The following is a 71,245-nucleotide window of genomic DNA, read 5'->3' on the forward strand; positions in this document are numbered from 1 at the left end:
AGATCTGCCACCCAATCTAGCTTAAGGCAAAGTGAAAGGAAGAAGGTATCAAGGCAGTTTCTTGGAGAAAGGAAACCCTGAACGGAGTGTTATGGCTTTTCTTGCATTGGCCACATGTGCTTTTCTCCCTTTTCTTTCAAAATCCCATCAAAGGTGTGAATAGACACTTTTCCAAAGAAGACATCCAGATGGCTAACAGACACATGAAAAGATGCTCAACATCACTCATCTCACCACCAAGGAAATACAGATAAAAACCATGATGAGATACCAGCTCACACTTGTCAGAATGACTAAAATTAATATAGGGAACAACAGGTGTTGGCAAGAATGCAGAGAAAGAGGAACCTTCTCTCACTGCTGGTGGGAATGCAAACTGGTGCAGCCACTCTGGAAAATGGTATGGAGGTTCCTCAAAAAGTTAAAAATAGAAATACCCTCTGATCCAGCAATTGCACTACTAGGTATTTACCCAAAGGATACAAATATACAGATTTGAAGGGGTAAATGAACCCTAACGTTTATAGCAGTATTATCAACAATAGTCGAACTATGGACCGATGAATGTCTATTAACTAATGAATGGATAGAGATGTGGTAATATATATGTATAATATATATATTATATATATATATATACGTGGGTGGAACTAGAATGTATTATGTTAAGCAAAACAAGTCAGTCAGAAAGACAAATACCGTATGATTTCACTCATATGTGGAATTTAAGAAACAAAATAGAAGAACATATGGGAAGGGGAAAAGAAAAAGGAGGGGCGCCTGGGTGGCTCAGTCAGTTGAGCGCTGACTGCAGCTCAGGTCATGATCTCGCGGTTCGTGGGTTCGAGCCCCACATCGGGCTCTGTACTGACAGCTAGCTCAGAGCCTGGAGCCTGCTTCAGATTCTGTGTCTCCCTCTCTCTCTGACCCTCCCCTGCTCGCACTGTCTCTCAAAGAAAAATAAATAAATAAATAAATAAATAAATAAATAAGAGAGAAGGAAATAAACCATAAGAGATTCGGTTTTTTATTTATTTTTGAGAGACAGAGCTGGCAGGGGAGGGTCAGAGAGAGAGAGGAAAACACAGGATGTGAAGACAGGCCCCAGGCTCTGAGCTAGCTGTCAGCACAGAGCCTGACGCAGGGCTCGAACCCACGAACCGTGAGATCATGACCTGAGCCGAAACCTGATGCTTAACTGACTGAGCCATCCATGCGCCCCAAGATTCTTAATGATAGAGAACAGAGGGTTGATGCAGGGGGGTGGGTGGGGGAAGCCAGACGGCTGATCGGTATTAAGGAGCACACTTGTGATGAGCACTGGGTATTGCCTGTAAGTGATGAACCACTGAATTCTACTCCTGAAAACAATATTGCACTGTATGTTAACTGACTAGAAGTTAAATAAAAATTTAAAATTAAAAAAAATCCTCCATCTAAATAGCAATTAGGAAACTTAAAAATGGAGTAAGGACCAGTAGAACAGTAGAGAACACAGAAAAGCATTAGCGAGTTCCACAAATTTTTGGAAGATAGCGAGTTGGTGGAAGAGTAGTCATTGTCCAAGCCAATGGAGGAAGTTACACCCTACACTGCAGAGGGGAAACCATTCAAAATGGGGCTAACTCCCTGAAGACTCCTGAGCAAGTCAGGCTAGGAGGCCACGAACATATCATTTTATATTTATTTTTTAATGTTTATTTATTTGTTTGGAGGGAGAGAGAGAGAAAGCAGGGGAGGGAGCAGAGACAGAGGGAGAGAGAATCCCAAGCAGGATCCATGCTCAGCACAGAACCTGACGCAGGGCTCAGTGTCATGACCATGAGCCAAAATCAAGAGTCAGACTCTTGACCAACTGAGCCACCCAGGTGCCCCCAGATATATCCTTTTAAGTTTGTAGTCACTTTACGGGCACCTGGCTGGCCCAGTTGGTGGAGCATGCAACTCTTGATCTTGCAGGCATGAGTTCAAGCCACACATTGGGTGTTGAGACTACCTAAAATTTTTTATTTTTATTTTTTTAGTCACTTTAAAAAATTGCAGCCTCTCTCTTGACATTCCTCTCCTTAGCCTACCTCTGCATTCTTTTCTCCTCAGCATTAATCGCTGCCTTACCGTATATTTTACTTACTTGTCATTTTTATTACATGTCTTTTCCAATTTGAATATAAACCTTAGAGGACAGGGTCTGTTTTGTTTAGCGCTGCTTTGTTCATAGCTGGCACAAACTAGGCACTCATTAGTATCTATTGGATGGTTGGATGGATGGATGGATAGCATAGCACTTGATAGTGAGGTATGAGAATTAAAAAAAAAAAAAGGACATCCGTTAAAATGAGATATTCCAGCCGTTGCCCTAGTCTACGTATTTACGTGGTCCTCTGCACTGCTTCCACACACTACATGAGATATCACCACCCCTGCCTTCTAAGACATGGAGGCCAAATGAGTGCTCCCAGAGGAAAGCCCACCACCTATGAACATTGGGAAGTTCTCCAATGAAAATCCCAGCTCATCTGATCATCTCTGCAGTAGGGATAATATCCCACAAAGGAGTTCACTCAAGCTGAAAAACGCCAAATTAGCTTCCACAAATTTTTAAATAGAATTTATTGTCAAATTGGCTAACATACAGTGCGTACAGTATGCTCTTGCTTTTGGGGGTAGATTCCCATGGTTCATCGCTTCCATACAACACCCCATGCTTTTCCCAACAAGCACCTCCCTCCATGCCCATCACCCATTTTACCCTCGCCCCCTCTTCCTCTAACAATTTTTAAAAACACCTTTATTGAATATAATTGATTTGCAATTAACTATGAAGCGTACAGCTTGATGGACTTTTCCACAAGTAGATATTTCTGTCACTCCCCAGAATTTCTATATAATCTATCCCTCCTTTAACCCCTGAGCTCAGGTAGGGACTGATCTGGTTTCTGTTATTAGAGACTAATTTGCATCTTCTCAAATTTTAAATAAGTGGACTCATACAGTATGTATTTTTTTTCATCTGCCTTCTCTTACCCAGCATAAAGATTTTGAGATTTATCCATGCTTCAAGTATTAATAGTTCATTTCTTTTATTGCTGAGTAGTATTCTATGATATGGATGTATCACAGTACGTTTATTCATGTACCTTTGGATGGGCTGTTCCCAGTTTTTTACTATTACAAATAAAGCTGCTATGAACACTTGTCTACAGGTGTACAGTTCTTTATAATATAACTATATTGGGAAGGGGGAAGGAAAGAAGGTGTAGAAGGTAGTGTTATATGAGAATTAAATTCTTAACCAGCATACAAGGATATTAATGAATCCTGTTTAGAATTGTTAAATCAAGAAATATCTGTATAAGCATATTGTTGTATTTAAAAATAAGGAGATATTTAGGGGCTCGTGGGTTGCTCAGTTGGTTGAGCGACTGACTTCAGTTCAGGTCATGATCTTGTGGTTGGTGAGTTCGAGCCTTGCATCTGATTCTCAGCAGTCAGCCTGTCAGCACAAAGCCTGCTTTGGATCCTCTGTTCCCCCCTCTCTCTGTCTCTCTCTCTTTCCCTCCCCTGCTTATGTTCTCTCTTTCAAAAACGAAATAAAACATTTAAAAATAAAAAATATATGAATAAGGAGGTATTTATAGTGCTAGAAGACTTTGAAAATGGCTGCCTCTGGGAAATTATACCAGGGTATGAAATGGAAATCAGTGCTTTCTTAGGGCACCTGACCAGCCCAGTCAGTAGATCATGTGACTCTTAATCTCATTGTGGTGAGTTCAAGCCCCACATTGATCATAGAGCCTACTTAAAAAGAAAAGTCAGTTGGTTAAGACTCTGACTTCAGCTCAGGTCATGATCTCAGGTTCATGGCTTCGAGCCCCACATCAGGCTCTGTGCTGCCAGCTCAGAGCCTGGAACCTGCTTTGGATTCCATGTCTTACCCTCCCTATGCCCCTCCCCCAATCATGCTCTGAAGAATAAATAAACCTTAAAAAAAAAAAAGTAAAAAAAAAAAAAAGAGGGGTGGCTGAGTCAGTTAAGTGTACAACTCTTGGTTTTGGCTCAGGTCATGGTCTCATGCTTTATGAGACTGAACCCCGCATGGAGCTCTGTGCTGACTGCACAGAGCTTGCTTGGGATTCTCTCTCTGTTCCCTCCCCTGTGTGCTCTCAAAATAAATAAATAAGGGGCGCCTGGGTGGCTCAGTCGGTTGAGCATCCGGCTTCGGCTCAGGTCATGATCTCACAGTTTGTGGGTTCAAGTCCCGCATCGGGCTCTGTGCTGACAGCTAGCTCAGAGCCTGGAGCCTGTCTTCAGATTATGTGTCTCCCTCTCTCTCTAACCCTCCCCTGCTTACACTGTCTCTCAAAAATAAATAAAAAACATTAAAAAAAAAACAAAATAAATAAATAAACTTTAAAAAAAGAAAGAAAGAAATTAACTCTTTTTTGATAGTAAGCTATATAATGCTCTCTGACATTTATTAATCAAGCACAGGTATTACTTTGATAAATATAAGAGTTAATAGTACTTTTTACAAGTACGGGTTAACTAGATAGGGAAGATAATAAAAAACCACATGAGCACATTGTAAATACTTAATTGCTATACAAATGTTAGAGCTAATTCAATTTAAAACCTATAAATGCCATGAGCTCCTTAAGAAGAGCTATATATCTCGAAATAAACTCAGTGAAAATGCTTAACAAACCAATGCAGTTTATTTATTTTTTTATTGTTTTTTTGTAATATTTCATTTATTTTTGAGAGATGGAGAGACAGAGCATGAGCTGGGGAGGGGCAGAGAAAGAGAGGGAGACACAGAATCTGAAACAGGCTCCAGGATCTGAGTTGTCAGCGCAGAGCCTGACGTGGGGCTCCCACTCGTGAACCACAAGATCATGACCCGAGCTAGAGTCCGACGCTTACTTAACTGACTGAGCCACCCAGGCGCCCCATACCAATGCATTTTAAATACTTAGAAATTAAGAAGAATAAAAAGTCCTGGAGATATACCATATAACCCAGCAAGTTCACTTCTAGGTGTGTCTTCTAGAGAAACATTACACAAGTTCAAGGAGACATAGACAAGAGTGTTCACTGACTTACTGAAACAGAAAACTGGAGACAAGTGTTCATCACTAAGGGAATGGATAAATAAAATGGATAAATAAAATGTGTATAATTAGATGGAATGCTCAGGAATGAAAGGGAGTGAATCAGATAGATCTACATGTATCATGCACAGCTCTTGCAAACAATGATGAATGAAAAAAGCCAGATTGCTGGAGTGCCTGGGTGGCTCAGTTGGTTAAGTGCCTGACTTAGGCTCAGGTCATGATCTCACAGTTTGTGGGTTCGAGCCCTGTGTCCCCTGTGTCCCCTGTGTTGGGCTCTGTGCTGACAGCTCGGAGCCTGAAGCCTGCTTCAGATTCTCTGTCTTCCTCTCTCTCTGGCCCTCCCCTGCTCACACTTTGTCTCTCTCTCTGGAAAATGAATCAACATTAAAAAAAATTATTTAAAAAAAGAAAAAAAAACAGATTGCTGAACAGTATTACCTTTTATGTAAATAAAAACAAAGGTAAAGAATTTTCTATGGATATATATATATATATATATACGAATATAAAAAGTTTGCGCTGCTACTCACCAAATAAGTAATAATGGTTACTACTAGGCCAAGAGGTAGAGATTGAATTTGGGGGTAGAAGAAAGTCAAGGAGACTTTCAGTTTTCTCTGTAATTTTCTCATCTCTTTCTTCTCCCTCTCTTCTTCTCCTTGGGGAGTGTTCTTACTCTACAATGAGTAAAAAACAAAAACAAAAAAAACAACGAAAAAAAACAGTATATATTTTAGAAAAACTTTATTGTGTGCTAACAGTTTTAAAAAGAAAAAATAATTACCTCCAATTTCATTGGAGAAATTTGTACCCTTTATGTTGTCCAAACAGTAGCAATACCATCTTTACGGTATTAAGACAGACACAGTTTCATCAGTAGTTAAAATCAGTTTGCATAATCGGGAGCAACAAGGTGGCTTCCTGTTATTATTTGATATATCCTTTTACCTGACTCACCCAGCTCTTACATACCATGCAGTTAAAAGTATGCACTCAAACAAAATAAACATACTCTATGTTTATATCACTGCAACTAATAAACTCATGGAAAAAAAGTCAAAGCTAAACGAATCCGTGAAAAGAATGCAAATAAAGTATGAGATTATCTTCTCTACAAACCAGCAAACTACTGGGAGGACAACTGGCATGCACTCCAACCAGCTGAAGCCTTGATGTTGGCCTTCTAGCTGCCCCTGAGAAGGAAATCCATGGGAAACAATGCCCTCTTTAGCTCAATTTAGGGTAAAAAGTCGAAGCCTCGGATCCTGAATATGTTGTATTTCGAGGTAGGTCGCTTGCCAAAATAACATTTCATTCCATGTGGGTGGAATGTAATCAATTATTTCCTTTTCGTATTTTTTGAATTTCCACTTTTATTTACTTTTTTGAATTTCCACTTTTTTTTAATTTGAGAAAAAGCAGGAGAGGGGAAGAGACAGAATTTTATTTAAGGTTTTTTTTAAGGTTTGTTTATTTATTTATTTATTTATTTATTTATTTATTTATTTATTTATTTTTAAGAAAGCACAAACGGGAGGGTCAGAGAGAGAGAGGGAGACACAGAATCAGAAGACAGGCTCCAGGCTCTAAGCTAGCGGAGAGCACAGAGCCACACGTGGGGCTCAAACCCAGGAACAGTGAGATCATGACCTGAGCTGAAGTCGGACGCTTAATCGACTGAGAGCTACCCAGGCGCCCCGAATTTCCACTTTTAAAATGGGGCTAGCGTAGGGCATCAAAAGTTTAGAGTTTTAATTCTGTCACTAACGCACTTCAGTCAAATCACGTCCTCAACCGTGAAACGGAGCGTGAGAAGCCCTGCTAGTTTGAAATCCCTTGGGGAGAACAATCCCGCCTCCTGCCGTTTCGCCCTAGAGGTATTTTGGCCCTCTCTGTTTACCGTCCGCGCAGCCTCTAGCAGCAATCCTAAGCTCCGCCCTATGCGCTCCGGACGGCGCGAAAACCCAATTGACAAGAATTCCCTCCGAAGCCCGCGGGTCCGATCGGCGTTCGGCCTGCTTTCCTAGCCGGGGTCGCGATCCCAGGTGCTTAGCCTGGGGCGCCTGTGTCGAAGGCACCCTGCGGTCGCCGGCCGCGTCCCGGGGTCCTCGCTGCCCGCGCTTTCTTACCGCCTCTTCCCGCGTTCGACTCGGCTGAGCTGGGCCCAGCCTCGGCGACCGCTTCAGGCGGGTGGGCGCGGGGGGGTTGGAGACGGTCCCCACGGCCCGGCTGCCGCCTCTTTGGGGGCCGGCCGCCTCCATGGCCTCCAGGCTGGCGGGGCCCGGCCTCTCAACGTCGTAGGAGCCGGCATTCCAGGAAGCAGGGAGCATGGTGGGGGTCTTGGCCATGTCGGCGGCAGCTGCTCCCCCTCCGGTGAAGGACTACGAGATTGAGGTGAGCTAGAGAATCTCCGTCTTGGAGGAAGTGGGTGCAAGAGATTTCAACTTTGGATCCGGGAGGGGAAAGAAGGGACCTGGTGAGGCCCCCCCGCAGTGACATTGTGTACTACAATCGCTGGAGTGTATCGCTTCCTAAAGTCGTGATAGGTACTGACAAACGTCGAGATTGTGAGATGATTGCGGGGCCAGGAAAGTCGGGACTTAAAAGATACCTCGACCAGTCCCCAGGTCCTGAGATGTTGGTGGAACTTGATGTTTTGGACTTGTGAAATGTCGCAGAGGATGCCAGGATCAAGTCTGGGTTCATGGTAAGGAATCAGAACTTAAGCGTTGGAAAGATCTTTAAGTTCAAGTGGTGTATCTGTTTACCTGTTGTAGGATGACTGCTTAGATTGTCACCAGAGGAGTCAGACAGAGCAATTAAAAAAAAAATCAGTTTCTCAGGGCTCTAGAGCTTAAAATACTGCAGTTAGGAGTCCCAGGATGGAATGCTGTTATTCACCAATATTCACCAAGTTTCAGTGAAATGCAGTAAGTAGTCGTTATATAGGTTATGTAGGTACCCTAATGCCATCAAGTAATGGAGTAGCATCTCAAGCTCGCATTCTCATTGAAATACGCATACTGATGACCTTGAAGTGAGCCAAGAACTACGTTTACTTGTTTAACTAGGACTCACTCTCATTTTTTGGAATTGAGTAACTTTTGTCTACTTGCTGCTAGTTGTTATGCTGATACTTGTTTGCTAAATCAAGGCAGTTGCTCAGCTTTCTAGGGTGTGAAGAAGGACTTTTGGTACTTGAATGAGACAGTTCTTGATTTTTTTTGTGGTCAGTTCATCAAGCTTTTCATTACAGTTTCTGCTTTTGGTGCCCTGCCTCGCCTATTTCACAGTAATGATACTTAGCATTTAGTATTGTAAGGGTGAGGGCCTTGCACGCATTATTTTGCTTAATATCCACCGTGTGCTGAGGTATCATTACCTGTATAATTGGAAAGTTAATATGTATAAAGTCCCATGCTAGTAGATATCAGAGCCAGCACTTGAACTTAAATCTGTCTGACTCCACGGCCTGTGGCATATAGTGCTTTTGATATCATCTCCGGGTAATATTACAATACTGAAAACTTATTAGCATTTTCTCCTGATGTGTTTATCATTTCATTTTAATATACAGAATTTTAACCTGTAACTTATTTTGACTTATATTTATCCAAATGGTTAGAAATTTGTCACAAAACCATTTATTAAGTACTTCTTTGCTCACTAGCCTGAATACTACTGTTCTCATATACCAAATCTTAAATACTTACTGCTTTTTCTGATTTTCTCTTTCTTTTTTATCTTTTTTAAGATTATTTTTTAATTTTCATAAGGTTTATTTATTTTTGAGAGAGAGAGAGACAGAGTTCTAATGAGGGAGGGGCAGAGAGAGAGGGAATCGGAAACAGGCTCCAGGCTCTGAGCTGTCAGCACACAGCCTGATACGGGGCCCAAACTCACAAACTGAGAGATCATGACCCAAGCTGAAGTTGGACGCTTAACCAACTGAGCCACCAAGGCGCCTCTAAAAAAATTTTTTTTAATGTTTGTTTATTTTGAGAGAGAGAGAGAGACAGAGTGCGAGCAGGGGAAGGGCAGAGAGAGGGAGACAGAATCTGAAGCAGGCCCCAGGCTCTGAGCTGGTCAGAGGTCTTAGAGGTCTGTGCTCAGAGTCAGCACAGAGCCTGTTGCGGGGCTTGAACTCACAAACCATGACATCATGACCTGAGCCAGAGTCCAACAGTCAACTGACTGAGCCAACCAGGGCCCTTTCCTCTTCCTATTTTTTTTTTAATGTTTATTTATTTATTTTGAGAGAGAGAGAGAGCTCGTGCTCAAGGAAAGGAGAGCCAGAGAGGGAGGGAGAGAGAATCCCAAGCAGGCTCCACACTGTCAGTGCAGAGCCTGATGGGGGACTCAGTCACACAGAGATGACACTCCATCACACAAGAGATTCTGACTTGAGCCAAAAATCAGGAGTCAGGTGCTTAAAGGACCAAGCCACTCAGGCTCCCCCTATGCCTTTTTTTTTTTTTTTTTTTTTTTTAGTAATCTCTACATAAAATGTGGGACTCAAGCTCACAATCCCAAGAGCAAAAGTTGCATGCTTCACTGACTATTCCCTGACTAAACCAGCCAGGTGCCCCTAGCACTATGCTTTTAATGATGATAGCTTTGTGATACCTTTTCCCCCCCTTAATGTTTATTTGAGAAAGAGAGAGAGAGAGAGAAAGAGCACACAAACAGGGGAAGAGCAGAGAAGAAGGAGACACAGAATCCCAAGCAGGATCCAGGCTCTGAGCTGGCAACACAGAGCCTGATGTAGGGGCTCGAATCCATGAAGTGTGAGATCATGACCCGAGCCGAAGTTGGACACTCAACTGACTGAGCCACCCAGTCTTCCCTGCTTTGTGATACATTTTAATTTTCTAGAAGTATAATTCCCCCATTAATTACTTATTTTTTAAAGGTTTTATTTGATTAATTATTTTTAATGTTTATTTTTGCAAGGAGGGGAGGGAGGGGCAGAGAAAGACACAGAAACCGTAGCAGGCTCTAGGCTCTGAGCTGTCAGCACAGAGCCGGATCTAGGGTTCAAACTCATGGACCACAAGATCATGACCTGAACCCAAGTCAGATGTTTAACTGTGAGCTACCCAGGTGCCCCAAGATTTTTTTTTAAGTTTTACTTATTTTTTGAGAGTGTGTGTGCATGCGTGGACTCTCACTCTCTCTCTCTCTCTCTCAAAAAAAAAAAACCAGAAACACATTAAAACACTGGGAAATTTTATTTGTGGTAGGTGTCCTTCATAATTTTTACTTGATTAGTAAATTTTAGGATGCTGGGTTTGTTCACTGTTTGTTTCTTAGTAATAGGATACTTTAACTAAAAAAGTAAAAAGGGAATGGAGTTATTATTTGTAGAGGTTCTACCATGCAGACTTCACATATTTTTATGTAATCATTACAAATTTTGTGGGATAGGAGGTAGTATTCAAAGGTTGTAAACAGAGGCCAACAGAAATTAACACATTTGTACATAAGTATAGTGGCCTTGAAACTTTTTCAAGTATAATACATATAAAGTAAAATACACATAAGTGTTTGGCTTGTGATGTGATGTTGAGATTTGAATGTAGGTTTAATTTTAAAGTTCTTCTTTCTAATATGTACCATGGTTGTTACCTAAAGGAGCCTTCCTTATTTTATCCAATTAAGTAAAATATTAGATCCATGTTTAAAATTTATGTTTTGTGTTGTCTTGCTTGACAGAAATGCTTTCTTTTTCTTTTAAATTGATAGGCGTGCAAAAAGCGAAGGAGAGACGACGACAGATCTTCCTGCAGAACAATTACAAAATACTTATCACCAGTAGGGAAGACGGGAGACAGTGTTTTCTCTCCACCTAAATCCAGTAATATCCTGAATTATTTTCGGAAGACTTACCCCCCGAATGAGAAGACACAGTCAGCAAGAGAGTGCAGGACAAAGTCGTCGGCACCATTGCCTGCTGACAGTGGCAAAGACCGTAAAACACCTTTGGAAGTGTTCTCACATATAGAGTTCAAGAAGAGAGGAAAGAGAATTAATTTATCTCATCGACTAATTAATGTTAAGGCTGAAAATGAATCTCCGATTGAAGTTAATAGCGACGACAGCAAAGAAGACTCCAGTCTAAAGAGCGGTTTTGTGGAAAGTAGTACTTCTGTGTCACTCTCTGTGTCACTCCGCGAGAAACGTGTAGAAGTACTTGCAGAAAGTATTCAGGATATCAAAAACCAGTCAGGCGCTCGGACCTCCATAAAAAGCTCCAAGAAAGTAAATCCTAAGCAAGGAGTCACAAAAAATGATTGCCAGAAAATGAGGAAAAGGAAGCACAAAGATGTAGATCTGTCTGAAAGCTTACCATTGGCAGAAGAACCAAATCTCCTTCCAAAAGATGGTAACGACCCGAAGCAGAGAACGCCTTCCCCAACTAATGAGGTGAAGAATCCTGCAAGTGGTGCAGCCTCTAGGGGTGATACAGCGCAACCAGCCTGCCTAAGCGAACGGACAGTAACTGTCTCCTACGAGGAATTTTTGAAAAGTCACAAGGAAGATAAAGTAGAGCTACCAGACTCTACAGTGGAAATTTGCATGCCTTCTGAAACTGTTGAAGATTTAGTCAAAAGTGGTTGCATGAGTGACCCAGAAACCTGTGAAATGTCCCGACACGTACACTCTAAGACAGTGACCGTCCACGCACAAGTTCACCCTGTTCCCCCCAAAAAGACCAGGAAAATACCCTCAATTTTCTTGAAGCAAAAGCAGCTGGAAACAGAAAGTAGCCTGTCTGATCCTGAGAATGAAACGATGGGTCAGAAAAGAAAATCTAACGTCGTCATACGGGAGGAAGAATTAGAATTGGCAGTGTTGGAAGCTGGAGGTTCTGAAGCTGCAAAGCCGAAATGCACTGTAGAAGAAAGACAGCAGTTTATGAAAGCATTCAGGCAGCCAGCATCAGATGTGCTTAAAAACGGGGCGCGAAGGTCTGCAGATAAGCAGAAAGAGCTCAGTGAAAAATCTTTGAATGATGAAGGAAGAGACAGTAATTCTAAGAAAATCATGGACAATCCTAATATTCAAATGATTTCAAATTATGACAATTCACAGTCACATCCTGATAAGGGAACTTTTCCTACAGAGAAAATTAACAAGCTGAAGAAAAAGGGTAAGAAAATGTTAGATACTGGTGCTACTCCAGGTGAAAGCAGACAGGGAAATACTCAAAAGAAAGGAACAGCTTTTTCCTTTAAAGGAAAACAGAATCAAAATAGGCTTAGAATGAGTTTAAGACAAAAGAAAACAGAAGTTTTCAAAAACACAGTATTAAATCTTGTTTGTGAAGATTTAGCAAATGACCCTCTAAAGATTGCCTCTCCACATAACAAGAAGTCTTCAAGGAAAACCAGCGTACCCGTTAAGGATAAGTTTACACATTCTAAAGCCGAAACCGAAGACAGTTTGGAAAATGTTTCCACACCCAAGTCAAGCAGAAGATCTGTAAGAACTAGCAGCACCCCTATTGCAATAGTCATTAGGGGGACTGATTCTGAAGATGATAGTCCAGTAAAGGCTTCCACTCCCAAAACAGCCAACTTCCCAGAAAAGCATAGCTTATATACGGCGGAATTAATAACAATTTCCTCGGACTCAGAGAGCCCAATTAGGTAAAGTTTTGTTTTATTCCGAAGTTCTAAGTATTCTCCATATATTCGTTGGGAAGGAAAATGCTTGAAGCACTGGAGAGTGATACTATTTCTAGAACACCTGATTTCTATGAAATGGAACAGTTTCAGAAATGCTTGTTTTTTTCACATTTAACTTAAAGTCGGGCATGATTTCAGAAGAATTCTAGATGTATTTTATTTTTTTTAATGCTTGTTTTAGAGGGGGGAGGGGCAGAAAGAGGTGGGGGGGGGCAGAGGATCCCAAGCAGGCTTTGCCCTCATAGCGGAGAGGCCCGTGTGGGGCTCAGACTCACAAACCATGAGATCATAACCTGAGCTGAAGTCAGAAGCTTAACTGACTGAGCCACCCAAGTGCCTCCTAGATGTATTTTAAATGAGTTATAACTTTTACTCCTGGTTGCTAATCCCTTGAAGAAATATTCTTCAAGTCTGAATTCTACGCATCTAATAAACATGAGATTAAAAATAAATCATAGCTTTATTTCTTAGGAAACTAAGCCATATACTATTAAGTACATACTTGCATGCTAGTTTTGGTCAATTGGAAGAATCATATTAAGAGTTAATTTTATGATTTCTAAAAGGAAACATTCAATATTTTTGGAGAGTTTAACTTTGAGTGTGGCTTACTTTTGATCAGTAGTTTGAAACTAATGGGGGTATTTCGTTTTTAAGAACTGTCCAGAAATTGGAGCCCTACGTGGTTTTTTTCTATACTTAATTGAAATTTTTACACATAATCTTAAAATGCTTCTGAATATCTTTTTTATTCCCAGAATGAAATTCACCAGAATTAGTACTCCCAAAAAATCTAAGAAAAAATCTAAGAAAAGGTGTGAGAAATCTGAAGCAACTGATGGAGATTTTACTTCTCAGACTAGAAAGGTAATTGAAATATTAGGATATTCTGTTTCCTAAAACAGCAACTACTATTAGAAGTGATATGCCAAAAGAATATTCACGTATTTTATGGATTGGTTATATTAACAACAGTTATATGTTATTACCCACTATTATTCTGTTCCTCTATTAGTTTATTAAGTGGTCAACATATCTTATTGTGAGATTAAAGCAATTGATAAATATGGTATAATTTACTTAGAAAAAATTTCCTTGTTAAGAGTTGCATCCTGATCATTTAACTTAAGACTGCTTATAGGTCATGATTGAATTTTTGGTTTATTTCTATAGATCAGAGTCTAAAAAGTGGGGTCTGTAACCCTGGGACAGGTCTGGAAACCCTTGTAGTGTTGACATTTTGGGCTGGAAAATTCATTGTTGTAAGGGACTTGTGCATTGTAGGATGTTTAGCAATAACTTGGGCCTCTACCCATGACATCTGAGGAGCTTTCCAGCTCCTGTGGATATGACAACCAAAAATGTCTCCACACGTTGGAAATATCCCTGGGAAGGAAAAAAAGAATCGCACATCACTCCCCGTTCACTCCCGCCCCCCAATGAAAACCATTACCCTAAAGGGAGAGGTAGGGTATATATAAGAGTAATTCATCTGCTTTTACAAAATAATCTGTTTACCCACACCTTGAGCGAATTGGATTCTCTCCAGGGCATTGGTGCAGGTGTGTGTGTGTGTTCACAAAGCCCGGAAGGTGATTCTGAAATAATCCTTGGGTGAATACCTCTGCTACAGAAAAGTTGTTACCTCTTTTGTTGTTATTTAACAGCTGTCATTTTTTTTTTGACTGCTTATCACATTCTAGGCACTATGCTTAGTACTTGTAACTAATTAAAACTTGTACTCTCATAACATAAATATTTAACCCTGTTTTGAAGGACAGTGGAGGGGTGCCTGGGTGGCTCAGTCGGTTGAGCCTCCGGCTTCGGCTCAGGTCAGATCTCACATTCGTGGGTTCGAGCCCCGCGTCGGGCTCTGTGCCGACAGCTAGCTCAGAGCCTGGAGCCTGCTTCCGGTTCTGTGTCTCCTTCTCTCTCTGCCCCTCCCCCTCTCATGCTCTGTCTCTCTCTGTATCAAAAATAAATAAAACATTAAAAAAATTTTTTTTTGAAGGACAGTGGAGCCAAAGGAGGTGAGGACATTTAAGAGTGGATGAAGTGGTGTGCAGTGGAAGCCAAGCTGGGTGGCTGGGACTAGAGGCTGACAAACAGGGAGAAAGTAGGGTGCCATCAGGAATGAAGTTCCTGACATAGGAGTAACTGAGTACAGCTGGGAGGAAGGGTGGATGTGACTCTCTGAGGCGATAGGATTATTGATGGTTTTAATCTTATTTTTCTGTTTTCTGTATAAACATGGACTTTTAAAAATTATTTTATTTATTATTTTTTTTTGAGAGCAAGCGAGCACTACCTGGGGAGAGGGGCCGAGGGGAGAGAGCAGACACCACACCATGCTCAGCTCAGAGCCTGACACGGGGCTCGATCCCATGGCCACAAGATCATGACCTGAGCCAAAATCAGCAGTCAGGCACTTAACCAACTGAGCCACCCAGGCGCCCTTATAAACATGAACCTTTAAAAACTTTAATCAGGAAAAAGAAGCTAGTAGGGAAAAAACTGACTTCAAGTAACAGTGGAATTACTTGCCAAAATATGTATGTGTATCCTTTTTCATATTCACTAAAACATACTTTTTTGTGTAACAGTTTGTTTCAGTAACCGAGTTATTTATTAAAATTTTAGGAGGATTATTTTGAATATAAACTTACAAGGTTCATTAGCCTACCAAAAATTTTGCTAGCAGAACAACAGAAATCTATCACTTTACTATACAGTAGCAAATCTTTGTTTTCCTAACCTTCTTACATACATTTTGAGTCTACATGCCTATGCTTTTCAATAATTTTTTTAAAATATTCCAAAGGGTGCCTCGATGGCTCAGTTGATCGAACGTCCAACTTCATCTCAGGTCATGGTCTTGTGATTTGTAAGTTTGAGCCTTGCGTTGGGCTCTGTGCAGACAGCTTGGAGCCAGCCTGCTTCCAAATCTGTGACTCCCTCTCTTTCTGCCCCTTTTCCGCTCATACTCTCAAAAATTAAATGTCAAAAAAAATTTTTTTAATAAAAATAAAAACATTTCAAAGATTTTAAAAAACAACAAACATTTGTTTAAAAAACAAGTGTATGAAATTAAAAGTGAAGACTTTTTATCTACCCCTACTCTCTAGGGGTAACACACTGAAAAAAAATTTTTTTAATGTTTATTTTTGAGAGAGAGAGAGAGAGAGAGACAGAATATGAGCGGGGGAGGAGCAGAAAGAGGAAGACAGCAGAATCCAAAGCAGGCTCTAGGCTCCAAGCTGTTAGACACAGCGCCCAACACGGGGCTCCAACCCATGAACTGTGAGATCATGATCTGAGTGGAAGTCGGACTCTCAACTGACTGAGCCACCCAAGTGCCCTAAGGGGTAACTCACTTTTAATAGTTACATTGAAGCTATTAATGTCTGGGGCTCCTGGTGGCTCAGTCGGTTAAGCATCCGACTTCCGCTCAGGTCATGATCTCTCGGTCAGTGAGTTTGAACCTTGCTTCAGGCTCTGTGCTGACAGCTCGGAGCCTAGAGCCTGCTTTGGATTCTGTGTCTCGTCTTTTCTCTGCTCCTCTCTCTGCTCTTCCCCTGCTTGAGCTCTGTTTCTATCTCTCAAAAATGAATAAATGAATAAAAAAAAAACTATTACTGTCCTAGATTTTTTCCTACGGTTAAATAGATATATGTCACTTTTAAAAGGAATCATGTAAACTATTGTGCAACTTGCTTGGTAGATGTCTTTAAACTAAAAACCTATAGAACTCAGAGTATAGAAAGCACATTGTCTAGAAGGGAACATTTAAATGCATCAATGTCAAAGTCAGGCCTGAAGGCCAAACTTCTTATCTAGTGCTCTTTTCCATACTTAATACCTTTTCAGCCTCTTTCCAGTGGATCCACCGTTAAGGTGACTAAATGCAAAGCATAGATGCCATGAAGATGGTGGAGAAATAAATAATCAACAATTCTAATCCATCCAGGCATCTAATACAAACATCTCTCTCGGTGTTTTTCATGAATGTAATTATATTTATCTGAAGAAATTTCCAGTTAGAAATAAAGGTAGACACATTACACTAGACGTATTAATTACACTAACACGCACTGTAATTTAATTTCCTTTGGAAGCTTTAAGTAACTGTTTCTTTGTCTTTTATTTAATATGATTTATGATTATAGTTTTATATATGTTTAATGGATTTTATTGTTTATTAAATATTTGAGAGGGAGAGAGCGAGCGAGCTGGGAAGGGTAAGAGAGAGAGAGAGAGAGCGAGAGAGAGAGAGAGAGAGAGAGAGAGAGAATCCCATACAGGCTCTGTGCTGTCAACACAGGGCCTGACCTGGGCCTCCATATCACAAACCATGAGATCATGACCTGAGCTGAAGTCAACAGTCTGACACTTAACCAACTGAGCCACCTGGGGTCCCTGGATTTTATTTTTTAGAACAGTTTTAGGTTCACAGCGTAACTCAATGGGACACAAGAGATTTCCCATATACCCCCTGTACCCACACATGCATAGCCTCCCACGTTATCAATACCTGAATAGTAGACTTGTTATAATTGATGAACCTGCGTCAGCAGAGCATTATCATCCAGAGTCCCTAGTTTACATTAAGGTTCACTCTTGGGGTTGTACGTCCTGTAAGTTTAGATAAAGGTATAATGACATGTCTCCACTGTTCTGGTATCATACATATAGTGTATGTATCCCTGCCTTAAGAATCGTCTCTGCTCTGCCTCTTCATCCCTTACCCACCCAACTCCTGGCAACCACTAACCTTTTTTTACTGTCTCCAATGTTTTGCCTTTTAGAATTTTTTTCTATTATTAAATATAAAATGTTTGCCACTGACCTGAATATTTCAAATTTTTGTTTAGGCAAGCAGTGCTTCAAAGAGTGTGTCAAAAGCAAAACAACTGATTGAAAAAGCAAAAGCTTTGCATATAAGTAGATCAAAAACTACTGAAGAAATAGTGATGCCCTTGAGACGTTCATCTAGACATCAGACGCTTCCTGGAAGGAAGGAATTGTCAGAAACAGCAGTAAGTACTAGAAATACTTATTGGTGTGAGGTCTGTCCCATTCTGCTGCTTGGAGTAGGAGGAGGAAGCCATATAAAGTTACAGGTAGAATTGTAAGATACCCTTGAGGTTGTGGAAAGAATATCATTTGCATTTCTGTTTAAAAAAATTTTTTTTAATGTTTATTTATTTTTGAGAGACAGAGAGACACAGAGCGAGAGCAGGGGAGGGCCACAGAGAGGGAGACAGAATCTGAAGCAGGCTCCAGGCTCTGAGCTGTCAGAACAGAGCCTGATGCAGGGCTTGAACCCACAAACTGTGAGATCATGACCTGAGCTGAAAGCAGTCTGTTGGGCATCTGTGCTGACAGCTCAGAACCTGGAGCCTGCTTCGGATTCTGTTGTCTCCCTCTCATTCTGCCCTTCTGCTGCTCACTCTCTGTCTCACTCTCTCTCAAAAATAAACATTAAAACAAATTTGGAAAAAATTAATAAGACCTTTTCGTTCCTTTTGCATACAGAATATAGTCTGCATCCTCATCATGTAATTTGAGATCCTTCATAGGCTGAATTAGCTCTTCCCTTTTCTCCTTCCTCATATACACACGTTTTGCTCTAGTCACACTAAATTATTCCTTTCTCCCCAGATTGTTACTTTTTCCACTTCGTAGTCTCAGCTTGAAATGCATATTCCAAGTACTCTCTTCTACCTCAGGAATTCCTACTGAAACATTAAGTCCTGCTAAATGCCTTCCCCTTCTCTTATGTATGCATGTATGTTTACTTTTGAGACAGTGCAAGTGGGGAAAGGGCAGAGAGGAGGGGGGACAGAGGATTCGAAGCAGGCCCTGCACTGACAGCAGTGAGCACCGTGCAGGGCTCCAGCTCATGAACCATGAGTTCATGACCTGAGCCAGAAGTCTGATGCTCAGCTGACTGAGCCACCCAGGCACCCTTGCCTCTTTTTTAAAACCCAGCTTTATTATAGAGATATAAATCACATACATACAATTCACAATTCCATAGTTCATTGGCTTTTAATAAATTCAGAGTTGTACTCCATCACCACAATTGTAGAACGTTTCATTACTCCAACGAGAACCCCCATTCCCCTTAACTATATCACGTCCCTGTTTCCCCTCCCCCAGCTCCAGCCAGCCACTAATCTACTTTCCATTTCTATAGATTTGCCTCTTCTGGACAGTTCACATAAATGGTATCATATAATATATGGCCTTTTGTGCCTGGCTTCTTTCACTCATCATACTGTTTTCAGTGTTCATCCATGTTGTAGCATCAATATTTCATTTATTTTTTATTGCCAAACAATACCCCTTTGTATGGACATACCACATTTTTTTTTTTGCCTGTTCATCAGTTGATAGACATTTGGATTGTTTCCACTTTTTGACTATTTGGAATAATGCTATGAACATTCTCATACCTCCTCTCGAAAGCTTTGTTGATGCCTTCAAGACAAGTAGTTTCTTTCCCTATATGTACTTTACTTCCGTGGGTTTTGTATTTTAGTCAGTATTGCTCTCAGCATACCATATGACGATTGGAATAGCTCTCTCTCTGTCCCCGACACCCCGGTGTAACCTTGAAGCCAGCTCTTGTTGCGTTTGTCTGTGTCTGCCATGTTGCCTGACGGGTGGTGGCAGCTCTGTAAACGTGAACTGACCCCACGAGAGCATATCAGACTGTCTCTAATACATTTAAGGATGTGTAGCTCTCAAAGAGGAGAGCTAGAATTTGTATAGCTCAGTCATATTGGCTCTTTTGTCTGGAATAAAGTCTATTGGTTGCTTCTTTAAAAAAGAAAACCCATGGTAATAATAAACCCAGTCTTCGATATGTGAACTTGAATGCGATAGCACAGGCTATGGTCGTTTACAACATGTATGTTTTCTGTATCCATCAGGTAGTGTCCGATGAAGAGATGCGTGGAGCTGCTAATGTCGTTATCTTACCTCTGGCTTCTAGTGCTGTGACCCTTTCAAAGGTTTCACACCTCAATTGTATGACATTCGGTAAAAATGCCTTTCTTATTCTGTCGTAGGATTCTGTAATAATAGATTCAGATCTTACTTCTCTACAGCAACCTGAGAAAAATCAGAAGAAACTTCAGTGTCTGAATGATGTGCTAGGAAAAAAACTTAACAAGAATCCTAAAAATGTACCAGGTAATCAGATCTGATAATGTTTATGATGAATATTAGAATGCTTTGGAGGGATTATGTTGTCTGAATGCTGTCATTTTAATTTAATTTCTTGTCTCCTAAAATGTGAACTTTCAATTATATTACATATTTCTACTTTAATAAGTAAAGTTATAATGTAGTGAAGAGTTTTATAAAGGTAATTGTGTGTATTCAAGTTACTGCATTTCTGTCAATTTCACCTCCGTTAAGGTAGAGGTTCCCAAACCTGACCGATGATCAAAATCATCGGAGTAAATTAAAAAAACTTCTTGAATCTTTAGGTCCTTCCCTAGGCATATTGACTAAGAATCTCTGGAGGTGGGTAGTGGGAATCTAGTTTAAAAAACGTTCCCAGAACATTCTGATAATGCTATTGGGAGACCAGGCGATTATATAGAGAAAATTTTAATCAGAAAGTTAAAATAAAAGTTTTATTAAAGTTAAAAAGTTAATTTTTTGAAGTTTAAGATGGTAGAGGCATAATTGGAAAGTATCTGGAGGTAAGTAGAGATAATAAATATTGATACTAACCTAAGTATTTATTTTTCTAAGGGAAAGTGAAAGTTGCTCCTTTATTTCTTACCAGAAAAGCTCAAAAAACAGCCGATTTTATTCCTGGTTTTGAAGAAAACAGGTCAGTCTAATACAAATTTTAAAATGCTGAAATGTCTTATGGAATGTATTTTGTACTTTTTTCCTTTACACGGATGAGAAAGCACTTACATTATCATTTGAACCTTTAATAAGTTCATTTTTATTTTTATTTTATTTATTTATTAGAGGGAGCACAAGTTGGGCAGAGGGCGGGGGGTTGGGGTGAGGGGGGAATCTTTAGCAGGCTCCTCGCTTAGGGCAGAGCCGGATGCAGGGCTTGATCTCATGACTCTGGGATCATGACCTGAGCGGAAACCAAGAGTCTGATGCTTAACCGACTGAGCCACCCAGGCATCCCAATAAGTTCTTTTTTTTACTTCTTAATTTTTTTTTAACATTTATTCATTTTTGAGAGACAAGAGTGTGAGTGGGGGAGGACCAGAGAGAGAGGGAGACACAGAATCCAAAGCAGGCTCTAGGCTCTGACCTGTCAGCATAAAGCCTGGGGCTCGAACTCACAGACTATGAGATCATGACTTGAACCGAAGTTGGAGGCTCAACCAACTGAGCCACTCAGGTGCCCCGGTAAGTTCATTTTGAAAGATGACAATAATGACAGTGCTACAGTCACCATTTGAAGATCAGACATTGTGTGACCATCTCTAGATAGAACAGTGAAAAAATAAACCAAAAGCACCAAAGAGCTGATTATAAACTTATTCAGTAAATATATTTAAATACCTGCTATGAGGGTGCTTGGCTGGCTCACTCGGTAGAGCATGTGACTCTTGATCTCAAGATCATGAATTCGAGCCCCACGTTGAGGGTAGAGATTACTTTAAAAATTGTAATAATAAATAAATAAAATGAAATCTTTAAATACTTGCTATATACCAGGCACTGTTTTTCATACTAGGAATATTATGGGGAACAAAACAAGACACCTTTCCTGTCCTCGTGAGGCATATACTATAGAGGAAAGACAGTCTACGATTAAACATTAATTGGGCCAACAAGTGAAAAATTGCAGTTGTGCTAAGAAGGAGAGGTACAGAGTTTTATTAAAGTTTATATTAAGTGGATTTGGTCTGGTCAAAAAAGGCTTTGCTGACGAAATGACACCTGAACTGAAGGATGAGCAGGAGGTCGCCAGGTGGAGGATCAGCGTTCTGGCCGTGGGAACAGTCTGCAGAGTCCCTGCCGCTCGCAGGAGCGTGGTGAATAGAAAAATTGAAAGAATGCCAGTGTGACTTGAGCACAGAGAGCTGGGGTGAAAGGGATGTGGGACTAAGCTGGGGAGGTGGGTGCCGGCCCGTGCAGCACCCTTTAGGCTGTGTGAGAGAATTTTGTCATTTTACCAAGTCCAACAAGAAGCGGTTCAAGAGTTTTAAACACAAATATGTGCATAAGCATTTGGATTTTGGGAAAGTCTGTTCTGACTGTTGGCTTGGTTTACTAGATCAAAATCCATAATGATTAATTAGATCTGGGTGCAAGGGGTAGAACGGAAGGTGTAAGATGACACTTAAGTTCTGGTGTCCCTATATAAGTAGATGGCATGATGGAAGACCAGATTTAGGGACATTGTGGGTTCAGGTTATTTTTTCCTGTTTCAATCTTATTGAGGTGTAATTACATATTGTTAAGTGCACAAAATTTTTTTTTTTTAAGGGTGGAGGAGCAGAGGGATAGACAGAGAGAGAGAGAGAGAGAGAGAGAGAGAGAGAGAAAATCCTGTGCAGGCTTCATGATCAGTGCAGAGCCACATTCAGGGCTCAATCCCATGACCCTGGGATCATGACCTGAGCAGAAATCAGGAATCAGACTCTCAACCAATTGAGCCAGTCAGGTGCCCATAAATCTTTTGTTTTTTATGAAGTATAATGGACATAACATATCCTGTTAGTTTCAGATATACATGATAGTGATTTGATGTTTTTATAAATTACAAAAAGATTCCCATGATAAGTCTAGTTACCATCTGTCACTATACAGAAAGTTACTACAGTTAATTGACTAGACTCCCTATGCTGTACATTTCATTCTCACGACTTAATTATTTTATGACTGGAAGTTTGTACCTGTTACTCCCCTTCCCCTATTTCTCCTGCCTCCACCCCTCCCCACTCTGGTAACCAAAAGTTTGTTTCCTGTTTGCATGAGTCTGTTTCTGTTTTGTTTGTTCATTTGTAAAATGTGCCGTTCTTTTTTTTTTTTTAATGTTTATTTAGAGAGAGAGAGGGCAGGGAAGGGGAAGAGAGAGAAGGAGAGAAAGAATCCTGAGGAGGCTCCATGCTCAACAAGGAGTAGTGGTCTCAGTTTCACTGTGAGATCATGACCTGAGCCGAAATGAAGAGTCAGACAGATAACCAACTGAGCCACCCAGGTGCCCCTAAATTCATCATTCTTCTTCTTCTTTTTTTTTATTAATTTTTTTAATGTTTTATTTATTTTTGAGTCAGAGAGAGACAGAGCATGAGCGGGGAGGGGCAGAGAGAGAGGGAGACACAGAATCCAAAGCAGGCTTCAGGCTCAACTGTCAGCCCAGAGCCCGACGTGGAGCTTGAACCCACGAACATGAGATCATGACCTGAGCCGAAGTCGGAGGCTTAACCGACTGAGCCACCCAGGCGCCCCATCATTCTTCTTTATTTAAAAATTAATTTATTATTTAGAGAGATGGAAGGAGACAGAGAATCCCAAGCAGGCCCAACTGTCAATGCAGAGCTCAACGTGGGGCTCGAACTCACAAACCATGAGATCATGACCTGAGCTGAAATCAAGAGTTGGATGCTTAACTAACTGAGCCACCCAGGCACCCCCTGAATGCACCATTATTAAGCATACAGTTTTCATAAGCACATTATATCAAGGTGTAACGTCTTTTCCTCTGAAAGGTTACTCTTTCTGTTACTCCTACCACTCCCATAACAAACGGTTACCACTGTTCTCATTTCTTAACCGTTGATTAGTTTGATTTCTGTTACTGTGGATTACTTTTGTTAGTTTTAAAACTTAACATAAACTTCAAAACTTTTTGTAAATGTGTATATATATGTATACATATATATATATATATATATATATATGTTCTTTTGAATCTAATTGCTTTTGGTCAGTACACACACTTTTTAAAAAAATCAGCTTTATTCAGGTATAATGTACACGTAGTCATATGCATACAATTGAAGTAAACAATTTGAGGCTAAACAGATGTACACATCCATGTAATCACACCAACAGAGAGCATTTTTCATCACGTTCCAAAAGTCCCTTGTGTCTCTGCAATTCCTGTCCCCAACGCCCAGTCCCATGCGATTTCGGATCTGTTTTCTGTTGACATAGATCGGTTTGCTTTTGTTAGAATTTTGTGGAAATGAAATCATACAGGACACACGCTTTTGTCTCTGGCTTCTTTCAGCCAAGGTGATGTATCGGTCAGTCTGTTCTTTTTTATTAGTGAGTAGTAGTCCTTATATGAATATGCCACAGTTTGTTTATCCATTCTTTTATTGATGGCCATTTGGGTTTATTCCAGTATTTGGCTATTATTAATAACGCTACTGTGAACATTACATTCCATGTGTAGCTGTGTTCTCATTTTTCTTGAGTGAATACCTAGAAGTAGAATTGCTCTGTCATCGGGTAGGTGTATGTTTAACAATGTAACAACGTGCCAAACTTTCCCACGTAGTGGTTTCATTTTATACTTGAACCAACAGGATTTGAGAGCTCCAGTTGCTAATGCTTGGCATTATCAGCCTTTTCTGTTAATGTTTATTTATTTTGAGAAGGAGTTTGCACACACAAGCAGAGAAGGGGCAGAGAGAGAGGGGAGAGAGAGAATCCCAAGCAGGCTCTGTGCTGTTCAGTGCAGAGCCCGACGCAGGGTTTGATCTTATGAAATGTGAGATCATGATCTGAGCCTAAATCAAGAGTTAGACGCTTAGGGGCACCTGGGTGGCTCTGGGTTAGGTGTCCAACTTTGGCTCAGGTCATAATCTCACGGTTCGTGAGTTCGAGCCCCATGACAAGCTCAGTGCTGACAGCGCAGAGCCTGGAGCCTGCTTTGGATTCCCTCTCTCTCTCTGCCCCTCCGCTGCTTGTGCTCTGTGTGTCTCTTTCTCTCAAAGATGAATAAACATCAAAAAAAAAAAAAAAAAAAGGACGCTTAACCAACTGAGTGCCCCTCCCCGCCAGCTGCTCTCGCATCCCGTCCTCACCTCCCTCCCACCAATGTCAGGGCTCTTATGATTAACAATGTGAAGGTGAAGATAAGCCAGGTAAAAGCGAGGCATCAGTAATAAAGCCCCTAATGTTCTTGCTATTATATTGGAAACATCACATTAGAAATTCTTATATTATCTTTTTGAAATAGAGCACTTGGTTTGTTTTCTGGTTATAATATAAATGATGGATGTCCTTCAAGTCATTTTTTTCCCTCTATATATTTACTTTTATTTAATTTCTTAATACTGATAAGCAAAAGTGAATTTGACCAGCCAACATCTCCGGTTCATTCTTTGAAATTAAAAAGCATTGTGTGGTTTTTTTCTTCAAGTGTTTATAACCTTAGCTTTCCTTTGTCACATTTTCTTAAAAGTCAAGATACATCTGAAAAGTCTCAGGATTGTGATGTGCAGTTTAAAGCCAAGCGTGACTTCCTGATGAGTGGTTTGCCAGATTTGCTGAAACGTCAGATTGCAAAGAAAGCTGCTGTGTTAGATGTCTACAATGCAGCAAGTACTAGTTTCCAGAGAGTTGTCCACATACAACAAAAAGATGATGGTGAGTTAATCATAATTAATATTTTTAAATATGGGGCGCCTAGGTGGCTCAGTCGGTTCAGTGTCCATCTTCGGCTCAGGTCTTGATCTCGCAGTTCGTGAGTTTGAGCCCCACGTCGGGCTATCAGCTGTCAGCCTGTCAGCACAGAGCCCACTTCGGATCTTCTGTCTCCCTCCTTCTGCCCGTCCCCCGCTTGTACTATCCCCAAATAAATATCAAAAATTTTTTAAATGTTAGAAGTAGCGTGAAAGTGTAAGTTGACTTGAAATGAGGCTAAGGTTTAAAGATAATTCCTGAGGGGATTTTAGTGGGAATTCGCAGTATGTGTTTCATTGTCTCTTCCGCCGTCTCGGACTCACTCTCCCGAGGACGGGCGTTGGGGCGGGACAGCTAGAGGCTCCTCAGCCCTCCCCACCTTAGGCAGCGAAGAGCAGGCATGCGGGTGGGACCTCCGGTGGCTGTCGTTCTCCAGAGCGACCCTGTATCCGGAGGGGAGGGCGGGGCTCCGCACGTAGCCGGTGTGCGAGCAGATCACCTGGAAGACTCTCAGAGGCGCTCTGGCTCCGTCTTTGTCTCATGGGCTGTTGAATGTTCCTGGGAGATGTTCGCCTCCTTTCCAGAACAGCTTTTCCTCTCTCAGAGCATAGAAACCACCCCTTGGAGTGGGTAGTGAGTAGCCCCACGCTCCGGGTCACCCTGTCCTCACACACACCTGCACCAGGACGAGCTGTTTGCACAAGCCTTCTGCACGGCGGCCTTAGCGTGATCAGAACCTGATTCTGGTTGGATTCAAATGCTATGGCAGCCACAGTCTTGCTTGACTTCATAGTTCTTCATTACCAAAAGTGTGTGCAAAGCTTTATAAATGTTCCTTGTCGCTGTTCCTACCTAAAGGTGTTTGTTTTTTTTATTTTTGGGGGGTTTTTTTTGGGGGGGTTATTGTTTTGTTTTGTTTTGGTTTTGGTTTGTTTTTGTCAGCAGAAAAGCTGGCTCTCTTTCTCAGCTGGCTTTATGGTTTGGTGTAATGCACTCTTTCTAATCCTAAAATATGCTCTATGTTTTCTTTCTTTTTTCCTTTTGTGTTTTGGACCTTGATAGCTTTTCAGCTGTGTTCAGCCTCCCATTTATGCGAGAAACTTCCCAGCCAGGCCTTCAAATGATATTCTGCTTTCCCTTCCTTCCTCAGCTCTGCCACTGGACATTCAGTGATGAAGCCTTTCTTGTTATTTTCACCAGTTCAGTTTTTTACAGCATCTTCCAATAGTATATTCAAGTACAGAAATTAGTTATACATTCTTCTCTGATTTTGATCAACATTTTCACCAGAGTATTACTGTAAAACCTAGCATATGTGTTTGTGGATGAGGAGATGAAGCAAGCAGAGAGAGAATCTTTCTTTTTTAGAACCTGAAGAGTTGGGGAGCCTGGGTGGCTCAGGCATTTGACTATTTGGCTCTTGATTTCAGCTCAGATCATGATCTCACAGTTCGTGAGTTTGAGCCCCACATCGGGCCCTGTGCTGACAGTGCAGAGCATGCTTAGGATTCTGTCTTCTTCTCTCTTTGCCTCTCTCACGCTTACTCTCTCTCTCTCTCCCTCAAAATAAATAAAAATAAACTTAAAACAAATAGAACCTGAAGAGTTAATCACACATTTATTTACTGGTATCTGGCATTGTGCTGAGCACTTCATTTGAATAACTAGTTTAAATCTTCATAACAACTCTTGGAGGTTAACTTTTATCATTGTCACCCCCACTTTACAGATGACGAAACTAAGGTTTAGAATCTTGCACATGCTCACCTAGCTAGCAAGCAGCACAGTCTGGGTTCAAACCCAGGCCTGCCCTCGGAGATTAAAATTTAAACCGGGTGCTAACCACTCCTATAATTCCTACCGCGAGTAGCCAGGTTGATTTCAAAAGAAAAGAAGTTTGCTGTTAGCTGGTTATTTTAAACAATTGGGAAGGAAGACTCAATATTTTTATTAATTGTATTTGTTGGAGGTGAGGAGTTTGGTGGGTTTTTTTTGTTTTGGTATTTTTGTGTTACCTATGTAACTATCGGGTCTTTTCATGTTTGCATATTTGGCATTTGATGTAATGAATGAAGATAATTAAGACCTTTGTTTTCTGTTTTTCTGTAGGGTGTCATTTGTGGCATTTGAAGCCACCCACTTGCCCTCTTTTAACCAAACTTAAAGAACTGGATACTAGAGTAATAGATCTCTCAAAGTGTGTTCTTGCTCTTGGTGAATTTTCAACATTGAATTCAAATTCTAAAAGTACTAATTCTGCTGTTGTGGTAAGTACCAGAGAGCTCGTCTACTGAAGGGTGTTTCCTTCACGTATTTCAGAGGGAAAGCAAGCAGATATCTACTCTTGTGGCCAAAAGTTCATTTTTTCCCCTAGAGTCCAATTTTAGAATATAAATCCCAAATGAGGTAGACATTTCTTTTAAATATTCCTAGAGCTTAAGAAACATTTTAAGAATTGATGGTAGCCAGGGAGCCTGGGTGGCAGAGTCGGTTGAGTGTCAGATTTCGGGTCAGGTCATGATCTTGTGGTCTGTGAGTTCAAGCCCCACGTCAGGCTTCGTGCTGACAGCTCAGAGCCTGGAGCCTGCTTTGGATTCTGTGTCTCTGTCTCTCTCTGCCCCCCCCCCTCAATGAAAAAACATTAAAAAAATTATTTTAAAAAAAGAACTAATGGTAATCAGTTTCAGAAGAATATTAGATTATATTGCACATCCAGATATTGTGTGAGTCAGCATTCTAATCTGTGTCAAGTACAGTTAGCTGAAAGAACAGTAAAACTATGAATTAAGTCCTTAAAACGCTGTGCAAAAAAGCAGTTTTGCTGTTAAGATTTTATTTAGTCACTATAGCTAATCCTACATTATATTGACTATTTGTAGACAGAAAATAGTTGGTGATTAATATTAATAGACAATGTGGGTGGCACCTGACTGGCTCAGTCAGTGAGGCAGGTGATTCTTGTTCTCAGGGTTGTGAGTTCAAGTCCCACATTGGGTGTAGAGATCACTTAAAAAAATAAAAAATGTCTTTTAAAAAAATAGACAATGTGAGTCTGTTATTGAGCTTTTTTTTTTTTTTCTTTATTGCAGTTTGTGGAGAGAAGGCAAGATTTGACTGAAGAAGTAAGAAATGTTTTGCTGGAGGAAATTAGGTCATCAAATCCTGAATTTTCTTTGATGAAATATTTTTCTTTGCTTCTTAAAAAACGAAATGAGCACCAGGTACTTTCTGTGAGTCATCGTAAACAAGGTTAGTGATAACTTACCATTTACATTAACTTTTTGTTTCTGAAAACATTAAGACTTGGCCTTTGACACCTGGAAGTCCACGGAGAGAACATTGCTTATGGTTGGCAGGGAAAATTGTTCAACTGTATTAAAACATCTCGTGCAATACAGTGTTGACCCCTGCCATTCTCCACAGGTACAAACCCAAAGCTTTGATGATGTTAAAATGTTAACAGTTAATTTAAGGAAAGCCTTAGGTGAGCTCATTTGAACTTGGATTTATATAACTTGTACAAAAGGCAGTCTCAATAACCCCATATCCTGCTTGCTTTCAGTGGCCCACATTTGATTCTTGCCTCTTCATTTAGTAATAATAGGATTGTTGAATATTTTGAAGTGATATTAAAATTATTAGGTATGGAGTGCCTGGGTGGCTCAGTCAGTTAAGCATCTGACTTTGGCTTGGGTCATGATCTCGCAGTTCATGGGTTCGAGCCGTGCAATTGGGCTCTGTGCTGACAGCTCAGAGCCTGGAGTCTGCTTCCGATTCTGTGTCTCCCCCTCTCTCTGACCCTCCCCTGCTCACATTGTGTCTCTCTCTCAAAAATAAATAAAACATTAAAAAAAATTATTGGATATTAAAATTTGTTTTTTTGTTAATTAGTGAGCACATGCATTTCTCTCATTTCTGAAATAGAAAGCCCACAACTCGAGCCTGATGTCAATCAAAAAGAAACCAAAAGGAAACGAGTGGAAATGGAAATTCAGAAGTCAAAAAGAAAGAAACCAAACGAGTATGCAGAAAGTCCAAAAAAGATAAATGGGAAACCAGAAGAACTTGACAAAAGAAACAACTCCACTGGGCTAAAGCTAGGGTCTTGTAAAGGCCTTTCTAAACCATCCAGGAAGAAACAAGCTGCTTTGAGCACAACATGTAAAATAGAAACAGCAGCACCTGAAGATTCTGACGTTCTGATAATAGATGATGGCAAAGAGCCCGCATCAGAAAGAGCTCCTGTTCCTGGTAAATTTGATCTCCCTCTGGGCCTAGAGCTTTTTTGTTTATTTTCTCTTCTTGTTCATTTTCTCTTCTCTTTAATGTATGTTCTTTGCAACATTCAAGCAATATGTGTGTATAAAACAAGAAGTGGAAGCCTTCCTAATTACAGTCTTACAGAAAACCATTTAACAGTGTTTGGTCTTTGATTTTTCTGTAAATACATGTGCTTTTTAAAAAACCTGGGATTATTACTGTTTCACATGCCTCTGACTTATTCCCATTTGAGTTCTTTAGCTTTTTCTTTTTTTATTTTAATGTTTTATTTATTTTTTCGATACAGAGAGAGACAGAGCATGAGAGGGGGAGGGGCAGAGAGAGAAGGAGACACAGACCCGGAAGCAGCCTCCAGGCTCTGAGCTAGCTGTCAGCACAGAGCCTGATGCGGGGCTCGAACCCACGAACGTGAGATCTGACCTGAGCCGAAGCCGGATGCTTAACCGACTGAGCTATCCAGGCGCCCCTAGCTTTTTCAAAGTATTCTATTGAATCGATCAGTTCATCCATTTATGTGACTTCATAGTATGTTTTGATATTTGCATAGCACGTCTCCTATCCTTTTTTAAAACTATTCATGTTATCAGGGCGCCTGGGTGGCTCAGTCAGTTGAGCGTCCGACTTCAGCTCAGGTCATGATCTCACAGTTTGTGGGTTCGAGCCCCGTATCAGGCTCTGTGCTAACAACTTGGAGCCTGGAGCCTGCTTTAAATTCTGTATCTCCGTCTCTCTCTCTCTGTCCTTCCCCTGCTTGTGCTCTTTCAAAAATAAACATAAAAAACAAAAACTATGTTCATGTATCTACTTTGCTGAATGAGCGATAGATTCTCTAACCCCACAAATCCCATTGAGGTTTTGATTTTGCATTAGTGTATAGATGAATTTGGAATGAATTGGCATCTTTACCACATCCAGTCTTCTCAAATGGGAGTGTGGCACGTCTCCATTTACTCAGGTTGACTCTGTAGGGCATTTTAATGTTTCTTTTCAGGGGTCCAAGGATGCTCCACAAAAATTACGCTTTCCTTGTTTGTTGGATTATTTCTTAGGGTATAAATTGCTTTTCATATGTCATGGTGTTTTTTTAGCAATTACTTAAATCTTAAATGTACTTTTATTTATTTTTCGAACATCTTTTTTAAGTAATCTCTCCCCCCAGCATGGGGCTTGAGCTCACAGCCCTGAAATCTAGAGGCACATGCTTTGCTGACTGAGCCAGTGAGGCTCCCTAAATGAGTACTCTTAAACCTTACTGTCATGAGACTTTATGGTGGTTAGTTTTATGGGGTTTTTTGTTCTGTTAATTTTTTTAATGTTTTATTTTTGAGACAGAGAGAGACAGAGCATAAGCAGGGGAGGAGCAGAGAGAGAGACACACAGAATTCCCAGCAGGTTCCAGGCTCTGTGCTGTCGGCGCAGACCCCCCTATGGGGTTCGAATTCATGAGCTGTTGAGATCATGAGCTGTGGAAGCCAGATAGATGGTTAACCAGCTGAGCCACCTACGCGCCCCACAGTGGTTCGCTTTTGCGGGGGAAGAATTGATATGAAGAATTTTAAGTGTAATGTTAACTTTTGAAATTGCCCTTTTGGCATTTTGTAAATATAAATCCTTGTACAAATATTCATTATTTACATGAAATGATAATGTAAATGTCTAAGAATATATGCTTATGTTGAAGAACAGTGTTTTAATATATATGTTTTGGTTTAGATTCTGGAACTGAAGACATGCTATGGACAGAAAAGTATCAGCCCCAGAACTCCAGGGAGCTCATAGGCAATGAGCTAGCTATAAAAAAGTTACATAGGTTGGTAAAACTTGTAAAAGAACTGAGACATAGTTTATGAATCTAGTTTTACTATTTAGCTTGTTTTATTTATACTAAAATATAGAAATTATAAAGTAACACTTATATGGTAAAATCTTTAAAAAAGAAAATAAAGAAAAATGTGAAAAGTAAATATCCCTTTTTTCTCCCATTTCTGCTCTCCAGAGGTGACACCTATTAAAGGTTTCTTTGTAAAATCTCCTAGAAAAAAATTTATGCACGTGTTAGCTCCTTTTTTCCTAACAGATAGGATCATATTACTACTAATTCCAGTCTATAACCCTTTGTCTACAATTCCCACATCCAAAAAGGTTCTGAAAATTAAGTTATTAACTTTACTATATATAACGGTTTTTATGGATCCCACTTTAGTAGGAGTTCATACCTTTTTTAAAAACAGAAATATTAAGTGACTATTTGTGTAACACCAGAGACCCCAGAAGGGTAGTGTGTTGTGTGTGGCATACATACCAGGTTACTTTTCTAGTATCTGAAGATTTTTGAATTCTAAAACTCATGTGGTCCAGAGGATTTCGTATGAGGAATAGGGACCCATAATACTTAACACTTTGAGCTTAGCACTTTTCTAAGTACTTGCATTGTTCTTAGCTCATTTAATCCTTACAACTATACTGTGAGAGTAAATACTGCTGTCCTCACCCTAAAGATGAGAAATGGGCCTACAGAGGTTGAAGTATTTGTTGTCCAGGGTCACCCAGCTTGAAAGTAGTGGGGCTGGAACTCCAACTTGGGCCGTCTCGCTCTGAACTGGAACTTAATCTTCCTACTTACACTTAGTGCTGTGTAGTAGACACGGTTCATGCCATCACGTGGTCTGCCTAAGCTCCGCACTGGTTTCGTAGGTGAGAATAGCGTTTCTTTTCCCCTGCTGAGGTACGTTTATGTTTTTCCCTTTGGAAGCCAAGCTGAACAGTGTTGCAGTGGCTATCCTTGTGCATCCATTCTTGTGTAGTTTGGTAAAAATTACTTCCTTCAAAATATTCATGCCCACGTAAATATAATTTACTATGTAGTTGATTCTAAGAGATATATATCTCTGTTTTGTGAATTATTTTTATTAACACACATTTTCTTATGGCAGTTGGTTGAAAGACTGGAAGAGAAGAGCCGAATTGGAAGAAAGACAGAATTTGAAGGGAAAAAAAGATGAGAAACAGGAAGGTATCTTGAGGCATTTTCTCCATTTCACTGCACATGTCTGGTTAGATTGGCTAACAATGTGTATGAAATGTCTTAACTGTATTTTATATTTGAATTCCTAGCTTTTGTAAATTCGTGTCCAGCATCTATTGCTGCCTGCGCAATTATCAAATGATCATCTGCATTTGAATAATTTTTCAGATCTGTCGGCTAGCATGGATTACAAAGGCAGTTCGGATGACGAAGAGAATCGCCTTTGCAATACTGTCCTGATAACAGGGCCCACGGGAGTGGGGAAGACCGCCGCCGTGTATGCTTGTGCTCAGGAGCTTGGGTTCAAGGTTAGGAAGCGCTAAGGCCGGCAGGATGTTAACGTTACGGTTGTACTTGAATTAAAGGAAAACCGACCGTTCTGCCTCTTTCTTGTATTCTCCCAGATATTTGAAGTCAATGCCTCTTCTCAGCGCAGTGGTAGACAAATTCTGTCTCAACTGAAGGAAGCTACCCAGTCCCATCAAGTGGACAAGCAAGGTGTAAACTCTCAGAAACCTTGTTTTTTTAATAGTTACAACCTAGGCAAGTCACCAAGTAAGTAAATTCTTTTCTGTAGGTCATAACCTGTGAGAAAATGAAATCTACAAATGCTTTCCTGCATGGTTTTAAAACAAATCTCAAGACCACAGTGTAATTTTACTCATATGTACTTCAATAGGTATCTCTGATAAGGACCTTTAAAAAGCAAAACCAGGGGTGCCTGGGTGGCTCAGTCAATTAAGCGTCTCACTCTAGAATTCAGCTCAGGTCGTGATCTCATAGTCTGTGGGCTCGAGCCCCACATGGGGTTCTGCACTGACAGTGCGGAGCCTGCTTGAGATTCTGTCCCTGACTCTTCACTGCGCACATGCGTGCATGCTCTCTCTCTCTCTCTCAAAATAAATAAACTTAAAAAAAAAAAGCATAACCACAGTATCATTATTAGACCTAATGAAATTAGCTATGTATTTTAATTTGATCTAATATATACTCTTATTTTGGTTTTCTGTTCTTTCAAATGGTTTGTGCAAATTTGGATTTAAACAAGGTTAACATCTTACATTTGATCGATGTCTTTTAAATGTCTTTCAATGACCCTAATAATTCCCTCATCCTTTTCATATCATTTATTTGTTGAAGAACATGGGTCATTCTTCATAACATCTCACATTTTGGATTTCACTGATTGTATGTTCATGTCAGTTAACATATTCCTCCTCCCTTTATTTCTCGTAAACTGGCAGGTCTGTGGGCTTGATTAGATTCAGGTTCTGTTTCAGGGCTCCCATACACGTGGGCGGGGCTGTGTACTTCCTATGGCATCAGAGCGGAAGATACGTTTGTGATGTTCACATGGATTGGTGAGTTCAGTTGTTTTCAGGCTGATGCATCCATGATAAAGTTTCCCCATCACTCTTTTAACTAGTAGTATTATGTAGCCACAAATGATCTATATCTAGCAGATTATTTCATTAGGAGTTACAAAATGGGTGATTTTGTAATTCACTGAGCCTTTCTGAATTTATTAGTTAAAATTCTAAGGTGCGTTTCTCCTCATCAGTTGTTTGGGGACTTTGACATACAGTTCATACAGGAAAGGCACAAGAAATGCTTCATTCTTTCCTAAAAAAGAAAAAAAAATGTTTTTTTAAGAGAGCGTGTGAGTGGGGGAGAGGGACAGAGAGAGAAAGAGAGAGAGAAAGAATCCCAAGCAGACTCTACACTCAGCACAGAGTCTGATGTAGGGCTGAATCCCACAACCATGAGATCATGACCTCTTAGCCAAAATCAAGAGTCAAACGCTTGACAGACTAAGCCACCCAGGTGCCCCCATTCTTGCTTTTCATTTATCAGTTTTTTTTTAATGTTTGTTTATTTTTGAGCGAGAGAGTATGAGCGGGGGGGGGGGGGCAGAGAGAGAGGGAGATACAGAATCTGAAGCAGGCTCCAGGCTCTGAGCTGTCAGCAAAGAGTCTGACGTGGGACTCGAACCCACAACCTGCAAGACCATGACCTGAGCTGATGTCGGACACTTAACCAACTGAGCCATCCAGGCGCCCCTCATTTATCAGTTCTTAGAATAATGTGCCCTAGTTTGGGTAGTTTACTTTTTTTTTTTTTTTAGTATTCTGAGGAACTCCTGGATTTGTATCTGTGTAATGTATTTCAGTCCTTTGTGTTCATTAGTCATTGCTGCTTTTACAATTTTTTTGTCACTAGTTTTATTTATTTATTTTTAAAATGTTTTTTATTTATATATTTTTGAGAGACAGAGAGAGATAGTGCAAGCAGGGGAGGGTCAGAGAGAGAGGGAGACACAGAATCTGAAGCAGGCTCCAGGCTCTGAGCTAGCTGTCAGCACAGAGCCTGACACGGGGCTCGAACCCACGAACTGTGAGATCTGACCTGAGCCAAAGCAGGATGCTTAACCGACTGAGCCACCCAGGCGCCCCACAGTATTTTGTCCCTAGTTTTAAGCAGCTATGATTTTGATATGGATTGCTATAGTTTTCTTCAGGTTTCACATGGTTGGGGTTTGTTGAGCTTGGATATATGTATGGGTTTATAGTTTTCATCAAATCTGGAAAATTCCAAGCATTGTGTCTTTTTTACTCTTAATTAAAATAGGTTTTAATTGTATAAATTTAAGAAGGCATACAAGTGTTAATTTGCTACTTTTCTATTTTGTAATATGTTTGCCACTGCATTGATAATTAGCATCTCTATCACGTTACATAATCATTGCTTCTTCTTAGTGGTTGGAATAGTTAAGTTATAGTCTTAGACGTTTGGTATTTTAATATGGCATTGTCTGTACTTACTATACTGTGCCTTAGACCTCTAGGATTTATTTACTTATTGCAAGTTTGTACCTTTAAACAACATCTCTCCTGTCCGCCTACCCCATCTCCTGGTAACCACCATTTTACTTTCTATTTTTATGAGTTTGGCTTTTTAGATTCTGTATATAAGTGATGTCATACAGTGCTTGCTTTTCTCTGACTTACCTCACTTAGCCTAACGTGCTCCAGGTCCGTGCATGCTGTCATAAGTGGCAGGATGCCCTTTTTTATATACGGAGTATATATACCATGGCTCTATCCATTCATTTCCACAGCACATTCTCTTGTGACTGATGCTGCAGTAAACATGGGAGTGCGTATATTCTTTGAGTTCCCGGTTTTTTTTCTTTGGATATATTCCCAGAAGCACAATTGCTGGATCATATGACAGACTGTTTTTAGTTTTAGGGAGAAACTTCATGTTGCTTTCCATAGTGGTTGAACCAGTTTACATTCCCCTCAGCAGAGCACAAAACTTCCCTTTTGTCCACATCCTCGCCAACACTTGTTGTCTCTTCAAATACTTTTTCTCTCCTCCTCTCCTTTGACAACTTTAATTATATGTATATATGACCACCTTGAGTTGTTGTCTAGCTTGGCGATTGCTTGTGCAGCTTTTCTGTCTTTTTGCGCTTCGTGTCTCTTCTTGGATAGTTTCTAACTATTCAAGTTCACAGATCTTATTTTCTGCAGTATTAGTATACTGTCATTGCCATCCAATGTATTTTTTATTTCATACACTGTAGTTTTCATTTCTAGAAGTTTGACTTGGGTCCTTTTTATAGCTTCTGTGTTACCATGCCCAATTTTTCCTGTAAGTTTTTGAACAGAAGAAACACAGTTATGACTATTTTAGTCATAATGTTCTTGTTTATTAATTAGTGTTCTTGTCTGTTAATTCTGTCGTCTGTGTCATTTCTGAGTTGGTTTCAGTTAATTCATTGTTTTTCATTATGGATTGTATTTTCATGTCTTTTTGGGCACCTGGTAATTTTGACCAGATGTCAGACTGTGCAGATTACCTTGTTGGGTATTAGATATTTCTGTATTCCCATAACTACTCTTGAACTTTGTTCTGGAATGCCGTTAAGTTACCTAGAAACAGTTCGATTGTTTCGGATCTTTTGCTGTATTAGGCGAGACCGTAGCAGCATTTAAAGACGAGTTTTGCCAGTGCTTAGGCAGAATCCTTCTGAGTAGTCTGTCTGCTGCCCCATTAGTTCTGAAGTTTGCCATTCTGTCTATGCCCAGCTCGTTGTAAGCTTAGATTATTTCTTCTAATCTTTCACTGATCACCACTCCATTGAAGACTTGAAGGAGACCCACTGCAGATTTCTGGAACCCTCTGTGGAGCTCTGTGCTCTTCACTGTTGTGCCCTGTGAACGCAATCTGCCTGGGCCTCTCCGCGGACTCCGGTTCAGTCTCCTCAATTCCAGGAAACCTCTGGACTGGCTTCCCCCTCTTCACTGTGGCCTATACATTGTCCGAAGGCAGGAGCTAGGCAATTCCTGGGGTTCACCTTGTTTGTTTCTTCTCTCAGGTATCATTTTCCTTTTTGCATTATTTCCAGAAAAGCATTGTTTCATATATCATGTTTAGGTTTGTGCTGTTATTTCAGATAGACGGGTAAATCCAGTGGACGTCTTGGCCAAAGGCAGACCCCTTTGTTCTTTGCGCGCTCATGTTGTCTGCCCTTTGACCAGCAGGAACCTGACTCAATTGGCTCGTGTCCTTTTGATACAACCCCAGTTAATCTTTGATACTTGTTTTTGCTTTCTGGCTTGTTAAGATGTTCTAGACCTAGGAGAAAGCTATTTCTCCATGGAGCTGATTGTTTTGGTGGAAGATCCTTTAAGAAGAATATATCAATAAGGGCACCTGGTCATGGTCTCACAGTGCGTGGGTTGGAGCTCTGCGTCAGGCTCTGTCCTAACAGCTCAGAGCCTGGAGGCTGTTTCAGACTCTGTCTCCCTCTCTCTTTGCCTCTTCTCTGCTTACACTCTATCTCCCTCTCAAAAAAAAAAAAAAAAAGATCATATCAATAAAATTTAGCCAAGTACTTAGTTGGTATCTTATATAAAAATTGGCATGTATTTTCTTTCTTTCTTTATTTTTTTTAATGTTTAGTTTTGAGAGAGAGTATGAGCAGGGGAGGGGCAGAGAGAGAGGAAAACACAGAATCCTCCAGCCTCTGAGCTGTCAGCACAGAGCCCAGCATGGGGTTCGAATTCCTGAACTGCGAGATCATGATGTGAGCCAAAGTTGGACACTTAGCTGACTGAGCCACCCAGGCACCCCTTGACATGCATTTTATAAAACCAGTCTTTGGACTGATGCCATTCAATGATCAAACAATCCTTGTACTATGCAAAAATTAGAAAAATAAGGACAAAATAGTTTTTTTTATAAATTGGAATATTTTCAATATAAAGAAATATATATATTTTTTATTTTAAGATTACATTCCGGGATAACTGGGCAGCTCAGTTAGTTAAGCATCCAACTGTTTTGGCTCAGGTCCTGGTTTCATGGTTTGTGAGTTCAAGCCCCATAAAGGGCTCTGGACTGCTAGTGTGGAGCCTGCTTGGGTTTCTGACATATAGGAATGTCTAGGATAATTTCTCAAACTCAGAATTTTCAGTAAGTTTTCAAACATCTGTAAAAATACGAAGAATATAAGATCTGTAGAGATGGGGTGCAAAAAAAAAGAACAGGACAGACACAGTCATGGGATTGTACACATATGATGGTACAGGAGGAAAATCCTGCTCCTGATAATTTGCGCACGCGAGGACTGAATCAGAGCACCTAGAGGGGAGAAGAGACATGCTTTGGTACAACTGCTTGCTGTGCGGGACTTTGGGAGGGTGGAGATCAAACATTTATTTATAAACTTTGTATCGATCCTGCATAGCATCCTTAAAAAAAACCTTCTTTGCCTGTGTACCCTTTTCCTATAGGGCTAAACTGAAGTTGGATAACAGTGTTCTGGATATGCTCAGTTTGTACATTATCTCTTTTCCTCCAGCCTCCTCTGAACCCAAACAGATGTGCAGAAAGTGAACAGAGGGATTATGAACACTGTTTGCTTCCAGAATATATGTTTCTTTGGAAAAGAACTTCTTTTCCAAATGCCCAGGTTTACCTTCTCTGATGATAGAAAAACTGTAACAACCTGCTAATATTTGTACACAGTGCTTGAACGGAAGACTGAAAAAAAATGTCTCTATCAATTTTTAACTGATAAGAGTAGAAATCTAGGCTGTGGATGATCCAGCCTTACCATCTGTTTAACTTTTAGAAAATTTACCTTTAAGTAAATTTGTTTTTGGCAGAAAAATTAAACTCTCCCAAGAAAGTTATTACATCACCAAGGAAACTGCCTCCGCCATCACCACAAAGTAGTGTACCAAAGCGAACACTTCCACCTAAGACTTTGGCAAATTATTTTAAAGTTTCTTCTAAGCCAAAAAATAATGAAGGAATAGTACTTCTGGAAAGTAATAAAGGTAAGATATTAAATTGACAAAATATATGTGGTATTTTTTAATATTAATGACTCTCGTACATAAAATATCCTATTTTATGAGTTCCTATTGCTATTTATTTTTTAATGTTCTAATTCTTTTTTAAAATTTATTTTTATGTAATTAATTTTATTCTTCTAAATGTTTATTTTTGTGAGAGAGAGAGAGAGAGAGAGTATGAGCATGAGCAGGGGAGAGGCAGAGAGAGCGTGGGACAGAGGATCCAAAGCAGGCTCTGTGGTGACACCAGCAAGCCCGATGCAGGGCTCGAACTCATGAACCAACCATGAGATCATGACCTGAGCTGAAGTGGGACACTCAACCGACTGAGCCTCCCAGGCGCCCTATTTTTATTTATTTATTTTTTTAGAGAGAGGGAGATCACAAGCAGGGGAGAGGGGAGGAGAGAGAGAGAGAGAGAGAGACACAGACAGACAGACAGACAGAAAAAATCTTAAGCAGTCTCCAGGCTTAGCATGGAGCCGGACGCAGAACTCGATCCCACAACCTTGGGATCATGACCTGAGCTGAAATCAAGATTTGTTCACTCAACCAACTAAGCCAAGCAGGCACTTCCTACTGCTATTTATTAAACCTCAGCTACCTCTTTGAAGGTCATGTATATAGAAGTTTTGATGTTTTGTGTAAGCTTTTCCTACCCTCCCACCCTGTCACTTGTTTCAGTTTTGATAGGGGGTTTCAGTTTGAGCTTAGTTTGCAGAAATAACCAGTGTTCTATTAAAGGTTGATTTTTACCTAAAATATTAATATTTTGTTTATGCAGGAATCAAAAATTCTTATGAACAGAAACCAGTTATTCAGACTAAATCTACAAACACAACTAAATCAAATGTCAAAGAATTTGGAGCTGAAGAATCCAACAGGAAAAATGCAACATCTCTCATTCTTTTTGAGGAGGTAGGCTTGTGGACATACATTCATGATATCTCATAATACAGACTTTTTCTGTGAGGCACCTGGATGGGTGTCTTACTCTTGATTTGGGCTCAGGGCATGATCTTGTAGTTAGTTCTTGAGTTTGAGCCCCATATTGGGCTCTGCATTGATATTGCGGGAGCCTGCTTAGGATTCTCTCTCCCTCTTTCTGCTCCTCCCTGACTTGTGCATGCATGTGCTCTCTCTCTCTCACTCTCTCTCTCTCTCAATAAATAAGTAACTAAACAAACAAATAAACATTAAAAAACACTCTAAAGATTACTATATGTGTTACTGTGAAGTATTATAAAATAGCCAAGAAAGTCAGGAATACTTGTATCTATTTGAATTTTAAGTGAATTAAACTGTCAACCATAGAAGAATTTTTCAGAAAGATAATTAATGCAGTTCAGGGTTACTAATTATTGTTCAGTGATTATAGAAATTATTTTGATTCATACTTGTACACGTACAAGTGTCTGCATTTTTTTTGGCTTAATTAATTTTCTTAATTAATTGGTGTAAAACATTTTAAGATTTCAGTATGGGCTGAATTCACACTGTTCATAAATTTAATACATTCATAAACTTTGTCTCTAATAGACTTACAGTGTATCTAGTATGTGTACACAACATATCCAGTAAATGTTTTGTTACTCAGTACGCTAATATTCTCATAAACCATTCTTAGGTTGATGTCATTTTTGAGGAAGATGCTGGGTTTTTGAATGCAATCAAAACGTTCATGGCAACAACTAAAAGACCTGTAATCCTTACTACAAGTGGTGGGTAACAGTGATTTTACAACTAACTGCTTTTGGTTGAAATATTTGAGAAATCCTCTAATTTTAGTTAGAAATGTTCCTTTAAAAGTCTTTAGTAAGGGGGGCCTGATGGCTCAGACAATTAATCATCCAACTATGGCTCAAGTCATGATCTCACGGTTCGTGAGTTCGAGCCCCACATCGAGATCTATGCTCACAGCTCAGAGCCTGGAGCCTGTTTCAGATTCTGTGCCTCCCTCTCCCTCTCTCGGTCTGTCCCTACCCCGTTTGCACTCTGTCTGTCTCAAAAAAATAAACATTTAAAAAAACATCTAGTAGGAGTATTGGTGTGGCTCAGTCTGTTAAGTTTCTGACTTCAGCAGAGGTCATGAGCTCACCACTGTGAGTTCAAGCCCCGCATCAGGTTATCTGCTGTCAGCAAAGAGCCTGCTTCAGACCCTCTGACCGCCCCCTGCTGCCCCTGTGCCTGCTCTCTCTGCACCTTCCCTGCTCATGCTCTCGATCTCTCTCAAAAAAATAAATGAACGTTAAAAAATAGAAAATAAAAGTCTACTAATAAATTAACTTTTTTTCCTAAAATTTGGAGGCTCCTAGATCATTTTATAAATGAAGAATTATTCAAATTTGTAATCAGTTCGCACCCTTGAGTGATATAAAATTAATATATTACCTTGCAAATAGCCCCAAACACCCTTCACTGGTCAGAATTTGTTATGGAACCCAGCGTTTCTGCAGTTCCTTAATATTGAACTTAGTCATTCCTTAACCCCTGAAAACACCTCCATAATGATTATCGCCTACTTTAAAGTTAGCTGTAACCAGCCTAATTGCTCCAAACTTCCTAATAATTAGTGTTATTATAACATTGTTTTCTAGTATTTCTCATGGCACACATTCAGCAGCATATTTCTGCTATGGATTTCTAGAGGAAAGTGTTAGTTTATGTCAGACTCTAGTTACAAATTAATGGCTCATTTGACTGTTAGTGATTGTCCTCTAAAAATATTGATATAAATTGTATTATTCAAAGGTTAGGGGGCACCTGGGTGGCGTTGGGCCTCCAACTTCGGCTCAGGTCAGATCTCACATTCGTGGATTCGAGCCCCACGTCAGGCTCTGTGCTGACAGCTAGCTCAGAGCCTGGAGCCTGCTTCCGGTTCTGTGTCTCCTTCTCTCTCTGCCCCTCCCACTCTCATGCTCTGACTCTCTCTATATCAAAAAAAGAAAAGATGATAGTTAAATTAAAAGATCTGTTATTTTAGATAAAGATAGAAATTCTGTTCTATAATGATTTATAATTTACATGTTTTCATCACCAATGAAATATAGAATATTTTCATAGAGGGGCACCTGGGTTGCTCAGTCGGTTAAGCGTCCGACTTCCGCTCAGGTCATGATCTCTCGGTTCGTGGGTTCTAGCTCTGCGTCAGGCTCTGTGCTGACTGCTCAGAGCCTGGAGCCTGCTTTGGGTTCTGTGTCCCTGTCTCTCTCTCTCTCTGCCCCTTTTCCACTTGTGCTCTATCTCTCAAAAATGAATAAACGTTAAAAAATTTTTTTTAATATTTTCATAGAAAAAGTGTAACTAGAAAAAGTAATTTAATGATCTTAATGGTTTTGTAAAATGTTTTTTTCCTGTAGATCCAACATTTAGTTTAATGTTTGATGGCTGCTTTGAAGAAATTAATTTCAGTACTCCTCCGCTTGTAAGTTTTGAATTTTGTTAAAAAATCATATATCACAATTCTGTAAAAGACGGTTTCTTATTCGAGTGCCAGTGTATCTTCAGTACACTGCTAAATAGGAGTTCCTGCCCCAGATGGGAGGGTAAAGGGCATTCTTTTCCCAGTAAGTGTGATACCAGCTGTATATATTTCATGGTCTTTATTGGTTAGCTGTCTTTTTATTGGGAATGATATTAAGTTTTGTCTCATACTTATTTTCCGTCTTTTGAAACAATCATGTGGTTTATCTTCTTAATTCTATCAATATGGTGAATGATGTTGTTTGATTTTTTCAATGTCAGACCAGTCTTGCATTCTTAGGATAATACGGTTGTCGTGTGTTATGTCTTTTATACATTTCTGGATTTGAGACTTTAGTCCTGCACTTGTGAATGATATGTTGTAGATTCTGTTATGTTTGTGTGAACAAATATTCTCCTGTAATATGTGGCAGCTGTTCTGTTCAGCTCTTTTAGTTTTAGCCGGACTGCTTTGAGCTAGGCCCACACCCGTGAAGTTCAGGCCCCAACCAGGGACTTGCATTCTTCTTTATAGCTAGCAGTCTGTTTCCCCACTCTCACGGACCTCCCCCTCACTTTCCAGCTCTGGCCATCATCCCAAACTCTGTCCTCTGGTTCAAGCCAGTAGTCCTGTGAGTTTCTGTTTGACTTTTAGTCACCCCTGCTGCTGTTTGCCCTCAGTCAAAAATCAGTGTAGAGGAGGTAGGAGGTGGTGGGAATTCACCCAGGGGCATTTTCTTTTGTCCAAGCGTTGATTTCCCTCCAGTTATCTTCTGCTTTGGTTACTGTCTTGTGCCTTCAAGTAGTTTTTGTTTTTATTTATTTGTAATCGATTATAGAGTTTATAGTTACTACCAATGGCAAGGGTTGTCTGATAATAGGGTTTTTGTTACTGAGAGAGCTCCTAGTTTGTGGGAAGCAGAAGTCCCAGAAGTATGCAGCAGTGATGTATGCACATAGAATAAAGTGAAAGATTTCATAAAGGAAATCTTTTAATTATCTTGTTAGCTTTAAGGTAGAAATGCAAGTGATCTTGTAAAATATGCAAAATGTAAATACAATTTAATTTATTTTAGCTTTTCAAGGTAAAAAGCTTTCTATAAACACTGGGAGGAGAATAGTGTATGTTTTGTTGTTTTACAAAAAAACATTATAGCAATATTGATGAAAATACTAAATAAAATGAAATTTTTTTACTTGGTCCATTTATTCTTATGTATGGGTTTTTTTTTAATTTTTGTTTTCATCTTTTCTCATAACACTTCTTGTTAACTTACATTTATGCACTTGTGCATGCATTGATATAATTTTCTAACTCTGGGTTTTAAAGATTATATAAGTATCTTTCAGTATTATTATAGTATTCACATTTTCTTCTATAGTATTTACATTTGTAATTTTAATGGCTGTGAAATACTCCATCAAGTTGTACCATTATTTAAGCTTAAGGGAATTTCTCAAGGTTTAATAACATTGCCTCCAGGGTTCATGTTGGAAAATCTCCCATAAAAGTTTCCTTGCTGTTTCAGACTGTATACAATTAATAAAATAAGTGTATGTGAAATGTTTTTAATTTGGAAATATTTCCCTTTACATTTTTCTAGATCAGTTTCACTCTCAAGAGTTCAGATAGTGTGAAATTTGTCCTACTGTTAGATACGTATTACTGACGTATTTCTGTTAACTCTGCCATTCACCATGTTTCTTTTTTCTTTCTCTGTTTCCTTCTCAGCTAAACGTTGCCAGCTACCTACAGATGATCTGCCTAGCTGAGAACTTTAGAACTGATGTGAAAGACTTTGTAACGTTGTTAACGGCAAATAGTTGTGATATTAGGAAAAGTATCCTTTACTTACAATTCTGGATTAGAAGTGGAGGTGGAGTTTTAGAAGAAAGGCCATTATCCCTTTGTCGTAAGTTGGTCTGTTATAAAAGAAATTTCTGTAAGGGGACCCTCTGTTAACATAGGCTGTGCCATAATATCTGAAAGATTTAAAAAATGTTGAGCATCCAGGGACCATACTCATCTTGAAAATAAACATGCATATGTCCACGTAGTTGATGAAAACTTTATAAACATCAAATGTGGATAGAGTAAACCGGCACATGCAACAAATTGTTTCTTCTACATTTATAAACGAATAGAATTTTATCTATCAACTGATTTCCTTTCTCCACTTACTAAAAAACATTGGTGATTTTTTGCATATATATAATTTTTATATGACAATAATTTCTCTTTTAGCTTCACTAGTCTATAATTTTTTTTCATAAGAACTTTATCATTTCCGTAATGTTTTATTTCTTATCAATCTTCAGTCTTTGTTACCCCGTTGAAGTCGCAGACATTTACTGAGGACTCTCTCTGTGCCAGGTCCGGTGCTTACATGACTAAGACATGGTCCTTCCCTGAAGAAGTTCATAGTTTGTGGTTTTCATGCTGTGTAGTCCCAGTTCTGTAGTTACAGATCCTGCTCTGGGAAATACACAAATATTTAAGTAAAACCAAGGTGAAGTTCTGGAATATTAATCCCCTGTCAAGGTTTTTTCCCCCCTTTGATTAGTTCAGAATATTAATGTATTCTCTTTTAAATTAGCAAACATATATATTTAATTCAATGTAAGCTTGTAGCCTTAACTAATTCTTAGAAGTAAATATGATAAATAAGGCACAGAAAAGTTCTCTTATAAAAAATAAATTAGTAACTATTGCCATACGATTGGAAATACGATGCTATATCAAGAACTTTCAAAGAAAAAAAAACCTAAGTATGTTATTATTTCTTTTCCTGAAGATTTTATATGCATTTTATTCCTGTCCATCTTAAAAAATGCAGCTATACACTCCTTGGAAATTCAAACAGTACAGAAGTATGTCAAGGAAAAGGAAAAGCTTTTCCCCCTCCTTAAAGTTCGCCAGTTAGAGCTTCATCTCTGCGTGTACAGAGATCACTACCTACTTACTTAGCACGGTTAGCCAGCACTATACCTCTTGTTCAGCAGTTTGCTGGTTTTTACTGGAGAATGTGTTGTTAGCACGCACAATTCTAGCCCTCTCTTTTTCACAGCTGCATGCTATTCCATAACAGGGAATGGATGTAACATAATTTAATTAACCATCACTTATTAGAGGAATTTGAAGTTCTCTTCAGTTGTCATTAAAGCGTGCAGTGAATATCTATACACATATCCTTGAGCATTTCTGTGAGTACTTCTGTGGGAGAGAATTCTAGAAGTGTGGCTGCTCCAAAGGCTGGAGTACATTTACCTTCTGAGAGGTACTGTCAGGTGCCTTCCAAAAGATAACTGTACAAATTTATGTTCCCACGAAAGGTGTCTGATGGCTCCGTGATGTGTACTTCTGAGAAGATTAGGTTCCCAGTTGTTTTAGTTTGCCAAATTAAAAGGTGAAAAGCGAATGGTATCTTATTTTAATTTGCATTTCCATGATCACCAGTAAAATTACATATCTTTTTATGAGTTATTAGATACTTGTATTTCTTCTGTTACTTGTCTGTTCATAGTCTGTGTACTTTATTCTTTTGGATCGTTCTGTGAGCTGACCACCACCATCCTAACCTCCGTGTGCTAGGCATAATGTTTGAATTGTACTCTTTATGAATTAAATACATATGTGGAGAAGAACAAAATGGGAATATAGGTCCAAAAGATGCCAAAGGATCTTAGATTTTAAATAATTGTTTGTTATAATTTATTAAAATTATAGATAGCCAAGATTTTCTTTTATTAATTTTGTAGGAGGAAATAGCAGAACTGTTCAACTTGTTTGCTCTGAAGATGGCCCTATTTCCAAAAATAAGCTGAAAAGTTCTAAAAGGAGTCTTACAAACCTTCCCAAATGTGACACTGGCTGTGTTGAGACCTTGTTTGGCCTTAAGAACATTTTTTCCCCATCTGAAGACTTATTTTCATTTCTAAAGGTATTTTCGATGTCTAGTCTAGTGTAAGAAGTTAGATTTATATTCCTTTTCGTCTTCCCAGCACTCACTCCTGTGTTTTAAATCTTAAAGTTAGGGAGGTCTGGGTGGCTCAGAGGATTGAGGTCTGACTCTTGAGTTCAGCTCAGGTCATGATCCCAGGGTCATGGGCATGAGCATGGAGCCTGCTTGAGATTCTCCCTTGGCGCGCCTGGGTGCTATCAGTTGGTCAAACATCTGACTTCAGCTCAGGTCATGATCTTACGGTTCATGGGATCAAGCCCTCTGCTGTCAGCATGGAGCCTGCTCCGGATTCTGTGTCCGTCTTTCTCTGCCCCTCCCATGCGTGTGCTCTCTCTCCCCCCAAATAAATAAACATTAAAACAAACAAACAAAAGATTTAAAAAAAAAAAAGAAGGAGGGGGCTCAGTGAGTTGAGCCTCTGAGTTTGGCTCAGGTCATGATCTCATGGTTCATGAGTTCAAGTCCCACATCAGGCTCACAGCTGTCAGCCTGTCAATGCAGAGCCTGGTTCAAATCCTCTGTCTCCCTCTGTCTGCCCCTCTCCCACTTATGCTCTCCAAAAAATAAATACTAAAAAGGATAAGTAAAAAAAAAATTAAAAGATTCTCTTTCCCTTTATCCCTCTCCTCCACTCTCTAAAACTACATAAATATTTTTTAAAAATAAAGCTTAAGGTTAACTTAAATTTGCCTATAATTTTCATAGATTCCTGATTTTAACACACTATACCACTTTGACAGATGGTTCCCGGATAATACTCTAAGTGCATATTATAGGATTTACACTAGGATTTAAAAGATTTAAGATTAAAAAAAAGACAATTTTAGAAAAGTAGTTTTTAAGCGACTATTGAATTAGGGTCTAAACTATTAAAAATTTTAATTCTTCAAGGTTTAAATGTATTTTTTAGACTCAGAACTATTTTTTTATTATTATTTATTTATTCTTAGTGTTTTTTTATTTTTGAGAGAGAGAGAACGAGATAGGAAGGGGCAAAGAGAGAGAGACAGAGGATCCAAAGCAGGCTCTACGCTGAGAACAGAGAGCCTGACATGGGACTCAAACTCCCGAACCAGTGAGATCATGACCTGAGCTGAAGTCAGACGCTTAACCTGAAAACTGAGGCGCCCAGGCGCCCCTGGGACTATTTGATGGATTAAGGGCATATAGGGCAATAAAATTACGAGAGGCTGGCGACTCATTACTTTTAAGATAGTCACATGGGTAGAAAATGTTGACTATGTTCTAACAGTTTTTCATTCAAAAATTTTTTTCAGCACAAAATCAGAACAAAGGAAGAATGGTATCAGTTCATCCAGCTTCTTGCAGAATTCCGAACACAGAATGTAGATTTCATATATAGTAATCTTGAGTTCATTCTGCCATTACCTGTTAACATCATTCCAGAAACAGAAAACTTTTGTGGCTCATCAGGAAGTGTGGACACGAGTGTAGCAACAAAAAATATGAAGTGTCTTGCTAGGAAACGTTCTGAAGGAGAGAAGCCATTGAAAAAGCCACAAAAGAAGAAACAAAAGAAAAAGATGGTCATTCTAGATGATAGTGACTTATTTGATACTGAAGTGGACTTTTCTAATGAATTCCTTAGCCCTTCCCCTGCATCTTCTTCCTCAAATTCAGAAGAAAGCAAAGCCAGAGACAAAGAAAGCAATCCAGAGACCAAGAAACTGAACAGATGTTTAGAGTCTAACATTGAGTCTGTTCCTTGCCCTCCTAAAACACCTGCAGGAAAAGCATGTTCTGCCCTCGTTTCTCATTGTCTAAATTCTCTCACTGAGTTCATGGATAACATGTCCTTCTTAGATGCTCTTTTAAATGACGTAAGAGAACAAAAGGAATTTGGCAAACGTGACTTCAGTTGGACAAATGTTAAAAGCGGCCTTTGTGATGAGTTCAGTCTGGAGACTAGCGATGGATGGACTTCCCCGAGCTCTGGAGAATTAAAGGCAGGGGTGGAAGCTCTCAGCTTTGCTAAATGTTCATCTACTATTTCGAAAGCATTGGAAACCTCCTTGAATTCCTGCAAGAAATCGGGAAGAGATCCAACGAAAGAGCTTACTTTTTATGTTTCACAAAAGCGCAGCAATGTATACTTCAGTCAGTCAGCGGCTAATTTAGAGTAAGTCCTACTTTCTACTTTTTAGTTGTCAATAATAAATGATAAAGGGGAAATTATTAGTTTCTTTTTACTAATTTTGAAATGCTGGGCTTTATTGATCATGGTAAACCTTAATATTAATAATGTAGCTTCTAATAAGACAGGGAGACCAGCCTGATTACTGGGAAGAAAAATGAGAGATTAGGAGACTCTTGGGTGACAGGCAGTGGGGTTTTGATTGGCTGTGACGGATCGCAGGTAGCCGTTAAAGGTTTTTTCCCATGCGAGTGAGTGATGTGATGAAAATGACACAGGAAGTTAACCTGGAATCTGATTAATCTAGCCTAAACCAGAAGCAAGGAGAAGTCGAGACCAGACGCTGCTTGTGTGTGAGATTGTCGCGTTTTTACTAGACCTTAAAAGTAAAACGTAATGCATTTCTTTTCACCTACAGCAGTGCCTGGAAGAGGATAGCAGTCATTAAAAGTGTATTTTCTAGCCGATCCCTTCTGAACCTGGGTAATAGACAAGCTAGTATAATTGAGTACTTGCCAACTCTTCGAAACATTTGTAAGACTGAGAAGCTTAAAGAACAAGGGAAAAGTAAAAGAAGGTAAAGAAAGACTCTGTAAAAATAACACTGTAGACAGCTATTTCAAGATTAATGAATATTCTCACCTGATGGTTAAATTGAACTTTTCCTTGTAATTTTGACAGGTTCCTGCACTATCTTGAAGGGATTCATCTTAACATTTCAAAAGAGACTGTGAACACTTTGGCAGCTGGCTTCCCTTAATGTTCACGTTAACAAGGCCTTGTACAGATTATTATGGGTCCTCAAGATACATTTTTATATTGATTCATGGGAGAATTTATATCTTGCTGTACATTTAAAACAGGCTCTTTGTATATTTTTTATTAGTGTGCAGATATTTAAAATGAAAAAACTTGAGTTCCAAATTGTATTTATGATTGTGGTGGTATTTTTTCCTGAAACTTTTTATATTATCCGATTTAGTTTTGTTGTAGGGTTTTGTCATGTGAGTGAGCTGTTTCTAGAAGGGACAGTTCACTAGAATATTACTAAAGACGTATCAGTGTTAAATTAATCCATAAGTTTTCTCTTTCCTGTTACCTTTAATCCACCTGACTCCAACCCACCCTTTAGTACTCTGTCAAGTTGTATATATGAATCATCTAGGTGGTGATCTTTAAAAAATAAGTTTATGCAAGACAAAATTACAGAACACACAAAAAAACTTCATAGGGAAGAAATTATGCTTCGATTTTCAAAAAGTAACATCTTCCAGATGAATTTATTTTTAGTGTATTCCTCCAGCGTACTTTACCATTGGATCAGCATGCTGACGGAGTGAAAACAAGATTACGAATTGTTTTCATAAATCTTTTTTTAGCAACCATACATATGTGATACCTTGTATATTTTGCCAACTCAGATCTTTTGCCTTGTACATTTTTCTTGTATTTTTATATCAATGATGTTTTATTTCATAAAGATATTAATGATGTTAATATATCTGTTTTGGACAAACTGCTATTCATCAAAATTGTAACAAAGGAGGATTCTGCTATATAGGCTTTCTACATCATAGTCATCTCCATGTAAGGTTATGCTTTTGAAGAAAGTATATCTTTTTAATTACAAGATCATAAAATTTCACATTTCACTGAAAGTCATTTTTTGCGATCATATAATCAGGTATATCTGAAAATAGTTTCCTATTTCAAGGGTTGATTTTATGTACTAGCCTAGAATTCAGTTACATTGTCTGGTGAATTATGTTTTCACCCAAAAAGGCAAGGATCCTAATTTTGTACAGATGGAAAATATTGATGTGTAACTGTTTACAAATGTGTATGAAGATATGTTTTTACCTCGTTTGTTCAATTTACTTTTTCTTGTTATTGATAGTATATGGATTTAATTAAAGGCTAAAGCTAAGAGGCTTTATGCAATGTTTAAATAGGTGTTCCAGGTGCAGTCATCTGTATAAATAAATACGGGCATTTTATAGGTTTGGATATAGGCTCTTACAGGTTTCATGCTTGTACAAGAGAGAATAGACCTGAAGATTTGAGTGTTTAAGTATATGGATTTCTTTCTACTGTGTACTAGTGTTCATTCACTATTTGTAGAGCACTTACCTGTTACTTTGGTCTTTTATTATTTAAAAATTCTGGTAATCCTCAATAATTGAGAATCAAAGTAAAAGAACTATAGAATTATATTTAATAAGATCAGGAAAGAGTGGGGATATTTTCCTCCCTAATGGGACACATTTAAGATTTTTTTTTAGGTTTAGCATGATATGGGGGGAAATTATGAATTCTTAAAGGTGATAAAGCCCTATAAGATTTAGATTCACTTTTTTTTTTTAATTTTTTAAATGTTTTTATTTATTTTTGAGAGAGAGACAGTGAGAACGGGGGAGGGTCAGAGAGGGAGGGAGACACAGAATCCAAAGACAGGTTCCAGGCTCTGAGCTGTCAGCACAGAGCCCGACATGGGGCTCGAACCCATGAATGTGAGATCATGACCTGAGCCCAAGTCGGATGCTCAACCGACTGAGCTACCCAGGCGCCCCTAGATTCACTTTTGAGATAAACTTCTGGTGGCTTTTCAGTACTTAGCATCTTACCCTATAAAGTCCTAAAATGAACACATTTCCACTTAAAGCTCTTTCCAGAAATATGAAGGAGGTAGAATGCCACATATCTGGCATGAACAACTGGATGGCTGGTGAAGCTGTTTACCAAAGTATAGAACAATGGCGGGGGGCGGGGGTGGTGAAGGAAAAGGACCATTTCAGACGTGTAGTTTGGGATATCTACAACAACATATCCAAGGTGGAGATGTTTTTATACAACCATATAGGTAAATGTAGAGATTTACAAGTGTCTCTCAATAGGTCTGGAGTGCATCCCAGATTCCCCAGATTTTATATATTTCTGATTTGAATTTTTTCCCCCAACAAATATATTTTACTTTTTAAAGGAAAGGTATATTGCTTTGACATCAGAGACTTGGGTTCAGGATTGGTGAGATATAATGAAGGCCTGAACCAAGGCAGATGTAATAGGAGATATGGGGGGGATTAGGTGCTACTTTTTTTAAATGTTTATTTTGAGAGAGAGAGCGCACACACAAGTTGGGGAGGGGCTGAGAGTGAATCCTAAGCAGGCTCCATGTCAAGTGTGGGGGTCCATCTCACCACCATGAGATCATGACCTTGGTTGAAATCAATTTGGACGCGTAACTGAGCCACCCAGGTTTCCTAGTGCTACTTTTCTCAAAAAATGGTCTGTCCGAGTAAAATACTTCAAAGTGAAAAAAAAAAAAAAGACCCTATTAGACACAGCTTGTTTGTTCTGGGTTTGATAGACCGCGCTGATGAAAATCACCTTTGGAAGCAGTACATCGAACCACATGCTACTTACAGAAAAGGAGTTATAAGTTGTGTTCTGGCTCATAACTCGTGTTATTTCCATGATGAGCAACACCCAGAAGAATCATTACTCCCTGTTTTAACAGTGTAACAGTGCAAATCCTTTAGGATGGAATTTGCTTTTCAGGGGAGATAACTTTCTTGTTTTGGCTGTTAAGGGGGCATTTTACGTTCAATACTAAAACCCAAAAGGCACCCATTTTCCTCTAAAATATTTATTGATTTGGCCCAGTCATTATTGTGTGACCAACTTAACAGCTGACAGCCTGGCTTTAAGTATCTGAACACCAGCATGTTTTCTTCTCCATAAACATGGTTGTTAAAAACAGCTGGTCTTACAGCTGTACAAGTAATAAATACAATTTAATATATATAACAGCAGAGTTCATGACGGTAACCTCAGAATTTTAAGGTTCAGTGTCAAAAACTGCTAACTCGTAGAAGGCAACGGCTTGCAACAAGGAATCATAGAACTCTTCTGCTCTCTGCTGTTCCGTCGCCGCAAACATCTGTCGGTAGCGGACGATCTTGTCCGACGGGAAGCGGACGCGAGGCTCCTCCTTCAGCACGGACTCCGCGAGGAGCTGCTTCACCAGTTCTTTGCCGCTGGTCCGCGCGTCCCCGACCATCAGGTCAAGGTGCTTCCCCACTCCGTTTCGATTCATGCTCAGGACCCGGTGCTGGCCGTCCTGGGCGAAGGTTTTATTTAATAAGGCATACAGCATGGCTTCCATGATATGAAAATGTAACACCACGGGAAACCGAGAGGAGTTCTGAATTGAAAGCCCTATTTTTTCCAGAACATAGAAGTCAGAATTAGGCATCTTTGAAATGACTGAAGAAATCTTAAAAAAAAAAAAAAAAGGCAAAATTAGTGACAAGAAATAATTAAGTTTTGTTTTGTTGTTTGGGTCCCCTCTCCCATTGTTGTTTTTTTTTTAAATATATAACTTACGTTAAACTCCTGCTAACAGTTCTGAAGTAATTTTAAAGACATTTAATAGAGGCATCAGGACACCCCAGTTCTGGGCTTCATAATGCTTTTTGTTGTTTATTTTTGAGAGCACGTGAGTGAGCAAGTGAGCTCAGGTTGAGGGCCAGAAGGAGAGAGGGAGACAGAGGATCTAAAGCAGGCTTTCTGCTGTGAGTGTGGAGACTGATGCAGGGCTTGGAACTCACAAACCATGAGATCATGACCAAAGTCAGATGCCCAAACAACTGAGCCACCCAGGTGTCCCCCTGGGCTTCATAATTTCTAAAATCTGTATTAGACAGCTTAATGGGCACCTGGGTGGCTCGGTTGAGGGTCCAACTCTTGATTTTGGCCTAGGTCATGATCCCGTGGTCATGGGTTTAAGCCGTGTCAGGCTCTGTTCTGTGCATAGAGCTGCTTGGGATTCTCTCTCCTGCCTTTCCCACTTGCTCTCAAAAGAAAAAAAAATTTTTTTTAATTTTAAAAAAGATTAGACAAAACTTTTATTAACCTTTTAAAAATGTCTAGGCATGGGGCTTCTGGGTGGGTCAGTCGGTTGATCGTCCAACATCGGCTCAGGTCATGATCTCACAGTTCGTGGGTTCAAGCCCTACGTCAGGCTCTGTGCTGACAGCTAGCTCAGAGCCTGGAGCCTGTCTTCAGATCCTGTGACTCCTTCTCTCTCTGACCCTCCCCTGCTGACGCTGTCTCTCTCAAAAATAAAAACATTAAAAAAATATCCAAGCATGGCGTGTCTGGGTGGCTCAGTGGGTTATGGATCTGATTTCAGCTCAGGTCAGTTTGTGAGTTCAAGTCCTACACTGGGCTCTCTGCTCTCAGCACAGAGCCTGCTTCACATCCTGTCTCCCTCTCAAAAATAAATAAGCATTAAAAATAAATAAATAAGGGGCGCCTGAGCGGCTCAGTCATGATCTCACAGTTCATGAGTTCAAGCCTTGCTTCAGGCTCTGTGCTGACAGCACAGATTCTGTGTCTCTCTCTGCCCCTCCTCCACTCTGCTCTCTGTCTCTCTCTCTCAAAAATAAACATTTAAAAAGGCTTTAGGGGCACCTGGGTGGCTTAGATGGTTGAGCGTCTGACTTCGACTCAGGTCATGATCTCACAGTTTGTGGGTTCAAGCCCTATGTCAGGTTCTGTGCTGACAGCTAGCTCAGAGCCTGGAGCCTGTCTTCAGATTCTGTATCTCCCTCTCTCTCTGACCCTCCCCTGCTCATGCTGTCTCTCTCAAAAAAAAAAAAAAAATTTAAAAAGGCTTTAAATAAAAATGTCTAGGGCAGAGCAGAGGGTTAGAATAACTGGCCTATAATCCATCATCTGCAGGTGATTAATTCCATCAGATGCTTGATTGTACCTGTGTGTGTGTAATCAGGAGGGTAATTATTCCCCATCTCACAAGGTTTTGAAGACTCAAATGAGGCACTCAGTGACAGCATTTTTGAAAAACAAGTTTTATATAGTGGTAAAGCTATAACATTTAGAAAAAATATTTTAACACTGATTTTTCTCAGTATCTGCCTTTGATACATGAATGTATTTCATAAATTAAATGAAGATTCAACTTTTAAATAGCATAGGTGACAAAAACATGCTGGGAATGGGTGAAGAGAAAGCACCCGAAGAGAGTCCATCCTGAGTCCTGTATTGCGTTCCTTCTAGGACTAGAGGACTAACCGACACAAAGAGTTCTAGCAGGTGGGGGTTCGGAGGCGCGGCTGCGTTACCTCTTGTAAATAGACAGATGATAAGTATGTTCCTTTCATCAACTGGCGGCACTCACTCTGCTGCCAGTCCAGCACTGCCAACTTACGATCCAGGTGGGCCCAGGCAATTCTTCTAGTTCCAAAAACAATGGATACGATGCTATTAACTGCCTAAAACAAAACAGCTTGGTTTAAGTACAAGTCTAAATGTTTTAACAGATACACAGTTAAAGCTATAAACTCAGAATGCCAAATTAGTTTCCGTAACAAATATATTTACAGTTCACAAACAGAATTGTTAAAGAAATGCAGGAATAATATAGTAAAAGATAACCAATAGCAGTTTATAAACAAAGAACCTTTACTTATTCCCAGCACCTTGCCCAAAGTCCTGGGAAACAACATACCCGTGCACTGTAAGAAATGCCAGCACACAACAGTTACACCGGAGAGAGGAGCCCTGGGCCGGGAAGACTGCCTGGAGGACTGCCTGGAGGACGAGTACATGCTAAGTGGGACGCTGTTTCACCAGATGTCCACACAGATACGCTGTGAGGCACCTCACACTCGGGCGGCTAGACTACAGGTGGTGTGGGGGAGGTGCCTGTTCTATGACCCCATGAAGAATCGGGGGCGCCTGGGTGGTTCCGTCAGTTAAGCGGCTCCCGATTTTGGCTCAGGTCATGATCTTGGGGTTTGTGAGATAGAGCCCTGTGCTGGGCTCTGTGCTGACAGTGCAGAGCCTGTTTGGGATTCTGTCTCTTTCTCCCCCTCCTCTGCTTGTGCACCTGCTCTCTCGAGGACTCTCTCTCTCAAAAATAAACTTAAAAAAAAATTTAAAGACAGTGACCATGAGGACAAGATATAGATCGGAGATAATGGGGGTAGAATTGCTATGATGGATGGGGGAGCTTAGGATGAACCGTTTTATTTCAATGATTTAATGGCACCTGTTAAAGGTGATGATAGGAAGCAGATCAACCTGGGAAGGTAAGGGGGTGGTGAGTCCTATTTTAGTGTATTGCACTCAGGTTGCCTCCAGGGTCTCTAAGGGGAAATGTGCAATAGATAATTGGGCACGTGGATTTAACTCTGCGTGAAGTCTGGGCTGGAGATACAATACAATGGCATCGCTTCACCCCCATAGCTCATTTAGTTATCTGGCTAGGTCGTGTGCTGCACACATACACAGGCAGATAAGCAGGAATCTTTTTCTAATTCTATACCCATCTCCCTGTCACTGCTAAGGAATGGATAAATACCCATTAAGGGAAGAATAGTTTGGATGCCCAGACAATCTACAAAATACAGGCCTTCTTTTGGTTCTTTTCCTTACCTCAGTGTTGTCGAGATTTACGGCACATAACAGTTACTGCACCAGGTCACACACACTACTTCATGGACAAGATTGTTTTCAAGGACTACTGCATGACTTTTGTCATATGAAATAATTTTAGAACCTATCCCTCTAAATAAGATCACAACTCCACTGTAATGAGAGTAAAGTATTTGTAGCAAACACATAAAAAAATTTTTTTAATGTTTTTATTTATTTTTGAGGGAGAGAGAGAGAGAGACAGCGTGAGCAGGGGAAAGTCAGAGAGAGAAAGAGTCACAAGATCTGAAGACAGGCTCCAGGCTCTGAGCTAGTGGTCAGCACAGAGCCTGACACGGGGCTCGAACCCACGAACCGCGAGATCATGACCTGAGCTGAAGTTGGATGCTTAACCGATTGAGCCACCCAGGCACCCTTGTAGCAAACACTTTGAAGGAAAATCCAGCCCCTGAAAAATTTGGCTTCAAATTCGTTCCAGATCAACTTGCAAGAGTTCTATCAGGAGTCCACGGACGGGCTTCGTGAAACTTACAAACCCTCTGCAAGTATATGCAACATTCTGTGTACATGTGCTTTTTTTGTTTTTCTGAAAAGAGGGCCCATAGTTTTCATCAGTTTTTCAGAAAGTATCCATAATCCCCCCAAAACTGAGAACTCCTGGTCCAAAAAAAACTGTGCTTCCTACTGGTAGAGAATGAGAAAACATTTTACCACATATTGTCATACAGGACTTAACTCCCTCCTCCAAGGTTTAATGTCTGATATGCCAAGTAATTCTAATAGTTGTCTTATGATGCCTGGGCGACTCCATCGGTTAAGGGTGCCCTTCTTTTGCCCTTCTCCTGCTCATGCTTGCTCTCGCTCTCTCTCTCAAAAATAAATAAACATGGGGAAAAAAAAGACAACATTGAAAAGGATTTGCTTTTAGGATGCTGTTTAAAAGGAGGATGGGAAAGAAAGAAGATTACATTAAATCCTGCTGGAAAGACCAGTGTAATGTTCTAAAGTCTCTCCCTGGAAAGAGGATCTCTTTTACACCGCTGGTGGGACTGCAAACTGGGGCAGCCACTCTGGAAAACAGTACGGAGGTTCCTCAAAAAATTAAAACTAGAACTACCCTATGAGCTAGCAATTGCACTACTAGGTATTTATCTAAGGGACACAGGAGTGCTGTTCCAAAGGGGCACATGGACTCTAAAGTTTATAGCAGCGCTATCACCAATAGGCAAAGTATGGAAAGAGCCCAAATGTCCATCGATGGATGATGGATAAAGACGTGGCATATATACACAATGGAGTATTACTCGGCAGTCAAAAAGAATGGAATCTTGCCATTGGCAAACTACATCTGGAAATGGAACTAGAGGGAATTATGCTAAGTGAAATTAGAGAAAGACAAGTATCTTATGACGTCACTCATATGAGGACTTTAAGATACAAAACAGGTGAACATAGGGAAGGGAAGCAAAAATAATATAAGAACAGGGAGGAGGACAAAACATAAGAGACTCTTAAATACAGAGAACAGAGGGTTGCTGGAGAGGCTGTGGGAGGGGGATGGGCTAAATGGTAAGGGGCATTAAGGAATCTACTGAAATCATTGTTGCACTGAATACTAATTTGGATGTATATTAAAAAAATAAAAATAAAAGTCACTCCCTGGCCATAACCATCTTTGCATCTTAATTTCTCATTACTCTCGATAGAATCCTCAGATTCTGTCACACATTCATTAAACTCTCTCTTCTTCTACAACTGTTCTTTCTTCCTAGAATGCCTGCCTCCTCCATCTAGCCTCATTTGCCCTCTCCAAGATCTACCAATAAACTCTCCCCAACAGTCACAGCCCCAGTTCCCGGTCCTCTCCATTGCCAACTTACTATCTGTACATCTCATTCTTCAGTGCTGATCACACACCAGCTAAACTACAGGCTGTCTTGGTGCCCAGAATAGTGCTTTGCAAAGTGGGTTCTCAAATATGTAGGCTGTATAATGAACATTAAGAAAAATGCTATACCTTAAGTCTCTCTCTTTTTATTTCTGGTTTGATGAGCTTTCTCAAGAGCCGGTTGTCTTGGAACTTTCTTTTTTCCCCTCTGGTCTCTGGACAAAGAATGGAGTTACAAACCTGAATGGTAGTTTTATACTGGAACAAGGGCACATTCATTAAACTCTCCAGATTCTGAAATGGCCCAAACTTCTCTCTGTGCTCTATAATATTGATGGATTTCCTTCCACGAAGCAATCTGAAAGTTTCAAGTTCTTTATTAGATGCGGTATTCAACACCTGAAGGATGGAAGCTTGCTGCTCTGAAGAGAAGAGCTTGTCAAGTGCATTTCCAGATTCTCTTGTATTTTCATCACAAAGACCAACACTGGGAATAATCTTTTCAGGTGCAGTGGATTTTTTCCGACAGCAGGAATTATGGAGAGCATGGACCAAGGATGACCGTAATGAAATTGGAAAACATCGCCACTTTCCTGAAAGGAAAATTTAGCAAAATATAAGTTGGAATGTCCTACTTCTTTTAGTATTAGTTGTGGCTTCACCAGAGGCTATGCAAAGTGACAGAGACTTTCCCATAATTTTAGTAGTATACCAAATTCACAAGACACATCTTCTGATTTTTGTGGATAAGTCCTAAGTTTTACAACCTAGAAATTTTATGCCCTTCATGAAGCATGCATTTAAAAACAATGACTTCAGGGGCACCTGGAGGCTCAGTCGGTTAAGAGTCTGACTTCCACTCAGGTCAATCAATATCTCACCATTCATAAGTTAGAGCCCCACATCGGGCTCTCTGCTAACAGCTCAGAGCTCCCCCGCCCCCCCACTCCCGACCACCACACCTGCCTCTTGGATCCTCTGTCTCCCTCTCTCTGCCCCTCCCCCATCGCAATCTCTCAAAAATAAACATTAAAATTTTTTCTAAAAATAATCAATATTTTAATAAATAACAATGACCTCAACTGCTTAACGTTTTTGACATTTTTAACTTTGGAGAGATCCTTTTGTAATTAATCTCGAGAATATTTTCACATCCATTTTCACTAGTTTCTCATCCGGGGGAAACAAATAATCATAAAATGTTATACTTGTGTAAGAAATGTTTCAGCTGAGGGGTAGCTTGAAGTACGATTTTTGTTTCTCGGGTACACTTTTCGAGATTTCTACTGTAACTATGTTTCTGCAAGTGGAAGAGCAAACACCATGTAAGAAAAAATTCTGTACAACCAATAGAAAGTCACTCTGACCCTGCAGCCCCAGGAAAAAAAAATACAGTCAGAGGCCCGCAAAGGGCTGTTAGAATCTGAACTGCCCGCCACCCAGTGCGGGAAGGAGCCCCTCGCGGACCCCTCCCCCCGGGAGCACCATCGCTCCGAGGCGCCCCGCAGCTCAGCTAGGACTTCAAGACCGAGAGCGGCACCGGGGACCTGAGGGTGGAAATACGCCAGGACAGGGGCTACGGACAGACGGGAAATTAACCTAGTATTCCAGGCACTCTACCTCCCGCCACGAGGAGACCATGGACGCTCATTCTCCCAAGTAAAGCGCTCGGTCCCCACAGGCCAATCTTCCTCCGCCGACTTCCGGTCCAAAAGTGCTCCGCCCAAAAGTGCCCGGCCCCTCGGCGGAAAAGGTTCCGGCTGACGGGACGTTCCGGCAGCGGCGGGAGGTACGTGCGGCCTGGGGAGTTGGTGAGCTGCGTGTGGGCTGCTACCTCCTGGCGCACCCGGGCGGGGCGACGTCCCCGGACCCCTCGCAGATTCCTTCTTGCCCCGGCCGACCCGTGACCGCCCCTGAGACGAATCTCCGGGAAGAAAACGCCTAGGCCAGTTCTGGTTTGTGTTTGGCAAGGTCCCTCCTTCAAGGAGACTCCCTGGGTTTGTTCCGGGTGCAGGAACTGATAAGGTCCTCTGGGGGCCTTGCCTGGGGCGCAACGAGCGGGATCCGGTGGGGAGCGTAGACAGGTACACAAAAAGCCCTGTTTCTAGGCAGAAAGGGGCAACTGGGAGAAGCAGGAGGTCAAGGAATGGCGAGGAGGTCGGAACAGCGTTCCATTTGGCAGGGATTGGGGGAGGTGAAGCTGGCACAAAATTTATTTGGGCCTTGAATGCAGAATGGAGCAGTTAAATAGCTCCTTAAGTAGCGCAAAGCTACTGAGGCTTTTGTAGGTCAGAGCAGAGGTGCGTTTCTAGAAAATTGGTCATATATGAAAGTGCCCTACTGGATTGGAGGTGGAAGAGGCTGGGAGTCTGGAAATGAGTGTCTCTTCCCTAAGGGACAGGCAGCCATAAAGAACTGAACCTGGAAAGTGTAAGGAGAATGGAAAGGAAAGGATTCTGTCTGGAAGATGGGGAGATTTTAGCTAGTTTTGTGAACAAAACAGAAGTCAGGAGGGGGGTGGGTTTTGAAGGGAAAGGGGGTGCGGTTGTGTTTTCATGAGGTGGTAGTGTCTTTGTAGATCTTGTCCAGGAGGTAGTGGAGATGTAAGGATTCCTAAGTATGTGTAAGAATTAACTCAGGGGAATTCTAGACATCTTACCAATTCCTGGAGAACCTAGGTCTGTAACAAGAAATAAACTCAACGTTTTGTGCAAAATCCTCCAAATCAAATAATTTCCTTTTGGCGCCTGGCTTATTTTGCTTAATGAGGTGTTATGGGTTGAACTGCATTTCGTGCCTGGGTGACTCAGTTGGTTGAGTGTCTGACTTTTTTTTTTTTTTTAAGTTTATTTACTTATTTTGAAAGAAGGGGGAGGGGAATAGGATTGGAAGCAGGCTCCAAGCAGACAGCAGGGAGCCTGATGCAGGGCTCTAACTCATGAACCCTGAGACCATGACCTGAGCCAAAGTCAGATGCTTAACAGACTGAGCCACCCAGGTGCCCCAGGTGTTGGGCTCGACTTTGGCTTAGGTCATGATCCCAGGGTGGTGGGATTGAGCCCCACATTGGGCTTCACACTGAGCGTGGAGCCTGCTTAGGATTCTCTCTCCCTCTGCCTCTCTCCCCTATTCATGCTCTCTCTATGTATATATGAAATGAAGTGAAATGAAATGAAGTGAAATGAAATGAAATGAGACCTGTGGAAGTCCTAGCCCTCAGTACCTCAGAATGTGACCTTATATGCAAATAAGGTCACTGCAGATGTAATTAGTTAAAATGAGGTCATCCTGGAGTGGGGGCAGGTGTCTCATTGAGTATGACTGTGCTTTTAGAAGAATGACCAAATGAATGCCATGTGAAAATGGAGGCAGAGGTGGGAGTAGTACATCTACAAGCCAAGAAAGGCCAAGGATCACCAGTGGGTCATCCCAGAGTATTAGAGAGGGAACAGAGTCACCTTCAGAAGGAACCAGCCCAGGGCCGCCTGGGTGGCTTAGTTGGTTAAGCATTCACCTCTTGATTTCAGCTCATGTCATGATCTCACATGTTCATGGGTTTGAGCCCTGTACAGGGCTCTGAGCACTAACTGTGTGCAATCTTCTTGGGATTCCCGCTCTCTCTCTCTCTCTCTCGCCTTCTGCCTCTCCCCGACTCACATTCCCTCTGTCTCAAATAAAAATAACATGTAAAAAAAAAAAAAAACCCAAAAAGGAGCCAGCCCTGCTTACACTGTGATTTCACTCTTCTGGCCTCCGGAACCGAGACAGAATAAATTTCTGTTGCTCTAAGCCACATGGCTGTGGGTAGGTTATTACCGGAGCCCTAGGAAACTGATACCTGAAGCCATAAGGAGCCGGGGTGATGGATGCAACAGTTTCTCATCCTCTTTGAACTTCAGCTTCCTCATCTCTGAAATGGAGATCATGGTACTAACCTCACACAACAGCTAAGAGGATTTCTTGTTAGAAACCGGCTGTGGAGGGGCACTTGGCTGACCTTGGCAGATGAGCATCCGACTTCAGCTCAGACCATGACCTCGTGGTTCGTGTGTTCGAGCCCACCTTGGGCTCTCAGCTTAGAGCAGACCCCATTTAGGATCATCTGTCTCCCATTCTCTCTGCCCTTGCCCTGCTCAGGCTCGTGCTCACTCTCGCTCGCTCTCTCTCTCTCAAAAAATAAACATTAAAAGAAAAAAAATGTTTTTTTGCTCCCCCTTTAAATTGCTTTTTATAGTTTATTTATTTTTGAGACAGAGAGAAACAGAGCACAGGGGCAGAGAGAGAGGGAGACACAGAATCCGAAGCAGGTTCCAGGCTCCGAGCTGTCAGTACAGAGCCCAACGCAGGGCTCAAACCCACCAACCGCGACATCATGACCTGAGCTGAAGTCGGACACTTAACCGACTGAACCACACAGGCGCCCCTGTTTGTTCCCCCTTTAAAGTGTTACCTCTTCCTGGGAGCTAGTTATTAATGAGCTTAAGGGGAAACTCCCTCATTCCTCAGAGCATTCATTCTATATTACCTGGAGGGGAAGCTGGAAGTGGTAGGTGAAGAGCCAACTACGGTCATGATTTACTGTAAACCAGACTCCGGGGGTTCAAAATGAAAGTTGTCACTTTCCACATAAACCAGCTCCTCTCACTTCCCCGTTTGTAGTGCCGATGTTTCTGGCTCCTCCCACTCCTTCCATCATTCTGTCTAGCCTGTTATCTGGTTTCTGTGTTTTTGAAACCTTTTTGACCAGGACACAGGACACATCGATGTATGGTGTGTCACAAAACCTTCATTAAAAAGAAATACTGGGTGACTCAGTCAGTTAAGCGTCTGACTCTTGATTCAGCTCTGGTTATAATCTCATGGTTGATGAAACCAAGCCCTGCATCAGGCTCTGCAACAGGTGCCGTGCTGACAGCGCAGAGCCTGCTTGGGCTTCTGTCTCTCCCTCTCTCTCTGCCTCTCCCCCCAAATAAATAAAAAACATTAAAAAAAATACTTGTGTTATTACCTATATATTTTCTATTTTATTTCATTAAATGAAACAAAACAAAACACTGATCCATTTTTAAACCTATAGGACACCAGGGGTGCCTGGGTCGCTCAGTTGGGCGTCCAACTTAGCTCAGGTCATGATTTCACAGTTCATGAGTTCGAGCCCTGGGTTGGGCTCTGTGCTGACAGCTCAGAGCCTAGAGCCTGCTTCTGATTCTGTGTCTCCCTCTCTCTCTGCCCCTCCCCCACTTGTGCTGTCTCTATCTGTCTCAAAATAAATAATAAAAACAAAAAATATACAGGACATCAGGTGGAGGTGTCTAGTAGATCGTTAGGTACATAAGTCTGATGCTAAGGGAGAAGACTGTGCTGGGGTATAAATTTGGAGGTTGTTGCGTAGAGAGGGCATGGGAAGAGCTGGGGAGACGGAGTATGAGAAAAACCACACCAAGTCAAAAGAGAAAACTCTGGGAGCACCAGTATTGGGGGTGAGCAGATAATTCAAAACTAAGAGGGAATGTTTAAAAGGAAACAGGACAAAGTCAAGTTAAAGAGACTAAGGACATATAGGATTCTGAGGAGGTAAGAAATTTTTTGTTAAAGCTAGGTTAGGGGCGCCTGGGTGGTTCAGTCGGTTAAGTGGCCTACTTGAGCTCAGGTCACAATCTCACTGTTCGTGGGTTCAAGCCCCATGTTGGGCTCTGTGCTGACAGCTCAGAGCCTGGAGCCTGCTTCCGATTCTGTGTCTCCCTCTCTCTCTGCCCCTTCCCTGCTGTGATCTGTCTCTCTCTGTCTCTCAAAAATAAATAAATGTTAAAAAAAAAAAAAAGCTAGGCTAGCTGGAACCAGTAAATCAATATTAATTTCATGACCCACTACCGCATGGCAACATCCAAAAATTTAAAAACACACGAAATCCTATCAACCTGACCTGCATTGTTTCTCACCTAGGCTCTTGCAGACCCCCCACCAATTTTCCAGCTGCCTGTCCACCTCTCCCCTTCCCTGTTCTTTTTTTTTATTTAAAAAAAATTTTTTTTCTACTGTTTTTATTTATTTTAGAGAGGGAGGGAGACACAGAATCTGAAGACAGGCTCCAGGCTCTGAGCTGTCAGCACAGAGCCTGATGCGGGGCTCGAACCTACGAGCCGTGAGATGGTGACCTGAGCCGAGGTCGGACGCTTAACCGACTGAGCCACCCAGGCGCCCACCCTTCTCTGTTCTTTATACACACCCTACCTGTCCTTGCCGACGCCACAGGGCTGACCAGATCTCCAAATCCCTGCCCTGTGGTAGGGCCTCACCTTAATTTTCTAGTTCTTTCTCTCTCCTCACAACCAGGCACCCTCTCTGGAAGCCAACCCCCACAATGCTGCCTCTCCCAGTAGAGCCCTGATTGTAGGCAAGTGGCAATGTCTTCAGGGAAGGAAACAGGTTAAGGCAGTCCATTTCCCTTTGCTACAGACTGAGAGGTGTACGCTTCTGTCTGGGGGCATGTCAGGGAGGAGACGCAGCCAGCTCCCCTTTCCTTCCGAGGCTCTGGTGGCCCCGAGGAGGGACTGAGAGCGGTAGCCACCTCTGCAGGCCGGGTCGTGCGGACAAGAGCATGAAGAGCAGAGGCGCCTGCGTGGCTCAGGCAGTCAAGCATCCGGCTCTTGATTTCAGCTCGGGACGGGATCTCATGGGATCCAGCCCCACGTTAGGTTCTGCACGGAGCCCGCTTGGGGTTCTCTCTCCCTGTTTCTGTACCCCTTCCCCTCTCTCTCAAAATAAACGTTTTGGAGGAAAAACTGTCAAGGAAAAACCAATACTTAAAAAAAAAAAGCATGAAGAATGCCTTGATGATAGTGTTCTCTGGAACCATCCACCTGCAGACTTGTGGTTCAGAATGAGAAACAGTGACCTAATTGTTTCAGCCACTTGTAGACCAGTATTGTGTTACTCGAGGCTGATACCTTCCTCCGTACTACACAGGCTCAGGAGACAAACTGGGTGACTTAAAGTTCCCCACACACGTTCCATGCTCTCTCACCTCTGCACCTCTGTGCCTGCCGGTCCCTTTCTGTAGGACCCCCTCCAAATGAATTCTCACCTCTCAAGGCCCAGCAAGGGTGTCCCCTGTCCTGAGAAGCCTCCCTCTCTGCCAAGTCAGAGCACCCTGTCCCTTTTTCCTAACACTTGGTTCATGTATCTCTCAAAGTACAAACTGTCTTCAACTATGGGGCTTTTGTTTTGTTTTGTATTTGACTACAGGTCTTTGTCCCTTATTTGACTCTCTATGTTTTCCCAAGAGGATCTGGAAGCTACCAACTAGAATATATCAAAAATCCATTCCCCGGGGCACCTGGGTGGCTCGGTTGGTTGGTGACTCTTGACTTCAGCTCACATCATGATCTCATCTTTCATGGGATCAAGCCCCCGCATTGGGCTCTGCACTGACAGCACGGAGACTGCTTGGGATTCTCTCTCCCTCTCTCTGCCCACCCCCTGCTTGCACTCTAAATAAATAAATAAATAAATAAATAAATAAATAACCGACTCTATTTAAAAAGAAAAAGACAACAGGGAAAAAGCAAGTCACAGAGCGAAAGCAGATATTTTCAATACATATAACTAACAAAGAACTGGTATCTAAAATATATATAGGGGCACCTGGGTGGCTCAGTCGGTTAAGCATCCGACTTTGGCTCAGGTCAAGATCTCACGGTTAGTGGGTTTGAGCCCCGCATCGGGCTCTGTGCTGACAGCTAACTCAGACCCTGCAGCCTGTCTTCAGATTCTTCAGTCTCCCTCTCTCTCTGACCCTCCCCTGCTCACGCTGTCTCTCTCTCTCTCTCTTAAAAATAAATAAAAACATTTTAAAAAATTAAAAACAAAAACAAAATATATATTAAAAAATTCCCACAAAATAAGAAAGAGGCAAGCAAACAAAAAAAAATGGGCAGAGGATTGGAATGAATACTTCATCTAATGAGGGCATGTAAATGACCAATTAGCAGATGAAAATGCATTCTTTTGTTAGTCATCAGAGAAATGCAAATAAAAAATCCACAATGTGATAGCACCACATAGCCCTGACAACAGATGAAGTGAAGAAGACATAATACTGAGAGATGGATAAAACTGGAGTGTTGGCAAGGACTTGGAACTCTCAAACTTGCTATGGAAGTGGGGATGGTAGAATTACTTTGGAAAATTACTCAGCAGTATCTACTAACGCTGAACATATGTATCCCTGGTGAGTCAGCCCTCCCATCGCTGGGTGCATATTCAACAGGATGCAAGCATATGTGCACTAAAAAATGTGGATGGATGTATAAAATTGGGAGTATGCGGCAGTTTTTGATTTACAAAAAACTCAGTTTCCCACGGTCAAACCCCCTAACAGAATGTTCATAGCAATGCCTTTGTATAAGCCAAAACCTAGGATATCTCAAATGTTAAAATATTATATATTAAACAAACTTCAAATACATCCAGCATCATGGAAGAATTTCACAAACATAATGTTGAAGGAAAGAAGCCACATAATTTATATAAAGTGCCAAAACAGACAAAAGAACATATGGTGATAAAAATCAAATTGCCTTTAGGGACTAGAAACTGAAGGGGAATGGGAGCCTTTCGGAATGCTGGTTTCTATGTTTTTGCGGGATTTTTCGGTTTGGTTTGGATTTGGTTTTCGTTTCATTTTGTTTCGTTTTTAGCTCTGGGTACTAATTACATATGTGCATGCGCTTAGTAAAAATTCATCAAATTGTGCGTTTATTATTTGTGCTTTTCTGTTCGTTATATTTCAATAAAAGTTTACATAAAAGTCTAGTTCTCCAAGTCACCTGAATTAGATATGCGTCATATAAGGTTTTAATGTTTATCTAGTGATATAATCTATTCTATTTAGCCTTCAAAGTTGTTCACCTCCCAAACATAACCCAGATTTCCACCAAAGGGCTGCTGATTCTTGCATAGACCATTCTGGGCAAGAAGCACACATGACATCTCTTTCCTCCCTGTCCCCAGGGATAAGAGAGGGTAAGGAAAGATAACTGGTCCTCCTAATCTTACTCAGGTAGAAGTTTTGGATTTTTTTTCCTGCTTTTATGTTACATTGTCTTACTGTCTTTTCAAATGATATTATAAAGGGGCACCTGGATGCCTCAGTCACTTGAGTGCCTGACTTTGGCTCAGGTCATGATCTCATGGTTCATGAGTTCGAGCCCTCCTATAGAGCTCGCTGCTGTCAGTGCAGAGCCTGCTTTGGATCTTCTGTCCCCACCCCTCCCTCCCTTCAGTTCACTTCCCTCTCCTCTCCCCTTTCCCTGCTTGCACTCTCACTCTTGAAAATAAATACATCTTTATAAATAAGTAAATATACACAATTAAATTTATAAGACAATGATCAAAATAAACAGTATTCCATTTGAAATCCAGAATCAGAATACTTGGGTTCATGTTCTGACATTGCTACATATTGTATACGTGGATCTCAGTTTACTCGTGGAAGAACAGTTTTCTCTTTTGCAAAATAAAGCTCAAAGTACCAGTCTTACAGGGTCATTGTGAAGATGAAATTATATACATTATAGGAAAATAGAAAGTGTTACACAACGGAAAATGCTTGTTTTCACAGTGGAAGATATGATTAAGTGGACAATTGATTCTATAGATTGAGATGAAGTCTGGCGGCCTAAGAAACCACCTCAAGCAGAAGATACCCACGGGCACCTGGGTGGCTGAGTTGGTTAAGCATCTGACTTCAGCCTAGGTCATGGTCTCACCATTCCCAAGTTGGAGCCCCAAGTCAGGCTCCGTGCTGACAGCTCAGAGCCTGGAGCCTGCTTCAGATTCTGTGTCTCCCTCCTCTCTCTCTGCCCCTCCCCTTCTTGTACTCTGTCTCTCTCAAACATAAAAAATAAAAAGAAAATACCTAGATGTTTTCTAAAATAACCCTCAGGGCACCTGGCTGGCTCAGTCAGAAGAGCCTGTGACTCTTGATCCCAGGGTTGTGGGTTCAAGCCCCACGTTTGGTGTAGAGATTTCTTGAAAAATAAATAAACTTAAAAAATAACCCTCTATCTGATTAACTTAGGTATAACTAGAGGAAATCTAAGTTTTAGATTTTCAAGCCCAGTTTTAAAACTCCACTTCAACAGGGTAGCACCCCAGCATTCAAATCACATTTCCAACAGATGTCACCCAATCCCTTGGACTGTGGGTTTGAGCAGACCCTGTGACTGACTTCTCTGTGCTTTAGGTAATGACATAAAATGTAAACAGTTATCGTGTGTGAATTTGGGACTTATTTTCTGGCTCTTCAGATGTCACAACGGGATGTTTCAACTCCTTGTATTTTATGCAGAATGCAACCCCAAATGCCGATTGCCTGTGTAAATAAGCTTTATAAAAGAAAAACAACAGCATCTTCTGTCCCTCTCTTATTTCCTTACTCTGTGTTCCTTTTCAGCCTTTATCACTCTGGGACCATATTGCACATAGGTATATTTGTTTCTCTATTCATTTTCTGTCTCCTCCACTTGAAGGTAAGCTGCACAAAGTCAGGACCCTTTGCTTTGTTTATAGATATATTCCTAGTTCCCATAACAGTGCCTGGCACATAGTGTATGCCCCATAAGTTTTAATGAGCAAAGAAACAATCACTTTGGCAGCACTGCAGTGGGGAGTCCCTCTGGGCTCTGAGCTGCTTCCTGATGAAGACAGAATATACCAAGCAATAGGTAAATTCAATCAGATTCTTTTTTTTTTTTTCAAAACATTTTTAATGTTCATTTATTTTTGAGAGACATAGAGACAGAGTGTGAGCAGGGGAAAAGCAGAGAGAGAAGGAGACACAGATTCTGAAGCAAGCTCCAGGTTCCAAGTTGTCGGCACAGAGCCCAATGCGGGGTTCAAACTCACAAACCAAAAGATTATGACCTGAGCCGCAGTTGGCAGCTTAACTGACTGAGCCACCCAGGCGCCCCATCAATTGGATTCTTCTGATTGGCTGTCACAGACTATGAGTCTGGAGTTCTCTCTTGTCCAGTGAGAGAGCAGACACAGAATTGAATTCAAGAGAGGCTAACACCTGGAAGGAGACAAGAGCCCCAAACAGGGCTTTCCTCTCCGTATTTTTTGAGCACACAAAATATTACCCACTTGGTGAACGTGAAGAAAACAATCAGAGAGTGAGGAACTGGTGTATGTAAGAAGCAAAGGGTCCCGGGGGGCAAGTGGAGTTTGTGATAGTATATTGGCACCAGATGGAAATTAATTTCCTGCAAGTTACTCGTGATTCCATTACGATGTCTCAGGAGCTAACCTCAGGCACTTTCGCCCTGCGATGGTGGCTTTCCACCCTAAGCTTTTCTCTAACCTGTTTGCGTAAGTAGCACTTATTTCCCCACAATTGGCTGCTTGATTGTCCGCTATTTCACACACCTGCCTATTATTTCCCTTCAAAAGGAAAACGTTTTTGTGACCCCAAGTCCTCTCACTTTATTGTTTATTATTTTTTACCTATATTCATTTCTTCATTTATTTTGCAAATATGTTTTGAGTCTCTACTACGCAGTAGGCAGGTGCTGGGATGCGACAGAGGACACACTGAACTATCCCTGTTCTCCTGAAGCTTAGGTAAGTAAGGGAGACAGGAAACCAGTGAGCAATTACAGGTGATGCAGGTGCTTGAAAAGCCTAGTGTTGAAGAGGGGAAACATTCTAGGCACAAAGATACTCATGAAAGCATCATGTGTAACAGCGAAATATTGATCAAAATCTATGTCCAACACCAAGGAAATATACATAGCTCATGGAATATTGCAGAGTTATTAAAATGATATCATGATACATCTGTAACACTATAAGAGACATTATGTGAAAAAAGTAAAAGAAAAAAACTATATGAAAAATATGATTCCAATGATATATAAAAAATATATTAAAGTCCAGAAGAAGATGTAGGAAAATGTTAATAAAGACTGATGGTAGGATGATTGAAAGAATATTAGGTTGAACTGCATGCCATTACTAGTTTTGTAAGTTTACTTACTTATTTTTGAGAGAGAGTGCACATGTGCCCGGTGGCAGGGTGTAGGGGGGAGGTAAGAAGGGGAAGAGACAGAGAGGGAAGGGAGAGAGGGAGATAGTGAATCCCAAGCAGGCTTCACGTCAATGAGGGACTCCATCTCACCAACCGTGAGATCATGACCTGAGCCCAAATCAAGAGTGAGACGCTCACACAACTGAGCCACCCAGGCACCCCAAGTTTTGTAAGTCAACTTCATACCATCAACCAAATATCTTGATGAAAGGGGCCTAAGACAGACATGGGTTCAAGTCCCAGCTCCTGTACTATGAACCCCCCAGTACATATCATCTAAGTTGTGTAACCTGGGACAAATTAACTTAAATTCTTTCCGGGGGCCTCAGTTGCCTCATCTGTAAAATGGACATAAAAATAGTTCAGACTTCAGGGTTGTATTTAAGATTAAATGGAAGAATGCCTGACATACAACAATCCCTGAATAAATGATGGTCATAATCATAGGTGGCATTTTCTTCCTTCTTTATTATATTTTCCAACTTTCCTATAAAGTTTGAGAAGATTCTCTAGTAATCATAATTATTAAAATTTTCAGAGGGGTTGTGATCTGTTCCCCAGGGATTTGAGCCAAGTCCAGGGCTGGGAATGTGGTTGAAAGCGTTCTTCCAACCCCTGCGGTGGCTGGACTCAGCTCTGAGTGACCCTGAGAGCAGGGTTCAATGTGTGTGCTCTGGCGGACCCTGGGAACTTTATTTACAGAGGACACTCAGTCCCAGGGCCTGAACTGCCTCCTCACCCCTGCAGCTGCTACGGACGGAGCCCGGGAGGAAGGCTGCCTCAGCCCACCCTGCCGGCATAGCCTGGCCCCTGATCCCGGTCAGGACAGCCTTTGGTGCTGTTCTCTCCTTCCCTTAAGAGCGGCTTCTGGTTCCCGAACACGGACCCGAGCGGAACGAGGATCACGTCCCACCCCTGCGAGTGGGCTGCAGCCTCTGTTGGTGGTGATGGAAGAGTTGTGGAAAGGGTTGTGGCGATAGTTGTAGTCAATGCCACTAAATTGTACACTTAAAAAGGGTTAAAAAGGCCAATGTTATGCTACAGAGATTTTACCACAAGTTTTTGAAAAGTGAGGAAAAAAATCCAGTCGCAAGGGAGGGCGGGGTTG

At 40.8% G+C, this 71,245-nt stretch overlaps 2 protein-coding genes across 6 annotated transcripts; one reads left to right on the forward strand and one right to left on the reverse strand.

Annotated features, from left to right (window-relative positions):
• The first annotated feature begins 7,077 nt into the window (after window positions 1–7,077).
• ATAD5 (ATPase family AAA domain containing 5) lies at window positions 7,078–50,704 on the forward strand. Of its 3 annotated transcripts, XM_029928838.1 has the most exons (24): window positions 7,458–7,508; window positions 7,735–7,821; window positions 10,860–12,766; window positions 13,564–13,672; window positions 17,677–17,841; window positions 19,882–20,005; window positions 20,576–20,657; window positions 25,221–25,405; window positions 27,551–27,708; window positions 28,531–28,690; window positions 29,366–29,692; window positions 31,436–31,532; window positions 32,656–32,735; window positions 32,916–33,055; window positions 33,152–33,302; window positions 38,927–39,100; window positions 39,903–40,036; window positions 40,746–40,839; window positions 42,478–42,542; window positions 44,313–44,493; window positions 46,340–46,521; window positions 47,820–48,682; window positions 49,116–49,274; window positions 49,379–50,704. In XM_029928838.1, the coding sequence occupies exons 2-24, from the start codon at window positions 7,819–7,821 to the stop codon at window positions 49,455–49,457; spliced, it is 5,619 nt and encodes a 1,872-aa protein (XP_029784698.1). In that variant the 5' UTR covers window positions 7,458–7,508; window positions 7,735–7,818; the 3' UTR covers window positions 49,458–50,704. The 3 variants fall into 3 exon arrangements, with proteins under 3 accessions (XP_029784697.1, XP_029784696.1, XP_029784698.1); XM_029928837.1 differs by having other exon boundaries at window positions 7,078–7,821; XM_029928836.1 differs by lacking the exon at window positions 7,735–7,821 and having other exon boundaries at window positions 7,078–7,508.
• Window positions 50,705–52,327: 1,623 nt separating this feature from the next.
• On the reverse strand, window positions 52,328–59,811 carry TEFM (transcription elongation factor, mitochondrial). 3 transcript variants are annotated; one of them, XM_029929084.1, is made up of 4 exons: window positions 59,667–59,811; window positions 58,176–58,639; window positions 54,844–54,993; window positions 52,328–52,973 (listed from the first exon to the last, which is right to left on the reverse strand). In XM_029929084.1, the coding sequence occupies exons 1-4, from the start codon at window positions 59,695–59,697 to the stop codon at window positions 52,536–52,538; spliced, it is 1,083 nt and encodes a 360-aa protein (XP_029784944.1). In that variant the 5' UTR covers window positions 59,698–59,811; the 3' UTR covers window positions 52,328–52,535. The 3 variants fall into 3 exon arrangements, with proteins under 3 accessions (XP_029784944.1, XP_029784945.1, XP_029784943.1); XM_029929085.1 differs by having other exon boundaries at window positions 58,287–58,639; window positions 59,646–59,710; XM_029929083.1 differs by having other exon boundaries at window positions 59,646–59,710.
• Between the last annotated feature and the right edge of the window lie 11,434 nt (window positions 59,812–71,245).

The sequence above is a fragment of the Suricata suricatta genome, chromosome 17 (assembly GCF_006229205.1).
Source record: "Suricata suricatta isolate VVHF042 chromosome 17, meerkat_22Aug2017_6uvM2_HiC, whole genome shotgun sequence".
NCBI classification, from domain to species: domain Eukaryota; kingdom Metazoa; phylum Chordata; class Mammalia; order Carnivora; family Herpestidae; genus Suricata; species Suricata suricatta.

Bases quoted from the DNA above. Each gene is read 5' to 3' on its own strand.
- TEFM (XM_029929083.1), bottom strand. From the start codon at position 59,697: ATGAGCGTCCATGGTCTCCTCGTGGCGGGAGGTAGAGTGCCTGGAATA. The intron at 58,640-59,645 runs GTTAATTTCCCG...TTTTCCTTTCAG, and splicing joins TAGAGTGCCTGGAATACTAG to GAAAGTGGCGATGTTTTCCA. The intron at 52,974-54,843 runs GTAACGCAGCCG...TTTTTTTTTAAG, and splicing joins CATCTGTCTATTTACAAGAG to ATTTCTTCAGTCATTTCAAA.
- ATAD5 (XM_029928836.1), top strand. From the start codon at position 7,443: ATGGTGGGGGTCTTGGCCATGTCGGCGGCAGCTGCTCCCCCTCCGGTG. The intron at 7,509-10,859 runs GTGAGCTAGAGA...TTAAATTGATAG, and splicing joins TGAAGGACTACGAGATTGAG to GCGTGCAAAAAGCGAAGGAG. The intron at 33,303-38,926 runs GTAAGTAAATTC...TGTTTTTGGCAG, and splicing joins CAACCTAGGCAAGTCACCAA to AAAAATTAAACTCTCCCAAG.